This window comes from Lepus europaeus, chromosome 3 (genome assembly GCF_033115175.1).
Source record: "Lepus europaeus isolate LE1 chromosome 3, mLepTim1.pri, whole genome shotgun sequence".
NCBI classification, from domain to species: Eukaryota; Metazoa; Chordata; class Mammalia; order Lagomorpha; family Leporidae; genus Lepus; species Lepus europaeus.
Window position 1 is genome coordinate 44,023,849 of NC_084829.1, and position 68,411 is coordinate 44,092,259.

At 56.1% G+C, this 68,411-nt stretch overlaps 2 protein-coding genes across 4 annotated transcripts; one reads left to right on the forward strand and one right to left on the reverse strand.

Moving 5' to 3' along the window:
• Nucleotides 1-10,844: 10,844 nt before the first annotated feature.
• On the reverse strand, nucleotides 10,845-27,199 carry MRPL14 (mitochondrial ribosomal protein L14). Of its 2 annotated transcripts, none has more exons than XM_062187504.1 (3): nucleotides 27,094-27,199; nucleotides 13,589-13,676; nucleotides 10,845-11,367 (listed from the first exon to the last, which is right to left on the reverse strand). In XM_062187504.1, exons 2-3 carry the CDS (start codon nucleotides 13,654-13,656, stop codon nucleotides 11,001-11,003), a joined length of 435 nt encoding a protein of 144 aa, XP_062043488.1. In that variant the 5' UTR covers nucleotides 13,657-13,676; nucleotides 27,094-27,199; the 3' UTR covers nucleotides 10,845-11,000. The 2 variants fall into 2 exon arrangements, with proteins under 2 accessions (XP_062043488.1, XP_062043489.1); XM_062187505.1 differs by lacking the exon at nucleotides 27,094-27,199 and adding an exon at nucleotides 27,000-27,087.
• Nucleotides 27,200-27,364: 165 nt separating this feature from the next.
• TMEM63B (transmembrane protein 63B) lies at nucleotides 27,365-52,758 on the forward strand. 2 transcript variants are annotated; one of them, XM_062186191.1, is made up of 24 exons: nucleotides 27,365-27,424; nucleotides 33,183-33,365; nucleotides 33,597-33,676; nucleotides 33,866-33,904; nucleotides 34,836-34,926; nucleotides 36,119-36,156; nucleotides 36,904-37,046; nucleotides 37,145-37,196; nucleotides 37,582-37,690; nucleotides 38,240-38,310; nucleotides 45,118-45,198; nucleotides 45,626-45,749; nucleotides 46,226-46,359; nucleotides 46,471-46,608; nucleotides 46,722-46,875; nucleotides 47,804-47,910; nucleotides 48,146-48,232; nucleotides 48,409-48,474; nucleotides 49,597-49,759; nucleotides 50,252-50,357; nucleotides 51,237-51,404; nucleotides 51,598-51,713; nucleotides 51,822-51,902; nucleotides 52,083-52,758. In XM_062186191.1, exons 2-24 carry the CDS (start codon nucleotides 33,207-33,209, stop codon nucleotides 52,269-52,271), a joined length of 2,496 nt encoding a protein of 831 aa, XP_062042175.1. In that variant the 5' UTR covers nucleotides 27,365-27,424; nucleotides 33,183-33,206; the 3' UTR covers nucleotides 52,272-52,758. The 2 variants fall into 2 exon arrangements, with proteins under 2 accessions (XP_062042175.1, XP_062042174.1); XM_062186190.1 differs by lacking the exon at nucleotides 27,365-27,424 and adding an exon at nucleotides 31,581-31,669.
• Nucleotides 52,759-68,411: the final 15,653 nt, after the last annotated feature.

Genomic DNA, 68,411 nt, shown 5'->3' on the forward strand with positions numbered 1-68,411 from the left:
TGCAGGTGCAAGGATGGCTGGGGCCCAAGGCGCAGGTGAGCGGCCTCTGAAAGGGACAAAGCCCCCGACCGCGGGAAGGGGCCGGAGAGCAGAGCTGTGGAGGCCGCCCTCGGAGGGGTTTTCTGGGCCATGAGGACATGGGGTTGGTGATGGGGAAGGACCCTCGCTCTTGCTAAGATCCCTCCTTCCGCAGACACTGAGAAGCCCTGGGCCATGGGTGGAAGGGTGCCGTGGCGAGCAAGACCCCTGGGCCGTGTGTAAGTGGAGGTTGGAGGAGGCGGCCAAGAGGTTGAGTGACAGGGAGCAGCGCTGTTACATAAGGCAGGGAGCTGGCCTGGGCAGGGAGCAGTGCCCTTGGCCTGGGCGGCACGGAGCTGACCTAAGAGACAGCTGGGAGCAATTGCCAAGTGTCCGCAGTGGTCATCCAACGCGTGCTTCTGGAAAACAGCTTTAACAGCGGAGGGAGGGCCCCTACCAAGAAAAGCTTCCACCACGCGTCAGCGCGGCAGTGAGTGCGGGAGCTCTGACAGCCGATCCTGCCGCTTCCCGGCCTGGGTCACCTACACTCAAGAGTCAGGCACAGGGAGGACTGAGTGGCGCCACTGTGAGGACCACGGTGGAGGCAACAGGGAGGTGCCCAGCACGACAGAGGGGCAAAGCAAGCCCGTGGTGCATTGGTCTCGCTTCTTGGCTACTCCTACCACGTGTTCCAGACCCACGCGGCTCCCACCTCCTGGAGCCGCCCTCCCGTGAGTGGCCAGGTTGTCACAGTAAGTTGGCAATGCTCCAAGCCCAGGTGGGGTCCTGAGGTGGAGGAGGACGAGCGAAGGAAGGAAGAAGGCCATTTCTACCATAGAACAGGCAGCACCTTGGAAGACCAACCCTGGGAAGGGAACAGCAGCAAGACAAACCCGAGAGTGAGTCCTACATGGAGCTCCTGGCTCCCAGCTTCAGTCTGGCCCAGCCCCCGCCATTGCAGCCATTCGGGAAGTGAACCAGCAGGTGGAAGGTCTTTTTTTCTTTGTCCTTTTCCTCTGTCACTCTGCTTTTCAAATAAATAAAATACATCTTTAAAAAAAAAAAAAGGATCGTGGTGCTGGCATTGTGGCACAATAGGTTAAGCCACCACTGCCACAACACATCCCATATGAACACTTATTCAAGTCTCGGCTGCTCCACCTCTGATCCAGCTCCCTGCTAATGGCCTGGGGAAGCAGTGGAAGATGGTGCAAGTGCTTGGGCCCCTGCACCCACATGGGAGACCCAGAAGAAGCTCCTGGCTCCTGGCTCCTGGCTTCAGCCTGGCCTATCCCCAGCCATTGTGGCCTTTTGTGGAGTGAACCAGCAGATGAAGATCTCTGTCTCTCCCTCTCTAACTCTGCCTTTCAAATACTATTTTTTTAAAAAAATTGTCTGAGGCTGGTGCCGCGGCTCAATAGGCTAATCCTCCGCCTGCGGCGCCGGCACCCCGGGTTCTAGTCCCAGTTGGGGTGCCAGATTCTGTCCCCATTGCCCCTCTTCCAGGACAGCTCTCTGCTGTGGCCCGGGAGTGCAGTGGAGGATGGCCCAAGTGCTTGGGCCCTGCACCGGCATGGGAGACCAGGAGGAAGCACCTGGCTCCTGGCTTCGGATCAGTGCTGCGTGCCGGCCGTAGCGGCCATTTGGGGGTGAACCAACGGCAAAGGAAGACCTTTCTCTCTGTCTCTCTCTCACTGTCTAACTCTGCCTGTCAAAAAATTAAAAAATTAAAATTAAAAAATAAAATAAATCATCTGGCAGGATCGCTACTAGATCAATCATGAAAGGATGCGAGCAGGTGCAGAAAGAAGGCGCTGAGAAAGCCGCTAGGGCCCAACACCCAGGAGAGGAGCCACGCCCAGGACAGAGCCGGGCCCTCAGCCCCCAGCTTGCGTGCAGTCCTGTGGGCCCTGCCCCCATCCCAGTCCACTCACCACCCTGACTCCATTGGACCATCTGAACCCCTCAGAGTGTGCAGCCATCCTAAATTCCCCATCGCCTGTCCCGGCTTCAGGCTCACATTACGGCAATGGACAAGGAACCGTGGTCCAGTGCGAAATCTTGTAGATTGCAATGTGGACGCGGTTCCTATCATCCCACACGGCTATTTACGAACCACTGCCCAGATGCCCTCTGTCCCCTCCAGCCACGCCACACCTGCCTAGTCTGCCATCAGGGTTCCTCACCCACAGCACTGCCAAGCTCAGGGATGGTCCGTCTCTGTCGTGCAGGCTGTCCTGCCCATCATAGCCTGACAGGCAGCAGCTCCGGCGGGACAACCTTCACTGTCCCCAGACACGTCACCACTTGGGAACCACTGCCCTGTCTCTTGCCCACCTTTTTCTCCTCCTGGACATGAGGAGCAGAAGACTCCACTGCAGGCCATCAGTAAATCTGCTTATTCAATGCCCTTGTTAGGTGGGGAGGATGAGGCGCTGGTTCGAGTCCTGGCTGCTCTACTTCCAATACAGCTGATGGCCTGGGAAAGCAGTAGAAGATGACCCAAGTGCCTGGGCCTCTGCACCCATGGGGGAGACCTGAATAGAGTTCCTGGCTTCAGCCTGGCCCAGCACTGGCCATTGTAGCCATTTTGGGAGTGAACCAGTAGATGGAAGCTCTCTCTCTAATTCTTTCAAAGAGAAAAAAAAAAAAAAAAAAAAAAGTAGTAATTAAAAAAAAAAAAAAAAAAGCCGCAGCCAACAACCAAGGCGCTAAGGCACACGGCAGCCAACTTGCAGCGACACTGCCCCTGGCCCACTCCCGCCTCTCGGTCCCTGCCCGAGCTCCTTGCGCTGCCTCCTTTCTGTCCCTTGCCCAGCTCTGAGGATGGCTGCTTGCTTTCAGAGACACCAGTTAAGTTCTAGGTGAGCCCAGGGTGGAGCCGTTTCAATCCCCCTTACCCCTTCCTTACGTCCATCCATCCACCCGACAGACACACGTCCCGCGTGATGTGCCCAGGCCGCACGTTTGTGTGGCTGTCTTGCCCTGCTGCCTGAGCATCTGAGCTCTGGGTGACCGGAGGTAAGCTCAGCACAGGGCTCTCTGGTCAAGGGCTCCTCTTTCCTGCCCAGGCGGTCCGGGAACAACAGCAAAGTTCAGGCCAAAAAGCCATACCACATCATGGGCTTTGGATGTGAACATGAACTCCAGTTAACTGGGTTATCAGCCTAGACAATGGATGACCAGGAGACACGACCAGGAGACAGTGTGGATGAAGCCTGGGGGGAAGGTGTGTGTGGAGGGAGGCAACCCCACCCAGCACAGGTCCCTGCACACACCCAGGACACAGACTCCTAAATTTTAACCTTGGTGACCGCAGTACTTCCTGTGCATCTGCTGGGCACCGGAGGGGAACAAGCCAGAGATGGCTTCTGAGGCCAGAGCCTCCTGAACCCACACAGGAAGGGGCCCCTCCGGGCCTGCAGTCACAGAAGTTCCAGGCTTTGGAGAAACGATAGCAGCGTGGGGGCAGACAGGTGAAGGCACTGTGTCAGGCGGCCATGGCCCCAGAGGTGGCACCCTGCAGTGGCAGCGTTCCAAAGCCACGGGATCCGAGAGCAGGCAAACCCACTATGTGGCAGATGTTCAATATGGCTGCCTACCTACCCTGGAGGCTAGGCCCCAGGGGAATGGGGAGACGTGACAGGCAGCCCGAGAGCGGGCACACAGCCAGCGGTGAATGGAAGCAGGCAGCCCTGGCCCCTGCACCTTGAACTGTGCAGTCCCCACCAGCGGGGCAGGGAGCCCAGGCTGAGCGCCCAGTCCTGGGGAGTGGCGGGCCAGGACACTCTTCAGACACTGATTCTTTTTTTTTTTTTTTTTGGACAGGCAGAGTTAGAGAGAGAGAGAGAGAGAGAAAGGTCTTCCTTTGCCGTTGGTTCACCCCCCAAATGGCCGCTACAGCCAACGCGCTGTGCCGATCCGAAGCCAGGAGCCAGGTGCTTCCTCCTGGTCTCCTATGCCGGTGCAGGGCCCAAGCACTTGGGCTATCCTCCACTGCACTCCCGGGCCACAGCAGAGAGCTGGACTGGAAGAGGAGCAACTGGGACAGAATCCGGCGCCCCAAATGGGACTAGAACCTGGGGTGCCAGTGCCTCAGGCAGAGGATTAGCCAAGTGAGCCGCGGCGCCGGCCACTGATTTGGTTTTAACATCAGGATTTAAAAAAGAAAGAAAAAGCAACAATTCTTTATTTCTTTTAACCCTAGCATTACTTTGAAAATTATTTTCGAAGTTGGAATAATAGTGAAATCGTCACGTCCCCCTCCTTCAGTCATAAATTGGTGTTTGGGGGCACATGCTGACACTGTGCTCCTAAAAACTTCAGCATTAACCTTTGCGTGTGTCTGTCCATTTATTTGAAAGGCCAAGAGGTGGGGGATGGAGATCAGGGGAGGGCAGAGACAGAGACAGACAGATCACCCATCCACTGCTTGCCTCCCCAAACACCTGCAATGGCCAGGGCTGCGCCAGGCTAAATGAAGCCTAGAGCTGGGAATTCAATCCAGGTCTCCCATGTGGGTGGCAGGGACTCAACTACCCGAGCCACCCCTGCTGGGTGTGGGGGTGGCTAGAATTAGCAGGAAACTAGGACCGGGGTAGAGCCAGCACTGGAACCCAAGCCCTCTCCAGACCGGATGCAGGCACTGCAAGTGGTGTCCTACCCACTACACCAAACACTGTCCCCAGCATCAGACTTATTAAAAACACAAACACGTGATCTTCTAAAGGGACTGGGTAGGACTAAAATGAACTTTACATGAAACAAAAGTGATCACACATGAGCACGGACTAGCAGTTCCCTACGCAAACCAAGAACGAAGGCAAGACTAGAGGGCAGGAGACCTGCGGCCAAAGCTGCTGCATGAGTAGAGACCACAAGCACTCTCAGTTGTGGGGACCCAGCCCAGAGAGAGGAGACCCACAGAGACCCCAGAAACCTCACTTTAAGCAAAGGTTGGTTCTTCTTCGTCAGCCAACTTCCGATCAGAGCTAGCAGCAAGTTGATAAGCCCATGCAGTCAGTGAAGTATGCAGGGCCATGTAAGGACACGTGAAAACTTGGCTCCTTGGCCCATGGGTGCCTCCTCCTTGTGGGCATCAGCCATGCCACCCAAGAGGGCACAGGGCAACCTGTGAGATGGGCAGTACAGCCTCCTCCCAGCCCAGCCAGCTGGGAACAGATGTGGCATCCTGTGAAAAGGCCAGCAGTTGGGAGAGAAGGTTCTGCCTTCAGTCCTGGGCCGGACAGCCCTCTGGGAGTCAGTGCAAACCAACAGGGAGGCCAGGGTGGAGAGCAGAGCGGGCAGCTGTGGCCACACCCAGGTCCCGTGTCCCAGTTCACCTAGAACTGCCTCCACTTGGCATGAATATTTGACTTCACAACAGCTGCTTTTTAATATCCAAGGGCATCCTGATTATTCAAGAGCTCTTGTGAGATTCTCAAAATGAAATGTTTAATTTTCATTTTGAAATGCCTGGGAGGGCTCGGCATTGCGCCACAGTGGATTAAGCCGGCATCACAGGCAGCCACGTGAGCACCGGTTGCTCCACTTTCAATCCAGCTCCTTGCTAATGTGCCTGGGAGAGCAGAAGACAACCCAAGTGCTTGGGCCCCTGCACTCACGTGGGAGACCCAGATGGAGTGTCAGGCTCCTGGCTTAGGCCTGGCCCAGTCCCTGGCATTGCAGCCATTCAAGGAGTGAACCAGTGGATAGAAGATTCTCTAACTCTGCCTTTCAAATAAAAATAAATAAAATCTTTTAAAACTGTCTGGGAAAGGCATTTAGACTGGCTTCTAAGGAGCTCACATACCACACCTGAGTACTTGGGTTTGATGCCCGGCTCCAGCTTCCTGCTTAGGCAGACACCGGGAGGCAGCATGTAATTGTGTCCTGTCACCGGCCTGGGAGACCTGGCTCCTGGCTTTGTCCCCCAGCCCTATCCCAGCCGTTTTGGACATTTGAGGAGTGTATGTCTGTCTCTTTTTCCCTCTCAAGTTAAAAAAAAAAATTATAAATGCCCACGGTACATCTTATGAGGCAACAAAAGGAAAGGACTGAGCGGGGTGGTAGACAAGGCACCGCAGGGTGAGGTGGGAGAATGGGGCTGCCACGTGGCCCCCCTCACGGGCTGAGGGACCTAGCCACAGGCAAACGACCCCACCGTGCTCTCTGCCCTCCTCCCAGCAGGGCTGGGCTTGGGGATTCCAAGTAGGGGCTGCTGGAGGTGGCAGGATGGCCTCTGTCTGCAGCAAAGGGCGTGCCCTTCACAGAGGCTGGGTAAGGGCGCATCCGCGTCCTGCTGAGGCCCTCAGCATCCCACCAGTCAGGGCTCCTGCGGCAGCCTCTCACAGAAGCTCACAGTACCTGCAGAGGCTATGGCTGGCCTGAAACCACACGGCTGGTTAGCAGCAGGTCCGGCCTGCACCCAGGTCTCCCAGCCACATCCCATCCGTATCCCTGGCAGTGGCCTAACAGAGGCAGAGCAGGGCACTTCAGCAGAGTCCACGGACCCAGAGATGGGGCCCCTTGACCTGCCAGAGGCAGCTTCTTAAGGGCGTGGAAGGGAAAAAAAAAAAAAAAAAGCCAAGTGTATCCTCCTTGGGAAACTGAATCCGGAGTCTAAATATTTCATGGGGAAAGCAAGCAGCGCTGGCTGAGAATGGGGTGGGGAGGGTAGCCAGCAAATTGGCTCCCAGGCTGCAGAGTGATAGGGTAGTGGCGAGAGCGGCCAGGCCCAGGCTATTTTGGGCTGTGTGCTGCATGGGCCTGCGTCACAGGCCCCGCCACCCGGCTGTGTGGAAACCACAGCCTTCCAGCGGTCAGCACGGAGCACCTTGGGAGAAGTGGGAAGAGCAGAAGGGACAGGGAGGACAGTCTGCATAGCTCTGGGGAACCCCCACAGCCGGGAGGTGGCAGAGCGGCCAGCTGCCCAGAGCAGGCGTGAGGAAGACAGCACTTCCTGCCCGACCACAGGCAGAAGAAGCAGTGAGCTGACCCCAGAGAGCAGGTGGGCCCACGAGGCAGAGGGCAGTCGGGGTCAAGCTGCCCCAAAGCACAGCGCAGGTCCAGCCCTGAGATGCCACCTTCCCTTTCCCTCAGGCAAGGGGGCTCTCCCTGCCATTCCCCTGGGAAGCAGCACGCAGAGCAGTCAAGTTCAGAGCTGCTGGGGGAGAAACCATCACTGGTCTTAGTGAGGTTCTCCCTCCTCAGCCACGTCCACCTGCTACAGCCAAGCATGTCAGCCACAGATGCCTCCAGGCCTGCCAGTGGGCCCGATGGGGCGGGACACTAGCTCCCCACACACCCACAGCACCTTGAGCCCCGCTTAGTCAGAGGAGCCCTGGCCAGGCTCCACTGCCTAATGCGACACCCAGAGCCCCCCACCTCCTCGCAGTGCAGGCTGAGTCGGTGATAGCTTCAAACAGCATCCATGGCACGGAGAAAAACCAGAACACGGGCCGCTGAGGCCCCAGCCAGCAGGGATCACGTCCAGATGGAGAGGCCTCAGGAACCCCAAGGGTCAGCCCTGGGAGGCGTGGGAAGACCCCGACATGGGGGTCGCAGGATCTGGCTGAGGCTGGCTCGGACTCTGCTGAGCCAAGGGACCCTGAGAAACACCAACCTGTGAGACCCGGGGACCAATGCCTGCAGAACCCAGGGACTACGAGGAAGACCAAGAGCCTACCAGGGGTTCTCTAAAACTCTTGGAAAACTGCATGGACCTCAACATTTTTTGCACCCAAATAAATTTCTTACAACTTTCCCACATACCTCCTGAGGTCTCCTTGTTATGTGCACGTTTTAAAGACACTGCTACTCCAAGCTAAACATTACTTATCCACAGCTACTATGGAGCATCTCTGTGATGACCCTGGGTACCTCTGCACAGCCTGCCCTTCCTGCCCACCTCAGCCTTCCCCACAGCACCCTGGCCAGTGTTCCACAGGACTGACCGCCCAGGCACAGAAGCCAGGAACCTCAGACCTATCTTCAGCCTTTCCCACACGAGCCCACTGCCACATGCAGCCAGAGGTCCCTCCTGAAGGCATCACTTGCCCCAGGCCACCTGAGTCAGTGGCAGCATCTTGCAGAGTTCGCTGCAAGACCAAACTCGTCCTCTCGGGCCTCCCCACTCAACTAACTGCTCCACAGCTCAAACCTCGTGTCTCCCTCTCCACCCCTACCCTGCTTCTAAGGGTCCTCAACAGCATCCAATGCCCTGGGGATAAGGAAAGCCTCCAGGGGACGGGCTCTGGGCGCAGCAGGTTAAAGCCCTGGCCTGCAGCACCAGCATCCCATATGGGCACCAGTTCAAGTCCTGGTTGCTCTACTTCCAATTCAGCTCCCTGCTAATGTGCTGGCAAAAGCAGCAGAGGATGGCCCAAGTCCTTGGAATCCTGCACCCATGTGGGAGACTCCAAAGAAGCTCCTGGCTTCAGAGAAGCTCAGCTCTGGCTGTTGAGACCATTTGGGGAGTAAACCAGTGAATGGAAGACCACTCTGTCTTTCTCTGTTACTCTTTCAAATAAATAAAATGAATCTTATAAAACCCTCCTCCCCAGGGCTTCGAGGCCTCCTCTCGGGCCTCATCCTGCATGCTCCAGCCACACAGGCTTTCTCTTCCAGGTGTGCATCCCATTCCCTCCAGCCACAGGACCTGCACACAGCTCTTCCCTCCGCCTGCACACGCTCCCCTCTTGTCACCCAGCAAATGCCTGTGCACTTACCTACAGTACAGTGTTGAGTAAAGGGCACAACGCCACCGAGCTCATGGGTGTTCACAGACCTGAGCACACCCCAGGACCCAGAAGGCTCGCTCTTGCCTCCCGGTCACACCACCTCCAGGTAGCCACTCTTCTGACTTCCATCACAACGCCCATTCCCACTGCCGTTGCTTTGATTCCCACTGACAAAGTCAAGTCTCGGCTGCTTTGCTTCCATTCCAGCTTCCTGTGAGGCAGCAGGGAGGCGCTGGGTGTCGCATCCGGCAGTGGAGCCAGGCCAGGGCTCCTCTGACTAAGCTGGGCTCAAGCACTTGGGACCCTGCCTCCTACGGGGGAGACCTGGGCAAGGTTCCTGGCTCCTTGCTCTCACTTGGGCCAGCCAAGGCTGTTGTGGGCACTTGGGGAGTGAACCAGCAGAAGGGAAACCTGTTTACCTGCCACTCTGTGTCTGCCTTTCAAATAAAAAGTTGTTGAAAGTCCACCTCCTTTATCAGAGGCCCTTAACTGAGACAGTGATGCTCATCAGCATGCTCTGGACCGCGCGCCATGAGGGCACAGGCTGCACCTGCTCTGAACCGTCTTCATGTCCCAGTGCTGTATGCACAGCGGCGACAGGAGGGAGATGAGACCCCCTGGGCACTTCTACCGCCCGTTCTGTTCTATGCACTCTCAGGTACTGACTCATCTCACCCTCACACCATCCCTATGGAGCGGCTGCCATTATCATGTCCCCATTTCATAGATGAGGAAGCCGAGGCACAGGGAAGTCACCTGACTCACCCAGGCATGAGTGGCAGTGCGAGGGCCCACACCCGGGCTGTCTGGCTACACGGCCTGCGTTCTTCACCATCCCCTGCTCTGCCTCTCGGAGGCCAGTGAGATTGGTGACCAAGCACCCAGGTATTTTAGATGAATGAATTTATAAACGAGCTGAGGAGATGCCACTAAAAAAAAAACAAGGGTCCCCGAGGAGACCAACAAATGCATGAAAGGCAAACTGTCACTGGCCCGCGAGTATGTCCTCTGCAAAATGTCAGGGCATGTCCACTTCTGCAGCTGTCCAGGAGGGAGCTCCTGCTCCTGGGCACGAAGGCGCGCTCTGGCATCTACCCGGCGGTCGGCAAAGCTTTGCCTCTGGGCTCCACTACAGACAAATGGGAATGTCCCACTGCTCTTCCTCCGTGCTGATCCAGTAATCTTTGTAACCGTGTCGCCAGCCCTCACACACAGGGAAGAATATACTGGGGAGAGGGTGGGGGGACACTACCTTTCAGAGGGGCCAGCTTTTGGCAGTGGTTACGTTGCCAGTGGGTGTGCCTGCATCCCATATCAGCATGCCTGGGTTCAAGCCCTGGCTCCACTCCCAATTCCAGCTTCCTGTGACACACGCCGTGGGAGGCAGCCCGTGGTAGCCCAAGTATTTGGGTCCTTGCCACACACTTGGGAGCCCAGACAGAGTTCCCAGCTTCTGGCTTTAGCCTAATCCAGCCCCAGCTGTTGTAGTCATTTGGGAAATGAACCAGCAGAGGGGAGACCTCTCTCTGCTTTTCAAATAAATAAAATTAAAAGCCTTTTAAAATCCTCTTGGTTAGAAAGTATCAGGCTCCACAGTACTTCTAAATCGGCATTTGTGGGGCAGACGTTTGGTACAGCAGTTAGGTCGCTGACACACACCTGCATGCCACATGGCACATGGCTGAGTCTGGGCTCCTCTGCTGCCGATCCGCTTCCTGCTGATGTGTGCCCCGGGAGGCAGCAAGTGACGACTCGAGTACTGCCCACCTGGGAGGAATTCCAGGCTCCTGGTTTTGTCCTGGACCAGCCCAGCCTTTACTGTTGAAGGCATCTGTAGTGAACGAGTGGATGGAAGAGCTCTGTGTTTCAAACAAAATGAAAATTTTAAAACTGAATCGACATTTTGTCTGCAGCCCAGTTTTTTCAGCACCTGGTCATCTTGGATAAACTCACATTATAGGGTTCAAACAAGATAGCAAGGACCCAGACCCTGGCCCGAGGACAGCCACTGCATGTGGCCAGACTCGGCTGGGCTACCCTCGCCTGCTTCAGTGTCATTTACATCACAACTGCACCCTAGAAAGCTAAGAAGACAGACACAAAATGTTTATTCGCTAGAAGGACAGCTACCCTGCCTGAGAGGAACGGCCGTGTGGCCCCAGGCGCCCTCTAGCCCAGCCAAGGCTCCCAGAACTGCCCCGCTCCCTCGTGAGCCCCTGCCGCCAGAGGCCTGGGCTCTGCTTACACAAAGTTCTGGGCGATGGCCAGCACCTTGGAGTACTCGCCCTCCCTCTGGCGTAGGCTGGTGGGAATGGGTGTTTTAATTCGGGTCCCCACGGGGTTCCCATTGTCCTCAATGAGTACCACATTGTTGGAGTCGAACCTGGGGCTCATCTGGGGGCCAGGCATGCGATGCCCCACGATGAGCGCCTTCTTCTTCTGCCCCTTGATGGCCAGGAGGATCTGGTCGCCCACCCTGCCCACCCCGCTCTTGTTGTAGACGTGGATACAGCGAGGAGGGCGATGGTAGGGGGTGTTCCCCAGGGCACTGTTGTCCACCACACGGACGCGTGTCATCTTCTGAATGGCGCTGAGGCTCCCGGCGGTGCTGGAGGGAGACAGAAAAGGCTGTGAGGGCATCTCCCCAGGGCAGGCTGCAGGCCCTCCCGGAGGCCATGGCTGGGCCCAGCGCCCATGCCAGCACCTCTCGATGAGCAAAGCACGAGCAGGCACTGATGGGAGGCAGGGCCTGCACGGACGCCACACCCGTATCCAGTGGTCCACTCACAACCAGAGCTCCTGCAGGTGGGCCAAGCCCTCCATTGGGATGGCTTTTAACAAGAACCCAATCTTTCTGTTAGAACAAACTCTATGTAAAGCCTTTACTGAAAGCCTTTGCTTCCCACAAGGACGTGGAGGACATAAACGAATCCCTACGGGCCTGACCTAACCCCAGCCTGTCCTGCAAAACCCACTTCCCCACACGTCCTCGTGCCCAATCTCCTCGTCTACAAGCATGTTGCTGGGGGGTGGGGGTCGAGAGATACGAGTTTCCTAGGATGTCCCTGACACAGCGTGGCAGAAACCGGTCGAAGCAAAGCCTCGATCTTCTGTTTCCATAGTTTCCCTACAAAGCAGGAACGTTTTAGAAGAGTACCCACAAAGAGCCGACAAGGTCCGAGTAAGCAATCCGGTAGCCAGTGCTCACATGGAGGTGCTGGTGTTCTGCTGGGGATCCTAGGGACTCTGCTCCCACTTCCCATGTCTGCTCCAGGCCATTTTACCCATTCCCATTGCTGCCAACTGGTAAACCTCAGCTCGAGCCCCACCTCCCTCCTCTACTCTGGTCCTGGTTTTCCACTCTCCTGAACTCCTTATAACACACACCGCACTGCGGACTCAGGAGGTCCCACCTGACCTTGCCGCCTTGCCTGGCAGGTCTCCCCCGCTACTGGATCTCAGCAGAAACAGCTTCTCTGGAACCTCCGGCTCCAGGCCCTAACCTCCCTCCCCACCAACACCCTGGCCACAGGGTCCCACCCACGGTGCTACCTATGCTCCCGTCCTTTCCCTCGGCCCTCACTGACAACCTCCTCCATTCAGGCTCCCTCCCCTACACCTATACCAAGGTTTTAGGGTCCTAACTGGGTCCCACTGTACCTCCCTCTGCCGACAAAGTATTCTCTTTAAAACCACACCACTCCAGGGCCGGCGCTGTGACAGCGGTTAACACCCGGGCCTGAAGCGCCAGCAGCCCATATGGGTGCCAGTTCTAGTCTCAGCTGCTTCACTTCTTAAAAAAAAAAAAAAAAAAAACTACACCACTCCTCCGCTTAGACTTGCTCCATGGTTCCCTACCATCTACACTATCAACCAGCTGGTCCCAATTCACCGACCTCCTGAGGTTCCACACCCTAGCACTCACACAGGCACCTTGTGCCCCAGGGGCTGGTGGGAACTACCAGAGTTCTTTGAGCACACCCAGCTATCACCCGCCCCCCCGGGGGCTGGGCAGGAATGGTTCCCTCCTCCGCCTGGGAAGGCAGCCTCTCCATCCCATGCTTCCTCTCGCAACTGCAGCTCTGTCCAAGTCTCACAAGCACCACGTAAGCCTGTTGTTATACTCCTCACATTTCTCTAGAATTATTTGTTTTCAAGTTTGCACCTGTGACCAAATGTAAGATCCTTTCAGAGCTAGGAGCAATGCTCCTACTATGCTATCGCATAGTAAATTAAGCCCCTGCCTGCAGCAAGGGCATCCCATATGGGCATCAGTTCGAGTCCCAGCTACTTCACTTCCGATTCAGCTCCTTGCTAATGGCCTGGGAAAGCAGCAGAGGATGGTTTCAGTGCCTGGGCCGCTGCAACCATGCGGAAGACCCAGAAAAAGGTCCTGGCTCCTGGCTTCAGATCAGCCCAGCTCTGGATGTTGTGGCCACCTGGGGAGCGAACCAGCAGGTGGAAGACCTCTCCCTCTGTCTCTCCCTCTCTCTGTAACTCTGCCTCTCAAATAAATCAATCTTTAAAAAAAAAAAAAAAAAAGGGCTAGAGTTCTCATGTGCTAGGGCAATGACAGGGTTGAGATCAGTCTTGCCAGGAATGCAAAGCAGCAGCTGCCCGCCTCTGCCATTTCCCCAGCCCACCCCGAGAACAACATCACCCCCCTACCCACTCCCTGCTGCCCTGCAGCTGACCAAACTCCAGCTCAGCCTTCCTCTGTCAGCGGCCCTACCCCATGGCCACTCCCAATTCTCATCACCCTTACACCCGGCCCCGCACAGGAGACTGACTCAAAGGCACAGTTCCGGGAACTCGGTGGGAAAAGTTACCTGAAACAGCGCTGGCTCCGGGCTCTGCTTACACAGGCGAAGGACCCGAGCCTAGGGAAGAAAGCCATGGATCCCAAAGTGACAAATCCTGCAGGAAGAGGGAGGGACAGGTGATTTCTGAGCCAGGGCCCTTACTCAGAGCCAGTTTTCTCTGAGGATTCGCGTGGGAGGATGGCACTTCTAGCACAAGATCATTAGTCACTAACAGAACTCTGAGCGGTTAAGAGACACACAGAGCAATAGGCGGAATCCAGCTCCAATCCTGCTGACTCATGTTCTAACGCTGGGGTCAGAGAGCCGGAGTGGTCCACAACAGCACGGACACTGTCTCCCACGGGCAGGAAGAGAGCACGAACCCTCTGTATGCACACAGCCAGCCAGTGCCTCGTTCCCAAGTCCTCCGCAGAGGCAAAGCTGCACTGGACTGCCCGCTGGCACCCACAGGGCAGTGGGTCATCCAAGCAGCCGCCCAGGCCGCCTGTCACATCGTCTTTCTCCTACTTGTGAAGGTCAGCGCACCTGCACAGCTCAAGGCCGGCAAAGCAGACAGAGCCAGAGGCTGCCCTTGCCCGGTGACCAAAGTCTGTTTAGGCCAGTCTCCCAAACACTGCACCACGGAAAAACCACCTCCACCACACCCCAGCTGCAGGCAGGCTTTGGGGAGCAAGGTGGAGATGGCAGAGCAAACAGCCCAACACTCGTGGCTCCAGCTGGCAAAAGCTCAACCCCATCCTCCTAAGCACTGACAAATACGGAAGGCGCCAGTGTCCCGCAACCCGAGCCCCCACGGCGGGGCATGGCTAAGAGATGCCCATAGCCAGCTGGTGGTGCCAACTGCCAAGCACCTTGTCCTGCCACCCAAATGCCTGAGTGCTCAGGGCCTCAGTCGAGAGCTCTGCCAAGAGGGGTCTCTACACTGTAGTATTGACACATAGCTTTGCTTTGCACAAGTTCAAAGCACCGTGGGTAAGATTTTATTTAACAAGGATGAGGAGAAAGGCCACTATTTACTTCTACAGGAATAGCTAGGCACTCCACTCCAGGAATGCTTATTAAAACTACAATTTAGCTTCAAATCCCAAACTTACTCCCAACTGTTTTCCATACGACAACCCCTGAAACACTGGCCAAAACATAGTTATGATCAGAAAATTAAACGTGAAACAAGGCAGCCACTTCGGACGCACTCAGAAGCACAGGCTTTACTTTCCCTAAGTAACCCTGGACGGGGAACACGCGGCCCAGCTGCAGTTCCCCACCCACAGCTCTGGGGTCCAGACAGGGCCTCCTGGCCAGGTGGACAGCACGATGCACGGAGACCAGCTCTGAGGAGCGCTCAGCACAGCGCCTGGTTCTCAGTACCTATCAGCTGTCTTCCTCCTCCTCCTCCTGTCACATCTCATTTCACACGTTAGGAAACTGAGACACAGACTGCACGACTCGCACAGAGCCCCACAGCCAGTCCAGGGCACAATCAGAACCAGAGGCGGACCTGGCCTCAGTCCAAGAAGTTCTCACCTCTCTGCCCTGTCAGGCTCAGGGCACACAAGGGCACCCCAGCCAGAGTGTGAGTGTGTGTGTGTGTCTGCAAGCTCTGAGGGTCATCTGGTATCCTAGGTTTGTTTTTGTTTTAAGAATTATTTATTTATGGCCAGCACTGTGGCTCAACAGGCTAATCCTCCACCTAGCGGCACTGGCACACCGGGTTCTAGTCCCGGTTGGGGCTCCGGATTCTATCCCGGTTGCCCCTCTTTCAGGCCAGCTCTCTGCTATGGCCTGGGAAGGCAGTGGAGGATGGCCAAAGTGCTTGGGCCCTGCACCCCATGGGAGACCAGGAGAAGCACCTGGCTCCTGGCTTTGGATCAGCGCGGTGCGCCAGCCGTGGCGGCCATTGGGGGGTGAACCAACGGCAAAGGAAGACCTTTCTCTCTGTCTCTCTCTCTCACTGTCCACTCTGCCTGTCAAAAAAATAAAAAATAATTATTTATTTATTTAGAAAGCAGAGCCACAGAGAGGCAGAGGCAGAAAGAGAGGTATTCCACCTCCTGGTTCACTCCCCAAATGGCTGCAATGGCCAGAGCTGGGCAGATCCAAAGCCAGGAGCCAGGAGCTTATTTGGGGTCTCCCATGCAGGTGCAGGGACCCAAGCACCTGGGCCATCTTCTACTGCTTTCCCAGGTCATAGCAAAGAGCTGGATAGGAAGCGAAGCAGCTGGGACTTGCGCCCATATGGGATGCTGGCACTGCAAGCACACCCACTACACCATGGCTCTGGCCCCTCCTAGTTTTTCTTGACGATCATGTGTCAAACAGCAGACTGAGTGCTTTCCCTGACCACTGCATCTAAAACTCACAAACTCTTTGAAATGCATACTAGTATAAGCCTAAGTGCTACACACAAGGAAATGAGGCAGAGAGGTAAATACCTTGGCCAAGTTCACGCAGCTAGGAGTGACAAGACTGAACTCTGAACCTCAGCAGCGGCTTCCAGAACCCATGCTCTTACACAACAGCGTAAACACGGCAACCTTTCACTATCAATATTTTCCAATCACTCTTGTTCCATCAAGAATACTGCTATCACACGCACACTTTCCTCACAGCCCCGGACACAGGCCTTGCCGAACCAACTGAAACGCACGAACACCAGCTGAAGATTCTTCACTTCTGCCGAATTTCAGTTTGGAAGACAATTGTAGTAGGTGGCAGGACGGGCTCTGCACTCTGAGCAAAACCTAAAAACTGGCAACGAAACAAAACAGAACAAAACAGCACTATAGCTCTGAAAAGCAGTCCTTCTGGTCCAAGCCGGAGCTTCCTCAAATCCCAGCCAAGCTTTCCCTCATGGTGGCAGGCCCTTGGCCTCACTCCCTGGGAGAGCAGAGGTTCCTAGGCTACTCCACGGAGGCCCCAAGATGAAGCTGGCACCGCCTACATGCCCTCTCCGAAAAGCTGCAACACCGGCCCTTCCACACCGCACTGCTTCCTCAAGAGCTCTGCCATCAGTCCAGGAACTACAGAAGCAGCGAGGGGCTTCCCAGAACTGTCCTGGCTCTGCTATCTTTACAAACCCCACCATTCAAAGCACCTCCCTAAATTACGTAGGGCTGTCAGCGCACCAACTCTAACCCCGGCCCCCGATCTACACCCTGCTGCTCATAAGCCACCCCCACAAGCTACGCCCACCACTGCCCAGTGCCCTGTGACACTGCTCCAAGGGCAACTTCCCAGGAAGCCTCGTGTCAAACCGCAGCACCATCCGCTGGCCCTCATGCACAACCAGTGGACACGGCCGTGTACCCAACGCCAACAGGGAGCTGCATTTGCTACCCAAATGCCGACGCTGAGTAAGTTTGGATGCTTTCTTTGAGTGAAGGTTGATGTCCCTTAACACCCTATTTCTTGCTCCTTACTATCTCAAACTCAGACACCACGGAGCTCCCGGCAGCACAGCATCCAAGCTCGCTGCAGGGATCCAGGCCCCATGGACTCAGACGGCAGAGGAACCTGGGCTGCACTCACACACAGCAACCTATTCGTGTGGCCACGGAACACTTCCTCGCTCGTGACTTTCCAGTAGCTCTTCAGTGGAGCTGCCACTGAACCCCAGGCCCAAACGGAAAAGCCTCAGAATCAAGTGGACAACAGTGAGCCTTCCCATGAACTTGAAAGCACAGAATGAAAGACTCACTTTTTGAATACAGTTGTCCCTCAGTTTCTGCCCAGGGCCCAGAAGACCTCTCAGATACCAAAATCTCAGATGCTCAAGTCCCTTACATAAAACAGCATAATATCCACATATAACCTGTATCTTCCCATAAACTTAAAGCACCTCTGGATTGTTTTTATACCCAGTGCAGTGTAATGCGATTGTAAATGGTCATTACACTACACTGCTTAGGGAATAATGACAGTACAGATCTTTTTCTTTTTTGAATATTTTCAAACTTTTCATGGGTTCTCAATCTGTGGGTTCAATCAACTGTGGATTGTGAATATTTGAGAGCATTGGTCGGCATTGTAGCACAGCAAGTTAAGCTACTATCTGCAAGGCCAGCATCCCATTAAGAGCACCTATTGGAATACCAGCTGCTCTGTTTTGGATCCAGCTCCCTGCCAATGCACCTCAGAAGGTAGCAGAAGGCGGCCCAAGTGCTTGTGTCCCTGCAATCCACATGAGACCCGGATGTAGTTGCAGGCTCCTGGCTTCAGCCTGGCCCAGCCCCAGACATTGTGGTCATGGAATATCGCACTCTCCCTCTCCCCGTAACTCTGCCTTTCAAATAAACAAATGTTTACAAAGAAAATATGGGGGGGGGGGGATTGTTCCCTCCACTTCTAGCCCAGCAGGTCCTGGTAAACAAGAGTGCAATAAAGATTTGCAGAATAAAAAATAAACAAGGTAGCCAGGAGAAAGACAAATCCCCCACTCCTTCCCGTAGCTCCACACAGTGAGGCCCAGACTCTGCGGGATTCTTAGCCATACCACAGGAAGCAGGACATGGCCTCACAGCCCAGGCCTTGCTTTCAGCCCCTGGAATCTTCTCCAGGGCCTGGTGCCTGCACTGCCCACCATGGAAATACCTCATCCCAACACCAAGTAACTGCTGTGGGTCAGGAATGGAGTCAATGATTTCTTTCAAAGCAACTGCAAGGGACCCTGGAGTTCCTTCCTAGCACAAACCCACCCTGCGGACATAGGCCCTGGCTCACTTCAGACCTACTGCACATGCAATGCTATGTCTTGGATGAACTGCCGTGCTGTTTCTTTCTCTACAACCCTGGCACTCAGACAAGGCTAGGAAGGGTTTCACACCTTCCTGGTCAGCACCGAGCACCCGCCTCCCATTTCAGGGATTGAATCACAACGAGAGAGAGGTGGGGAGAGGTCTGAGTCAGGGGAAGGACAGACAATGACTTACTACAATCCAAGAGCCTGCTCTGCCATCCTCGTTTGACTTCAGCCTCTCCCCCCGCTGCAGAGGCAAGGACTGTGGGTTTTGAGGACACCCAGCAAGCTGCTCACTTGGCATCACCATGCAGGTCCCACTGGCATGTGGGCTCTGTGAGGGCAGGGATGGGAACCTGCCCGGTTCCGGGCCAGACACTCAAGGCCCAAGCCAGTGCCTGGTACACAACGAGAGTGAAGGACTATCTTATGGCCAACTGGACAGACTTGATCTGTGACTCGACCCCAGCTCCAGAAAAGCTCCATGCTGGGGCTGGGAGGTTCTCTTGTGCCCTTCACCCAGGCTCCCAGGGACTTAGGGGAGACTTCCAGGCACTGGGGCTTGTTTTCGGTTTCCATACATGGTCTGAGTTGGAAAAGCAGACAGAAAAAAGCCCACACCTCTGATACTTTGGGGTAAAACACAGGGGCCAGTGACTGAGTGCTGAAGATCCCAAATGTGATACTGAGTAACACGGATCTACAGAGACTCACACATTGTCTCTACCTGGGCAGCTTCCATCTCTAGCGGCTTGGCACAGCCCCTACATTTAAAGGCCTTTCCAGAGGAAGGGGCTCAAGAGAAAGAAAACAAACATGTTCAATTCAATAACAAATGGGGGGAAAAAATCCAGAGAAATCAAATACAAAACTAGCCACACAAGGACAAACTCTGCTAGCATGGGGATATAAATGTTCTCCTTAAAGTAGGGAAAAGCCAAGGCCTGGCAGCCTGGAGGAGTCAAAAGAGGGAACCCCCAGGACCCTCCTGGGGTCACACAGACCCCACCCCCATTCCCCCAGCAGGTTTCTCCCCATCTTTCTGAACCGGTGAGCACTTCTATTTGTTGGTTAAGGATTCAGTGCTGTTTTTGCTGTCCAACCTTCAGAAAGTCCGTGGCTGGGGTATATGGGTGTGTTTTTAATCTCACAGGAGTGTAACATGTGACAGTTCTCAAAGTACTTCCACATCCATCACTTTCTTTGATAACTGCACTTCTGGGCCTCCAATGAAAACATACATAAGCAAGAGTCAGAGTCTGCAAGGGACTGATCTGCCCAGGATACAGAACTGCTCTGCTGGCTTCACACATTACCATTTTGCAGTTGGAGAAATAGTCAGAAACGCTACAAGATGTATTGATTTGCACAAGGTCAGAAGGAAAAGCAAACCAGACCCAGGCCCACAGCTGTGTCTTTGCTGCTTTAACCACCAGCAAACTTCACAGAAGCACACAATGCACATGGGCCAAGGGCTCCTTCTTCGTCAAGGCTACACATCATCTTTAAATAAATTCAGGAAACAGGGGCCGGCATTGTGGCACAGTGGGTTAAGCTGTCGCCTTCAACGCTGGCATTCCCTGTGCTCGAGTACTGGCACTTCCAATCCGGCTCCCTGCACCTAGGAAAGCAGCGAAAAATGGCCCAAGTACTTGGGCCCCTGCCACCTACCTGGAAAAATTCTAGGCTCCTGGCTTCAGCCTGGCACAGCCCCAGCTGTTGTGGTCATTTGGGGAGTGAACCAGCAGATGGGAGACCTTTTTTTTTTTTCTTTCTTTCAAATAAATAAATAAATAAATAAATCTTAAATTTAAAAAAATTCAGGAAACAAAAAGCTGTCCTTTTGGTAAATATCTGTGCCGCATCCTAGGACCAAAGCAGATCTGATCCACCCGGCCTGTTGTGATTTTGCACAGCACTGCTATCGTAAGCCAAGCATCCCTCGACAGCACGCTGGCATGTTTCTACCACAGCTATCACTGAGAAAATCTCTCTTCCCAAGTTTGAAAAACATGTCCAGGGTTCTTGTCCTGTGTTTGTTTACTTATTTAACTTATGCCTTGCTTTGTTACAGGGGATTTAAAGCAGTGGTTCTGGGGCCGGCGCTGTGGCACAGTGGGTTAACGCCCTGGCCTGAAGTGCCGGCATCCCATTTGGGCTCCGGTTCAAGGCCCAGCTGCTCCACCTCCAATCCAGCTCTCTGCTATGGCCTGAGAAAGCAGTGGAAGATGGCCCAAGTCCTTGGGCCCCTGCACCCACGTGGGAGACCCAGAGGAAGCTCCTGGCTCCTGATCAGCGCAGCTCCGGCCGTTATGGCCAAATGGGGAGTGAACCATCAGATGGAAAACCCGTCTCTTTCTGCCTAACTCTGACTTTCAAATAAATAAATAAAATCTTTAAAGCAGTGATTCTTAGACATATCAGTTATTTGGGGCCAGTGCTGTGGTGCAGTGGGTTAAAGCCCTGGTCTGCAGTGCCAGCATCCCATTTGAGTGCCGGTCCCCATCCTGGCTGCTCCACTTCCGATCCAGCTCTCTGCTGTGGCCTAGGAAAGCAGAAGATGGCCCAAGTCCTTGGGCCCCTGCACTCGCGTGGGAGACCCAGAAGAAGCTCCTGGCTTCGGATTGGTGCATCTCCAGCCATTGCAGCCATCTGGGAAGTGAACCAGTGGATGAAAGACCTCTGTCTCTGCCTCTCAAATAAATAAAGTAAATCTTAAAAAAAAAAAAATCAATTATTCAAGCTGGTTTTTTTTTTAATTTGACAGGCAGAGTTAGACAGTGAAAGAGAGAGACAGAGAAAGGTCTTCCTTCCATTGGTTCACCCCCCAAATGGCCACCACAGCCGGTGCTGCACCGATCCGAAGCCAGGAGCCAGGTGCTTCCTCCTGGTGTCCCATGCAGGTGCAGGGCCCAAGGACTTGGGCCATCCTCCACTGCACTCCCGGGCCACAGCAGAAAGCTGGACTGGAAGAGGAGCAACCGGGACAGAATCCGGCACCCATATGGGATGTCGGCGCCACAGGCGGAGGATTAACCAAGTGAGCCATGGCACCAGCCCCCAAGCTGGTTTTCCAGTATGGTTTCATTTCTTTTAGCTTTCCTCCTCCTAAGCTCCTACTCCACAGTTATGCAAACACCTATAATCCAGATATAAGTAACATTCTTAGCATGGTCGAATCAGGAAAAATTGCACAAGGCAAAGTTAAGTTCTGGAGCCAGTGCTGTGGCACAGTGGGTTAAGCCGCTATCTGCAATGCTGGCATCCCATATGCCGAACACTGGTTCGAGTCCCAGCTGCTCCTCTTTCAATCCAGCTCTTTGCTAATGCTCCAGGGAAAGCAGAAGGTAGCCCAAGTCATCGGGCCCTACACCCACTTAGGAGACCCAGAAGAAGCTGCTGGCTTTGGCCTGGCCCAGCCCTGGCCATTGCAGTCATTTGGGAAGTGAAACAGTGAATGGAAGATCTGTCTCTCTCTCTCTCTCTCTCTGTAACTCTTTCAAATAAAGAAAAAAAATCTTAAAAAAAAAAAAAGTTAAGTTCTACTTACACACCTATCCTTTCCTGTTAGTACTTACACAGGACCCAAGGCAAGGAGCCAGATGTATGGAGATTGGGACGGGTGGGGGTAGGGAACAGGAGACAGTGAGGGAGAAGGAAAGGGAAAGGCAAGGCCTGCGGGCAGGAAAGGAAACCCTGCAGAAGGAAGCCTATCTCCACTACCCTAGGGCTGTGACCCTGCAGTCCCTCCTCCAGGTCAGGCAGGGGTATTCAGCAAGTGCCTTACCTTCACTCACAAAGGGATCATCTCAACCTCAGGGACCGCTCTCGGGCCTGTCCAGCAGGACCAGGTCTGCAGGGTAAGTGTCCCTTCCCCAGATGCTGGCTAGGAAAGGCAGCCTCACACCTGGATTCTCAGGGAGGCACAAGCAGCGTCTGCATGTTTTTCAGTTTAAACGACGTGGGGAGCTGGTGCTGTGGTGTAGTGGTTAAAGCCGCCACCTGCAGTGGTTCCAGTCCCGGCTGCTCCACTTCCAATCTGGCTCCCTGCTGAACGCGCCCGGGAAAGCAGAGGAAGATGGCCCAAGTACTTGGGCCCCTGGCTCCTGACTTTGGATGGGCCCAGCTCTGACCTTTGCAGCCAATTGGGGAGTGCACTAGAAGATGGAAGATAGCTGTGCCTGTCTCTCTGTTAACTCTACCTTTCAAATAAAAACAAAAAACTGGGCATGGAAGAAGACAGCCTGCTCCCTCCTCTGAGGGAGGCCATTCCCATTCTGAGTCGTTTCACTAGTGAATAATAAGCTACCTGCCACGTTCACTGACCCGTAACAAAGTTTCTGAGATCTGAATACAGTCACCACAGCTGTCCCTGCTATGCCACATGTAAAATCACACTGGTTCCCACCAGGGCGAGCCACAAACCAGACAAACTCTAACATGGAAAGCCGTGGGGCACGCGACTCGGCAGTTAAGACGCCGCTTGGGACACCCACGTCCCCTATCAGAGTGCCTGGGTCTGAATTCCCCCTCCACTCCTGATGCCAGCTAATGCATGCCCTAGGAATCAGTAGGTGACCACTCAAGTCGTTAGGTCGCTGTCATCCACACAGGAGACCCAGATTTAATTATTACCCAACTCCTGCCTTCAGCCTGGCCCAGCCTGGCCCAGCCTGGCTATTGTGGGCATTCAGGGAATCAACCAACAGATGGAAGTGTGCTCTCTGCCTCTCAATACATTTTTTTTCAAATGGACTTCAAGGAAGGATTTTAATGTTGATATTCAGGCGCAACAGTAAAAACATTTTGGCCACTGTTCCTTCACAGACCCCACAACACACTAACTCAGTTCTCAGCTGGGACTTCTGAAATGCTTCCCCTCCTGTCTGGAAATCATTACTAGATGGTTCACAGCCTCCTTGAGGACAGATGACAGTTAACAGCTGGTGGTCCTAATGAGCTACAAGCAGGGAGGGGCCTGGCATGGTGGCTCAGGAGGGTAAGGCACAGCAGGTTAAGCTGCTGCTTGCAAGGCCAGCTCCCATATTTAATGCCAATGTCCCAGCTAGTCTGCTTCTGATGAAGCTTCCTGCTAACACACCCTGGAAGGCAGCAGAAGATGGCCCAAGAACTTGTGCCCCTACCACCTACATGAGAGACTAGGATGGAGTTCCTGGCTCCTAGTTTGGGCCTGGCCCAGACCTGGCTATTGCAGCCATTTTAGGAGTGATCCAGCAGAGAGAAGATCCCTGTCACTCTGTGTTTCAATAAATAATCTTTAAAAAACAAAACAGGGGCCGGCGCTCTGGCGTAGTAGGCTAAGCCTCCACTTGCCGCACCAGCATCCCATACAAGCACTGATTCGAGTCCCGGCTGCGCCACTACTGATCAGCTCTCGGCTACGGGCTGGGAAAGCAGAAGATGGCCCCCAAGTCCTTGGGTCCCTGGATCTATGTGGGAGACCCAGAAGATGATCCTGGCTTCAGCTCAGCTCAGCTCCAGCCACTGCAGCCACTTGGGGAGTGAAACAGTGGATGGAAGACTTCTCTGTCTCTACATCTCTCTTTCAAATAAACAAAATCTTAAAAAAAAAAAAAAAAAAAGCCACTTGGGATGCCTGTATTCCAAATCAAGGTGCCTGGGGTTGAGTTCCAGCTCTGCTCCCGATTCCAGCTTCCTGGTGCACAGTCTGGGACCCAGTAGGTATCAGCTGGGTCCCTGCCACCCACGTGGGCGTCCTGCAATGCATTCCCAGCTCCTGGTTTCAGCCCAGCCCAGCCCAATTCCAGCTGTTGCTGGCATTTCCGGAATGAATCAGTGGATGGTAGATCACTCATTTGTGTATCTGTCTCTGCCTTTCAAATACAAAAAATAAAACATTTTTAAAGTATTAATATATAAGAAATGACTTCTAGTCATCTTCAGAGGTCCAAAAACCAGGTAACCATGGCCTGTGGTCCACTTTCCAGATATCCACTACAAGAGTTATTTGGTCTCAAAGTCAATTTTATCGTTAGACACAAGCAATGGATCACACTGGTTTCACACCCATCAAATCAAAGAGCTCCATGGGAGGGACCAGGGTAGCAGCACACGGGTTAAACTGCCACTTGGGACAACGGCATCCCACACTGGAGTCCATTTGGGGGATGAACCAGCAGATGGAAGAGCTTTCTCTCTGTTTCTTCCTTTCCATTGCTCTGCCTTTCAAATAAATAAATAAATTTTTAAATGGAGTTTAAAAAAAAAAAAGTTCCACAGGAAAAATACACCCAAGAAGCTCTAAGGAAAAAATGGAGTATTCTTTTTAAGACAAAAAAAAATTCCTAAAAAACTGCAGCAGGGGCAGACACTGTGGCGTGGCGGGTTAACAGGCCTCTTACGACGCCTGCATCCCATATAGGAGTGCCTGGTTCAAGTCCTGGCTACTGCAGGCTTCCAATTCAGCTTCCTGATAATGAGCCTGGGAGGCAGCGAATAACAGCCCAAAGAACTTGGGTTCCTGACACGCTTGTGGGAAACTCAGATGGAGTTCCTGAGTCCTGGCTTGGGCCTGGCCATGCCCCAGCTGTTGCGGCCATTTGGAAACTGTGCCAGTGGATGAAGATCTCTGTCACTCTGCCTTTCAAATAAATAAATCCTTTAAAAAAAAAAACACACACACACACACAAAAACCAGGGCCAGCACTGTGGCATAGCAGGTAAAGCCACCGCCTGCAGTGCCAGCATCCCATATGGGCACAGATTCAAGTCCCCGCTGCTCCACTTCCAATCCAGCTCTCTGCTATGGCCTGAGAAGGCAGTAGAAGATGGCCCAAGTCCTTGGGCCCCTGCACCCACGTCGGAGACCCGGAAGAAGCTCCTGGCTTCCGGCTTTGGATTGTCACAGCTCCGGCCATCGCGGCCAATTGGGGAGTGAACCAGTGGATGGAAGACCTCTCTCTCTGCCTCTGCCTCTCCTTCTATCTGTGTAACTCCGACTTTCAAATAAATAAATAAATATTAAAAAAAAAAAAACCCACTAGATTCCTTTTCAGCTAAACTGCTTGCTTCAACCCAAACCAACTACCAGAGTCCAAACCTACAAAGACTCCTCCCACCAGGCAGACAGCTTCATCCTCATCTTCCTGTGACAGCTGAAAAACTAAACTGCCCTTTCTATAAAAAGCCAACTCACTTCCTACCCTCAGCAAAACCCTTGTCTGTCAGCTGCAGGCATTTCCAGCGAATGAAGAGTGAACTTGCTTCTAGGCAGTAACTGTTCCTGGACAGACCCGGGCTGTTCTGCACCGTATACTCCTGGTATACAATACACTAGCAGCATGCTCACGGACCACTTCAACTGAAAACTCAGGTTGAGGACAGCAAGAGGCAAGCAGGAGCATACCAGACACCAGTGCTTTTCCAAGTTCGCTAACTTGATACAGAAACACCTCCTTATACCCTCACACCTGAAGCAGGTGTCAAGAAACACTACTCAGCGGCTGGGGTTGTGGTGCAGCAGGTTAAGCCACGGTTTGCAACAGGCATCCCATCTAGGAGTGCCAGTTCAAGTCCTGGCTGCACTTGTGATGTGTTCCGTGCTAGTGTGCCTGGGAGCAGCAGAAGATGGCCCAAGTACTTGGGCCCCTGCCACCCATGTGGGAGCCCTGGATAGAGTTCCAGGCTCCTGGCTTCAGCTTGGCCCAACCCTGGCCATTGAAGCCATTTAGGGAGTGAACTAGCAGATAGAAAATCTTTCTCACACCCCTTTCTGTCTCTCCCCTCTCTGTGTCACTCTTTCAAATAAAATCTTAAGAAAAAAAAAAAAAAAACTCGGGGGCCAGCGCTGCATCCCATACGGGCGCCGGTTCTAGTCCCGGCTGCTCCTCTTCTGAACCAGCTCTCTGCTATGGCCTGGGAAAGCAGTAGAAGATGGCCCAAGGCCTTGGGCCCCTGCACCCACGTGGGAGACCTGGACAAAGCTCATGGCTCCTGGTTTCTGATCGGCCCAGCTCCGGCCATTATGGGCATTTGGGTAGTGAACCAGCAGTTGGAAGACTTCTCTCTGCCTTTCAAAAAAAATAAAAGAAATAAATTAAACCTGCGACAATTCAAACCTTACTGGTACATTCGACAAGCTGCCAATGAACCCTTGAAAAGCTAGCAGGCAACAGAGCCACTGACCGGCTGCAAGAACTGGGCACCCCGGGGAGGGAGTCCTATGGCTCTGAGGACCAGGTTTAAGTCGCAAGTGGCCGGCGTTTCCCAAGCAACCCTCGGTGACTGTGTCCATGCCTTTAAACCTCTTCACACACTCAGCCCACTCAATCTCACAGGGCGGCAAGGCTCACTCACAGCCCACTACGGAAAGCAACACGGCTTTAATGCCCCCTTCCAGGAACCCGGAATCAGACAAGCCGCCGCGAGGATCTGAGGTGCCGAGAGCGCCCGCCCCCGCTCCGGTCTGAATCACTGCTCGCGGCGATCTCCCGTGAACGGAGACACCAGGGAAGCCCCGACCCCGGGACCGCGCGCCCGCCCGACAGACGCCGCCACAGCGGCCCAGCAGACCCCGCTCCAGGCCCGGCAGAGCGCGCAGCGAGGGACGCCCCGGGGCAGGCAGGTGAGCGCGCGCCCCGCGGGCGTCCGGCGGCTCGGAGGCCACCGACCCTCTGCCCTCCCACTTCCGCCTGTCCTCACCCGCCCGGGGAGGGTGCTCCCGCTTCTGCAGGGCAGAATGGGGCCCGAGAGAAAGAGAGCAGGGAACCCGGCGTCGCCCGCGCCCCCTCCGTACCGCTCTCGCCGCTTGGGAATCTCCCGCCTCGGGTGCCGCGGGCGCAGCGCCGCCTCCCCCCACAACGCGGCCTCCCGGGCGCCTGCGCGCCAGGGCCCGGCCGGGCGTCCTGCGCCCCGAGTGCGCGCGCGCCGTGCGTGTGCGGCGTGGGGGTGGAGCCTGCGCGGCTCCGCCCCTCTCCTCCCTCCTCCGCTCCCCCTCCCCCATCCGCTGCCGCGGCCGCCGCAGGAGCCCGGAGCTCGAGCCGCCCAGCGACTCCCCCCTCCCCCTCCCCCAGCCCCGCCCCGCCCCAGCCCGGGGCTCGGAGCCGGAGCCGAGTCTGCGCCTGGGGGTGAGTACGCGACCCCCTCCCCAGCCTCCTCCCTTGTCTTTGAGGATTCCACCACCACCCGGAGGAAAAACCCGGACTCAGCTGCGCGTCCCCTCCCTTCTCCCTCCTGAGGGACCCAAAGGTGCCCGGGCCCGCGGGACCCCGCTGCCCCCAACCCCACACCATCCGTAGCCAAATGCAAGTCCTCCGACCCCTGTCGCGGGTCCATATGTGCCCCGCCCTCGGTCTCCAGCCCCTCGGGAGATCCCAGGGGGTGGGACCCCCGCCAGGGCCCCCTAGTGCCACTCTTCTTCCACCTTCCCGGCCCAGGTGCGCGTCCGCCCTGCGCCCCTCCGGGGCTCCCGCTGCACCGCACCTGCCCGCCGCCCCCGCCTCCGAGTTTTGGATCCTGGGGTCGCCAAGTCCGGCGCCCTCGAGCCCTTCTCTTTTTTTCTCCTGTGCGGGGGCCGGGTACTCCGAAGCTGCCCAGGAGCAGGGGTTCGCGCTCGGGCAAGGGCAGGGTTCGCGGGTGCGGGCTCGCGGCCGGCAGCTGCCCCTGGCGCGGCTGGGGACCGGTCGGCGGGCGGGAGAGGCGGCTGGCCCGGGGAGCGCGTCCTCAGCCTGCTCCCCGCACAGTGCAGTTCATTCATGAGCCGCCCGGGCCTGCGGCGGAGGGTGCGGCGGGGAACGGCGAGTGGGGCAAGGGCCCTGCTGGGGGGAGGGGGCGCGCTTTGTCCCTTCTGGCTGTCTTGACCACCTAGAGCGACAGTCCCAACACTTGTCGTCCTGTTGCCCAGCAAAGGGAAGGACGCTTGGGAAGTGGGCAGGAGAGGTCAGAGGGGCTGGCTGCCCTTGGGGCTCTGTGCTGCCACCTCCCTGGGTCCCCTGGGCAGAGGTCTGGACGCTGGGGGCCAGCCTGAGTACTCCACTGCCCTGAGAGGCTGGGGCCTCCCTACCCGGTACCACTACAGCCACCCCGGGAAGAATGAGACTGTGTCCCTGGCCTGCCTCACCAAGCACAGGTGAGGAGGGGAGTGGAAGTGTCGGCCAGGCTCTAGGTGGGAGTGTGCTGGCAGTGCGATGGCCCTCCAGGGCACCAGAAGGCCCAGGCCCTGGCGTGCCCCAAGACGCACATGCTGGGGCCTGCTGTTGGCTGGCCCGGTGTAGTCTTGGCCTGTGGATGGGTGGGTAGGTGGGTCGGTGGGGATGTTGCAAGGCAGAAGGTGGCCCCGGGAAACTAAGAGCCCCTTCTGGGTATCATACAAGTTCTGTCCAAGTATAACAGGATCGGAGAGGTCTGAGTTCAAATCCTGGCTCCACCACTATTTAACTGGGTGACCTTGACAGGTTCCTTAACCTCTCTGGACCTCAGTTTCCATTAAGAAGTGCGGCCATGACAGGCTTGGTCATGGGATCAGGCAGGGTAGCACAGGTGGATGCTGGCACCTTGCCTGGGAGCTGGCCGATAGTGGTTTCTCGCCCCTGAACTTCTGACCCATCCTGGGGTAGAAGCACCCACCTGCGCCCACAGCCCCGCCTCAAACAGATGCATGGGGTGTATTGCCAGAGCTTGGGAACATTCGCTGCCACTTTAGCAGTGTCCCTCCACCAGGGTAAGCCCTTGAGCTGACTGAGGGACTCTATGCTATTTCTGTTACATTAAATACTAAGTTTTATTGTTATTTTTACCAGTTTTCCTCCACTAAACCAAACCCTTGTATTCTACATCTTATTGATAATTATAGGTGCTAGGACGAGGGGGTTAGTATATGCCTTAAGCTGTAGTGAGAGACTTACACAAGTCATCTTGTGTAATTCTGAAAATGACCAGGCGACTGGTTTATTGTCCCCTTTTTCCAGCCAGTGGAGCTGAGACCCAGGGTGAGTGAGTAATTGCCTAGGTGGGCAGTTAGATCTTTCCCAACCTAGAAACTGTGCATTCACACACACACACACACACACACACCCAGATGGTGTGCCTGTCCCCTGCACTGGCCTCAGAAACTGAAGTCACAAACCCACGGCCTGAGTGCAGGGTCTGGAGCAAGAGGAGAGACAGAGGGGATAGAGACAGGGCATGGCATTTCTCCAGAGTGGTAGCTGGTGCCCCCCCCACCCCGCCCCAGCCCCTGGCTCCCTGGTGGAAATGGCTCTAACATTTGCAGAGGCAGCAAAGTGCAGTGGTTAAGGGCATAGACTTCAGCCAAGCTGCCTGGGTCCATATCTGGGGCTACCACAGACTGGCTGTGTGACCTTGGTCAAGTTCAGTGCCTTCTCTGTGTCTCAGTGTCCTCCCGGAGTCATGATGGGAAGCAAATGAGTTACGATTTATTCAGTGCTTAGAACAGTGCCTGGCACAAAGTACAAGGGCACTTCAAAAAGTTCGTGGAAAATGGAATTCAAAGTTCAGAAGTTTACTTTGGTGCAAAAAATGTTTGAAATCCATCTATAGTTTTTTCTTTTTAAAATGTATTTGAAGTCAGAGTTACAGAGAGAGGAGAAGAGACAAAGGGAGAGAGGGGGAGAGCTTCCCTCCACTGGTTCACTCCCCAAATGGCCACAACGACCAGGGCTGAGGGTAAAGCTAGGAGCCCGGAGCTTCTTCCAGTTCTCCCACGTGGGTGGCAGAGACCCAAATACTTGGGCCTTCTGATGATCTCCCAGGCCATTAGCAGGGAGTTGGATTGGAAGCGGAGCAGCTGGATCTCCAACCAGCACCCATCTGGGATGCCAGCATCGAAGGCAGAGGCTTAACCCACCCGCCCCCATGCATAGATTTTTCATGATATACATGTTCCGGGGGCTTTTTGGGCCCCCTGCCCCAGAGAGTTTGATAAGCATTTGATAAGTGCCTTCTTTCACTACTACTTCTATCCTTAACTTGTGGATACATTTTTACCTATCTGTGTAAGACAAGGATATTAATATCTCTTTGTTACATATTGGAAGACTGAGGTCTCCAATTACATAGTAACAAAGCCGGCCTCCATCTTTACCTCCTCCCATCAGTCCACATGGCCTTCCCAGAATCCCAAGCCCAAAATTAAACTTTCCCCAGTAACTCCATAAAAAAAAATTTTTTTTATAACTCCTCAACCCCTGCCATGCACACACTCCATAATGGTAAAATAGTAACCTTAGCTCAAAATAAAATCCTATCACTGTCTCCACACACTCCCAGCTAAAGCCTGTTTCAGACTAGAGAAACCCCGGGATCCGGCTGGCTCACCTACCTCTCCAACCCCCCCACCCCCCTCCCCCGATCTGCCCCTGCCTCTCCACCCCCCCCCCATTATTCCGCCTCAGGCTCTTTCCTCCTCTCTGCCGCTCAGCCCAGTGCTGGCTCTGGGAGCAGCTGCCCTTGATGAACAACCCCGCCCCCACAATTAAGAGCTTGGCCTAACCCTGTGGACTGGCAGAGCCACCAGCCCTGCCCCGCCCCTAGCCTGCCCTGTGACCTCTTGGGAGTCCCTCCTTCCTCCTCTGTGAAATGGGGGTAATGATGTGAGTGTGCCCTGCCCTCCTCCTGTTCAGGTGAGAGGATCAAGACCCTCCCCTTCCCACTGGGGTCCCTTCTTGTAGAAGCTCCCAGAATTCTCTACCTCACTTTGGAGAAGAGCTAACCACTGGGGGAGGAGGAGGAGGATGGTGCTCATTATATTCTGACCTGGTGCGGCCTTGGGGTTCAGGGACACAGGCAAGGGGTGGGAGTGGGCTGGTGAGATTTCTGGAGTATGTTGGAGTTGGGAGATGCGAAAGAGGTGCTAATTAGAGTCTCCCACCCCAATCCCCTGCCAGTCCAAGGTGCCCACACTTAACCTTTAGCCTTCCTGGAGCCTCTGGATTCTGCGCACTCTGTTTGCATACCAGGCTCTCAGACACACCCATGTGCACGCTGCCAGTTAGAGCTCCCTTCACTTCCACCGACTGCCAGGCAGTCACCTGCCTCCCACCGCACACACTACACACATCCACACACGTTCCCACAGTGCCCTGAAGATACATAATGAGCATCAATGAAGCTGCCGTGGTCCGCAGAGCCCTGTTCTAAGCACGTGGGAAAAGCATCCTGGGGCCGTGAAAAGGGTTCAGGCTTTAGAAAGTTGACTTGGGTTTGAATCCTGAGTCCATCATTTTGCTAGCAGTGTGACCTTGGGAATGCTTCTTAACCTCTCAGAGCCCCTGCGTCCTGAGGAAATGATACACAGGAGTGCTGAGGATTAAATACAGTCATCCATATATTATTCTTGAAAGACTAGGCACTAGGTAAGTGGCACCTGCTTCAATGACTAAATTGGTATTTCTGGCTTGGGCTAGAAGAGAGGGCAGCATAACACGCACAGGACCGTTACTCAGCCTCCCTCACATGAACTTTGCGGAGACTCCTGGGGACCAGATGAACCCCATAAACAACTCCAGCTTCCCCCCCCCTTCCATCTGATGGCATGTGCCCCTTGCCCTGCGGTCCGGGTTAGGAAGAGCCATGGGGGACCCCTCTGGTCACCCCCGGGGCTGAGGGACACTTGCTCCCAAAGTTGCAGTCAGTGATTGTAGGTTTGTTGTTCTCTCTCTTTGTCTGATTCCCTTTCTTCCCTGGGGAGTCCCCCCTCCCCCGGCAGAGCTCTGGTGTAGTCAGCAGATGGGTCCCCAGGGGCCCCCTGGGAGGATGGGGTGGGGCAGCGCCGCCTCTGCAGCAGCAGCCACACCACACTTCATCACCCGGCGGCCGCCCGCCTGGGCAGCCTCCCCCGGGGCCCAGCTCAGCTCTGTCCCCAAGCACTTCCAGAACCCAAGCATGCATCGCAGCTGGCTGCCACTGTCTTCCAGCCTTCACCCAGAGCATCCAGGGCTGAACAGCCGTGCAGAGACTAGGGCAGCCGGACAGGAGCCTAGCTGCAGAGGCTTAGGCAGGCTAAGAGGCCCCCACCCACTCACCCCTCCTTTGCCAATGGAAAAGCTTGCTGGAGGGCACAGCATTCCCAGCGTGCCCTGCTCTGGAGGCAGGAGCAGTGGCATTATGGGAGTTGTAGTCCTCACGCGACTCGGGTGATCCTGTGCAGATAGTTGGAGAGGTGAGGAAGCTGGAGGGGAGAACAGGTGTAGGATGAGCAGGAATAGGTGATGCCAGGCAGGTAAGAAACCCAGACGTCATACTTCTTGACTTCCCCCTCGGACCCCAACTCCAAGGACAGGGGCAGCTCAGAAGTTGAACATCTTGTTTCGAAGCCAGTTAGGCTAGTGCTTTCCAGTTGCAAATTCTAAACACATGAAGTCATGCCATCCTCTAATGGGGTAGGGGGTAGAAGGAAAAGATCCCAACAAGGCAGTTGATTCTGGCCCATCTTCCCCTGGCCTGGAAGCCTGGGACCCTCAGAACTGAGACCCCTTCCTATCTTCACTCAGGCCGAGTTCTGCACCCTGAATGAGAGCTGGGGAGAGAGAGAGGGAGGCATTTATGGTGTGTGCACGGGGGCGGAGGTAGATGTTCCAGAATCACAGATACCTTCTGGCTCAGTGGAACCAGTCTCCCCAGTCTGGCCTGGCATCTGGGCTGAGTTCCCCGGACCCGGGGTGGGGTCGCAGATCTAGAGCAGTGGAGCTAAGTCCATGTGACTCATCCCTCCCACCCAGGCCCTTATCTCCAGTAGCCAGAGCTTCCCCCTACCCGGCAGCCCCGTGATCTGCGCTCACCGCCCCCTCCCCATGCCCACCCTCCTGAGGCTGTGAGGGGGACGGGTGGTGGGGGCAGGCACAGCTGACTGCTTCGCCCTCTGCCCAGGAGGACCATGCGGCAGTAGCAGCCATGCTGCCCTTCCTGCTGGCCACACTGGGCACCACGGCCCTCAACAGCAGCAACCCCAAGGACTACTGCTACAGCGCCCGCATCCGCAGCACGGTCCTGCAGGGCCTGCCCTTTGGGGGTGTCCCCACCGTGCTGGCCCTGGACTTCATGTGCTTCCTTGTGAGTGCCCTCATGCCACTCCCTGCCTCCGGCACTGGGGCCCAGTACCTACCTGGCAGATAGCTCCGGCTGTAACCCTGTCTCCCCTATGCAGCCCAAGCCTCACCTCTCACCTTCCACCAAGCCAGGGCCCTCCTCTCCTGAGACACAAGTCTAGCCCCTCTGCCCCCCCGCCCCTGTCCCCCATCTGTGGCAGCCTCGCCACCTGCCAACCAAGCCCTCTTCCCCCAGGCACTGTTGTTCTTGTTCTCCATCCTCCGGAAGGTGGCCTGGGACTATGGGCGGCTGGCCTTGGTGACAGACGCAGACAGGTAAAGCCTCTCTCCACCTCTCCTCGAAGACACCTTGTTCCACACTCCCCCAGGAACAAGAATGCGCCCGCCCTCTCTCGTCCCAGAGTGGGCATGGGCTGCGCGAGGACCCTTCATCGGGCCTCTGTTCCCTGCCCGTCCCCAGGAGCGTCCTCCGCCCCTGCTAACCCTGCCGTTCTCTGTCCCCAGGCACCGGCGGCAGGAGGGAGACCGAGTGGAACAGGAATAGTATGTGGGGCACCGGCCCCCTCGCCCCCACTAAACCAGCTTTTCCTTTTCTTCTCTCTCACGCGGCTCTTCTCTTCCTGCCAAGTCGCTGGTTTCTCTTTGCAGTTTTCTCTGCAGGCTCATGTTTCAGATTAACGCGGGCGGTGTGCTTTGCAGAGCAGGGGGCTCCCCAGCTTGTCTCTGCCTCCCCCCCCCCCGCCACCTCTCCCTCTGGCTCCCTGCCTGGGAGAGGTCCCTCCCTGTGTGCCCCCGCCTTGTGGTCCTCCAGGGAACCCACGCCACAGTCCTCAGCACAGTCACGCAGAGACAAGATGGGGCGTCACCTGCGGCTTCCTGTCTCCTAACAGCTAGTTCTTCACGTTCCAGGGGTCCCCGCTCACTCTTTCTGGAAGCCTGAGGTGGAGGCTGCCCGAGGAGCCCCCCAAGTCTGGCCCTGTGTGTTATCTCGTGGTCTCTGTCTTTAGGACCGGAGTTGCAGCAGCTGCTGGGTTTGGGGAACAGGGAGGATAGGGCCCCACCCAAGAGACATCTCCCAGCCCCCTCCCCTTCCCATCCCTTTCTGGGTCCCCCTAGGTCCCTACTTTCCTTCACCTTCCCATTGCTCTTTGCATCCTTTTGGCTGGGTCCACCCCACCCCACCCCCTGCTGGTCATCCTTGGAACTGCAGGGCCCTCTTACATTCTGCCTTCAACCTCCTGGGTGAAGGATGAAGACGCTCCTCTCAGGGCCCCCCCACCCAGCATCGTGCTGCCCCTCCCCCCGTGGGGAAGAGGTGTATTTGAGGGAGGCAGGGTGGGGGGCAGTCACTCCTCTTGCTTCAGCCTCTGCGCTTTCTGTGCCTTCTGTAACCCTGGAGCCCTACTATGTCACCCTGGTCCCAGGGGCTCAGACTCACCCAGCTCCCTGGTCTCTCGTCTCCCCCACCCCCCAGTGTGGCCTCAGCTATGCATGGGGACAGTCATGACCGGTACGAGCGTCTCACCTCTGTCTCCAGCTCTGTGGACTTTGACCAAAGGGACAACGTGAGTGCCCTTCTGCAGATGTCTTGACCCCTCCCCAGTGCCCTCTTGGCTTCCTGTGCTGTGCGGTCAGAGGCACAGATGGGGCCTCCTCCTCAGCTAGGGAAGGGGCTTACCTAGGATCCATAGGACCTCCTGCCCTCCCTGTCACCCCCCATGCTGGCACAGCCCTAGCACCGGTAGATTCCAAGCTGTGACACCGCGGTGGACTTCCCTACCCGCCTCTGCTGATGAACCCTCAGGCCGCCATCTTTCTTTAGAAATCATAGTGAGCCTTCCAGGCCTGCCCAGTAGCACCCACAGATGCCATTGTCACGTCCAGAGGTTGCAGGCAGGCCGCCCTGGCCCCATGGGGTGCCATGACCTGCTTGGGAGACGGAGCTGAGCAGCTGCAGCCCCTCTCCGTGAGCATTCACTCAGACCCCAGCTCCCTTTCATGTCAGGTCTGTCGCACAGGTGCTGCGACCTGCCCCTGTCGCGCTGAGGGTGAGGGGCGTGACCTGCAGACAGTGGGTGGGGCTGGTCGGTGCAGCTCAGGCCAGGGGCCCTGCAGCAGCCTCCGCAGAGGCGGCCGTCGGCTTGCTGAGTTGGACTCCCCGGTAAGTGGTGACGCAAAGGCCCCCCCCACCGTGCTAGCGAAGGTGTGATAGGTCCCCTGCTCAGGGGCCGTGGCAGCAGGTGGCATGGTGCCCTGTCTTGGCAGAAGGGCATCCTGGGCCTTCTCCTGGTAAGAGATAGGGATGGCTGTCCCCCAAGGGACCACTGCTTGAAAGCAGCCTGGGGGTCTGGAGAGGACAGAGATGTCTCAGCGGCCGCGTGACTATGGCTTTCATGCCTTGAGGGTGGACTGCAAGACACAGCTGGGACTTAGGCAGCAGGGCCCACCCCTGTGCTTGTTGGCAGCCACGTGGCAAATCTGTGTCTCCTCTGGGGATCTGGGGACCTTGCTACCTGTCCTAGAACTCCCCAGCCCCGCCCTTTGCAGGGGTCTGTGGCTGGGGACGTGAGGATCCCAGTTTGTGCAGGAACAGCAGCAGGTCCCAGGGTGTAGGGTTTGTCTTCAGGGTGGGAGGGGTGTGTGTGCCCAGGTGAGCCACAGCCTAGGTGTAATCAGAAGGGGTGGCTGGGATGTGAGGGGCAAGGGAGCTTGGGCTGGTGGGATGGGACTGGAGCTGACGGCCCCCTGTCCCCCCAGGGTTTCTGCTCCTGGCTGACAGCCATCTTCCGGATAAAGTAAGTGAAGGGTCTTCGAGCTGTAGAGCCAGAGAACGCCAGAACCTGCCACCTCCCTCCAAAGCGCAGGGGCCAGCGGCGCTGAGGGCCTCAGAGCGCCTAGCCTCAGCGCCTCAGAGCGCCTAGCCGGGCCAGCGCCCTGCTCCCTGCTCCAAAGCCGCTGCTGGCCCCTCACCCACCGCCCGCTTTATCCCACATCTCCTCCGCCTGGGGGGGTCCCCCCCCCTCTGCCCACAGCTCCCCATGCCCCTGCCCCTCCCCCTGCCTCAGCCTCCATGCAGCCAGCGGGTGGGGGCAGCAGCCAGCCAGCAGCAGGCAGGAGCCAGCAGATCGAGCCAGAGTCCGGCAGGCAGGCAGTGAGCGCTGAGAAAGGCAGGAAGCTCACCAGGTCAGCACTGCCACCACCTGCTCCCCCAGGCCCCGCCCAGGTGTGGCGGGCTCCCCACCCCAGCTCAGCCAGCACCCATAAGGCGCTGCTGCCCCCTCCGTTCTCCCCTCTCGTTCCCGATGTCCCTCTTCCCCCTCCTCTCCCTGCAGTCTTCCTCCTCCTCCCACCCCTCTCGTTCCCTCTGTGCTCCCCAACCCTTCCCTTTCCATGCCTGCCCGCCACTTCCACTCCCTCTCCCCCTCCCAGAGCTCCCGTAACTGCTGCCAGCTCAGCAGGGGCTAGGGTGGCCGTGGGTGGGGCGGGCAGCCCCTGCTCGCCCCGGTCCTGACCCAGTTCCCCGTGCACCGCGCGGCCTGCAGGGATGACGAGATCCGGGACAAGTGTGGGGGCGACGCTGTGCACTACCTGTCCTTCCAGCGGCATATCATCGGGCTGCTGGTCGTCGTGGGCGTCCTCTCCGTGGGCATCGTGCTGCCTGTCAACTTCTCAGGGGACCTGCTGGGTCAGCGAGGGCCCAGGGTGGCTGGGACGGGGGGAGGTGGGCATGTGCCCTGCCACCCCCCCCCCCACCATCATCCTGTCCCTCTCTTCCCTCCCCAGAGAACAATGCCTACAGCTTTGGGAGAACCACCATTGCCAACTTGAAATCAGGGTGAGGTTGGGAAGCTGGGCCGTGGGGCCCAGGTGGGGTCCCGATGGTGGCGGGGGAGGGACAGACAGCTGGGGCTGCAGAGAGAAGAGGTGGATCCCCTGATGTGGCCAGGTAGAGAAGAGGAGGGTGCCGCCTCGGGCCAGGGGAACGTGCTGTAGCCTGTGGGTGGACCAAGAAGAGGAGCCCTCGGGGGGGACACTGCCTTTGGCAAGGAACAATCTTGGGGCTTTGGGGGCGGGAGGGCCGGGCCCGCCCTGTGAGGGGTGAGTGCCCGAAAAGCGGCAGGCCAGTGGCAGTGAGGGCCCCCGTGTGCTCCAAGGGTTTAGCGCCGGGCGGCTGCGGTGTTGAGTGTGTTCCAGCCCCAGCGGCGCCCCTGTGCCCCCAGGAACAACCTGCTGTGGCTGCACACCTCCTTTGCCTTCCTGTACCTGCTACTCACCGTCTACAGCATGCGCCGACACACCTCCAAGATGCGCTACAAGGAGGACGATCTGGTGAGTGAGGCAGGGCCCAGGGGAGTCAGGCCAGCGGGCTGTGAACCCTGGCTCCGCCGCTCAGAAGCTCCTGTCCTGCCAGGTACATAACCCGCCCCACCCCACCCCTGCCACTCAAGCCTCAGGTTCCTCACCTGTGAGGTGGGAGGATGCCAGCAGCCCCCCGCCCGCCCCCAGGTGGCTGGGAAGGTGTGTGAGAAGAGAGTGGAGGCACCTGTGCTGTGCTTGGCGCTCGGGCGGTGGCCATGGCTGATAGTGTGGCAGCGGCACCTCCCCCCTTCTGTGCTGGCTCACTCACCAAGTCCACGCCAGCCACTGCACTGGGGGGTCAGGCTCTAAGGATTGAGAGGAGGCCCGTGGCACCCCTCTGTAACCCAGGGGGCCGTCTCGTTGGGCTCACTGCCTAGTTTCCTCCCCACTTCCCCTGGGACCTGGCACCCCCCCACACACACACACACACACAAGGCCCTCTCCCAGCCCCTCCCCGCAGCCTCTGACAACTCTGGGCTTGAACTCCAGGAAGGCAAACCCCACCCCGTGCCCGCCCAGGTCAAGCGGACCCTCTTTATCAATGGCATCTCCAAATACGCCGAGTCGGAGAAGATCAAGAAGCACTTTGAGTGAGTAAACTCAGGCCCTGCAAACCCGCCTTTGTCTTTGAACCCCAAGGACAGTGTCACCCTCCTCTGTCTCCTGGGGTCTGCAGCAGGGACGGAGAATAGATGAAGGAAGAAATCCCTAATTTCCCACTGCGCATGCGCTTGGGCTGGGTGCCAGTCCCTTTAAGAACAGGAGGACCGTGACAGAAACGTACTCCCTCCTCCCGGCCCGGCCTGGGTCACACGTTGTTGGCTCAGGTCTGTGGGGGATGCGAGGCTTCCCCAGAGTTCCCGTGCCTTCTGGAGAGGGTGTGCAGACTGCTTGGCGCCCCGGACTGTGAGTTGGGCAGAAACCGGAGAAAAGGCAGGGGAGAGGCGACTCCCCTGGTCAGTGCCCATGGGTGGGGCAGTAGAGGAGAAGTTTTCCTTGGGGACATGCAGGGACAGTCTGTGTACAGAATCGGGCTGTGCCACATGTTCATGTCTTAGCTTGGCAAGGCTTCTCGGGTGTGGTTAGTCGTGAGTCACGCGGGGCGTTCTGGGACTAAGATGTGAGTGCGTGCGGGGAGCCTCGGGGTTCATGGTGTGCAGATCTGTTTGAAGGGTCTGGCCGGTGTCATGATCAGGGGCGCTGGTGATCTGGATCAGGGCTCAGGCTGATCAGAAGCAAGCTTTAGGCTGAGTTCCCTGCCTGCTGTCTGTTGGCCCGTGGCAGAGCTCAGCCACTGTCCTGCAGCAGGCCCTCTGAGATGGAATCAGAGACAGAGCTTGAGCAGGGCGGGGGTCAGGGGCTGGTCAGGGTCACACTCCAGAGCCCTGTGCATCAAGAGGAAGGACACCCAGTCTCACAGCATGCGTGCGTTGATCATCTTCTCCGTGCCAGGCGTCAGTGAACGGAAAACAACTCTGCTGGCATGCGGTAGACATGACAGCTGTCAAAGTTAGCTCGTCCAGGGCGGCCATTTGGCCAGCGGTCAGGCCGCTGATTGGCGTGCCCACTTCCCCTATCAGAGTGCCTGCCCTGCTCCCGACCCACTTCCACTGCAGGTAGCACTGATGGCTCAAGTAGCTGGGTCCCGACCACCCATCTGGGAGGCCTGGGTTGAGTTCATGGCTCTTGGCTTTGACCCTGGGTCAGCCCTGACTGTGGTGGGCATTTGGGACATACACAAGTTAGAAAAGAAATGCACATCTTTCTCTGTTTCTTTCTCTCTCTTTCCCCTACCCCATCACTCTACCTTTCAAAAAAAAAAAATAATAATGATAATGGGGTCTCCATGTGTTGTGCTGGGTTAAGCCACTACCTACAACGTCAGCATCCCATATGGGCACTGGTTCAAGTCCCAGCTACTCTCCTTCCAATCCAATTCCGCTAATATGCCTGGGAAAGCAGCGGGTCTGTTTGAAGAGCTGGCCAGCAGTCATGATCAGGGCCCTGACCGTGTACTTGGGTCTCTGCAACCCACCCGGGAGACCTGGATGGAATTCAGGTCTGGCTCAGCTTCAGCCTGGCCCAGCTCTAGTTGTAGCCACTGGGGGAATGAACCAGCAGATAGAAGATCTCTCTCTCTGTAACCCTGCCTTTCAAATAATCAATCTTTAAAAAAGTTAGTGATAAGCATTTGGCATTAAGTTAAGCTACTACATGGGATGCCCACATCTCATGTCAGAGTGCCTGGGTTCTTTTCCCATCCAACTCCCTACTAGTGCCCACCCTCGGGGCAGCAGGTGATGGCTCAAGTTCTTGGGTCCCGCCTGGGAGACACAGTGGAGTTCCTGACTCCTGGCTTTGACCTGATGCAGCCAGCCCTAGTTACTGTGGGCATTTGGGGAGTGAACCAGCAGATGGGGAACCTTTCTCTGTATCTCTCTGCCTTTTTTTTTTAAAAAAAAAAAAAAAGGATTTATTTATTTATTTTGAAAGTGTTACAGAGAGAGAAAGAGAGAGTACTTCCATCCATTGGTCCACACCCTAGATGGCTGCAACAGCCAGGACTGGGCCAGGCCAAAGCCAGGAGCCAAGAGATTCACTCAGGTTTCCCATGTGGGTGTAGGTGCCCAAGCAGTTGGGCCATCCTCCACTCCCTTCCCAGGCACATTAGCAGAGAGCTGGATTGGAAGTGGAGCAGCCGGGACTTGAACTGGCATCCATATGGGATCCCAGTGTTGCAGGCAGCAGCTTTATCCGCTATGCCAGAGCACCAGCCCTCTCTTTTGTTTAATACATTAAAACAAATAATTAGGGGCTGGCTTTGTAGCACAGCAGATTAAGCTACTGCTTGCAAACTAGCATCCCATATTAGAGTGTGGTTTCAGTACCAGCTGCTCTGCTTCCAATCCAGCTCCCTGCTAATGCGTTTGGGAAGGCAGCAAGTGCTTGGACCCCTGCCACCCTGATAGGAGATCAGGATGGGGTTCCTGGCTCCTGGCTCCTGACTCCTGGCTTGAGCCTTGTCCAGACCTGGCTGTTATAGCCATTTGGGAGTCAACTAGTGGACAGAAGATCGATCTCTCTCTCTCTCTCTCTCTCTCTCTCTCTTTCTCTTCACTCTCCTCTCCCACTTTCTCTGTCTCTCTGCCTTTCAAATAAATAAATAAATATTTTAAAAGAATAAATAAATAATTTAAAGGTGAACTTTCTTGAGACCCCATTTAAAATAAAGAAAAAATTTTAAACAGTTCTTTTTTAATTTGAAAGTCAGAGTCAGAGAGAGGGAGAGACAGAGAGAGAAATCTTCCATCCACTTTTCACTCCCTAAATGGCCATAGCAGCCAGGGCTGGGCCAGGCAGGAGCCAGGAGCTTCCAAGTACAGAGGGTAAAGCGCTTGGACCATCTTCTGGTACTTTCCCAGGCACATTAGCAAGGAGCTGGATCAGAAGTGGGGCAGCCAGGACTCAAACCAGCCTCCATATGGGATGCCAGCACTGCACACAGTGGCTAAACCCTCTGTGTCATACTGCTGGCCCCAAGATAGGTTTTTTTTTTTTTTTTTTAATGGATTTATTTATTTATTTGAAAGGCAGAATTACAGAGAGAATCTTCCATCTGCTTGTTCACTCCCCAAATGGCCACAACAGCCAGGGCTAGGCCAGGCTGAAGCCAGGAACCAGGCGCTTCATCCAGGTCTCCCACATGGGTGCAGGGGCCCAAAGACTTGGGCCATTTTTTGCTGCTTTCCTAGGCCATTAGCAGGGAGCTGGATTGGAAGTGGAGCAGTTGGAACTCAGACCAGCACCTATATGGGGGTGCTAGCATCACAGGTGGTGGCCTAACCTAACTATGCCACAATGCCAGCCCCAATAAATCCATTTTAGAAATCAAATAAAACTTAGATTACCCATTGTGGCTCAGCAGGTTAAGCTGCCACCTGCAACATGGGCATCCCATATCAGAGCACTGATTTGAGCCCTCCACTTCTGATCATGCTCCCTGCTAATGAACCTTGGAAGGCAGCAGAAGATGGCTCAAGTGCTTGGTGCCCTGTCACTCATGTAGGAAACCAGCCTGGCCCAGCCTCAGCTATTGTGACCATTTAGATAAAGAACCAGAGGATGGAAGATCTCTCTCTCTCTCTCTCTCTCTCTCTCTCTCTGTTTGTGTGTGTGTGTGTGTGTATGTCTCTCCCTGCCACTCTGCCTTTATAATAAATAAATCCCTTTTAGCAATTAGATTATCCTGGGTCAGCATGAGAGACCTCTCTGGGATCTTATTTGGGCTTCAAGCTATAATCAGCATGGGACACTCTGGGTCAGCCTTAGCAGCGTGTGCTCGAATTAGGTGGCAGCTCAATATTACTGTGAGAGGTCGGCATTTGGGGGAGCAGTTAAGGCACCATTTGGGATGTCCATGTCCCATATCAGGGCATCCAGGTTCAAGTCCTGGCGCTGCTTCTCATTTGAGCTTCGGCAGTGGTCCTGGTTATTGTGTGTATTTTGGAAGGGTGCCAACCAATGGGAGATCTCCCTCTCTCCCTCTCTCCCTCTCTCCCTCTCCCCCTCTCTCCCTCTCCCCCTCTCTTCCCCTCTTCCCCTCTCCCTCTCTTCCCTTTTCCCCCTCTCCCTCTTTCCCTCTCCCTCTCCCCCCTCCCTCCCTCTCTCTCTTCCTCTCTCTCTCTCCCTCCTCCCCCGTGTGTGTGTGTGTCTGTCTGTCTCTATCTGCTTTCCAAATAAATAAAAATAAATACACATTACAGAATAATTGAAATCAGTTACCAGCTTGTACCAAAAATCTGTTCTTTTAATTCAGATAATCTCATGAGCACCTATCGTGGGCTACACTGGGTGGACGCTGGGGCAAGCCCTGCCCTCATTTGCTTACGAGAGGCCGACAGTGAACAAAGGAACTGCTGATAGACACTGAGTCACGTGGAGGTGCTGGGGAGGAAACCAGAGCAGGGCAGGGGCGCAGTGAGGGGTTCAGGCAGGGCTGCTCTTTCCCGTGGCGGGGGGGCGGGGCGACTCTGACCCGTGGCACTGCCCAGTGCAGTGAGGAGCCGACTCTGCTGGTCAGCCTTCCTTCGTTCAGCACCCACCTCTTGGGTGCCCACTGTGTGCCTCGTGCCCGGGAGACAGGAGGCCTGCACCTGAGCCCTGACCTTGGGGAGCTCATAGTTTCAGCTGTCGGTGTCAGGGGTTGGTCTGCCGTTTTGTTTAGGAAAGGGTCCAGCAGTGAGCCTCTAAGCAGGGGTAAGGGGGACTGTGGTCCCAGCTGGGGTTGGGGGGCAGTGGGGTGAGCATGATGGAAGACTCATTTCATTGGTCCATTCATTGAGCATGTTGTTTTATTATTATTATTATTTTTTTTGACAGGCAGAGTGGATAGTGAGAGAGAGAGAGACAGAGAGAAAGATCTTCCTTTTTGCCGTTGGTTCACCCCGCAGTGGCCGCTGCGGCCGGCGCATTGTGCTGATCCAAAGCCAGGAGCCAGGTGCTTCTCCTGGTCTCTCACGCGGGTGCAGGGCCCAAGGACTTGGGCCATCCTCCACTGCCTTCCCGGGCCACAGCAGAGAGCTGGCCTGGAAGAGGGGCAACCGGGATAGAATCCGGTACCCCAACCGGGACTAGAACCCGGTGTGCCGGCGCCACAAGGCAGAGGATTAGCCTGTTAAGCCATGGTGCCGGCCTTATTTTTCTTAATATTTATTTACTTATTCGAAAGGCAGAGTTAGAGAGAGAGAGAGGTCTTTCATGTGGTGGTTCACTTCCCAAATGGCCACAATGGCCAGGGCTGGGCCAGGCCGAAGCAGAAACCTAGAACTCCATCTGGGTCTCCCACATGGGCGGCAGGGACTCAAGTATTTATTCCATCTTTGCTGCTTTCCCAGATGTGTTAGCAGGGAGCTGGATGGGAAGTGGAGCAGCCAGGACCGGCACCTGCGCTCATATGGGATGCCGGTGTCGCAGGCAGCAGCTTGACCTGCTGCATCCAGCACCTGTTTTCTTGAGCACCTAACGTGTGCAAGCCGCTGGGACAGGCCTGGATGTGCAGTGATGAACAGAAAACAGCCTCGTCCTCCGGGAGTGCTGGGCCTGCCGTCAGTGTTAGGCAGGGCCCGTGGTCTGTCTGGACGAGGGAACAGCCTGTGGGGAGGCTCGGGGGCTGAATGGGTCAGGTGTTGCAGATTAGAGACGAGTCTGGTGACCATGAGGGCTCACCCTTCCAAAAAGGAAGCCTAAAGAGGTTTGAGCAGCAGCAGTGTCAGGGAAAGGTATGTAGCCCGCAGGAAGGACACTGGCAAGGCCCCCATCCCAGATGTAACTTTCTAAGTTCTCGTGGGTTTCTGAGTGCATCTCCTAATTCAGAACCATCTGTTGTGCGTCGTTCGTGCTTGGGAATCCTTCGTTAAAATGTCCAATACAAGGCCGGCGCCGTGGCTTAGCAGGCTAATCCTCCACCTTGCGGCGCCTGCACACCGGGTTCTAGTCCCGGTTGGGGTGCCGGATTCTGTCCCGGTTGCCCCTCTTCCAGGCCAGCTCTCTGCTGTGGCCCGGGAAGGCAATGGAGGATGGCCCAAGTCCTTGGGCCCTGCACCCGCATGGGAGACCAGGAGAAGCACCTGGCTCCTGGCTTCGGATCAGCGAGATGCGCTGGCCGCAGCGGCCATTGGAGGGTGAACCAACGGCTAAAGGAAGACCTTTCTCTCTGTCTCTCTCTCTCACTATCTACTCTGCCTGTAAAAAAAAAAAAAAAAAAAAATGTCCAATACAATGTGCAGCCAAGGGGGCTCAGTCTAGATTAAGAGTTAGGATCAAGAGTGTGTGATTGGATGGAAAAAGTCCCTGCCTGGGGCCAGGTCAGTCTCAAGTCAAGGCATGGGTCACTGTCAGCTCGGGGTTAAGGCGTCAGCCTTGGGCCTGGATTATGGATCTAAGCGTGAGTCTCAGGTCAGGATTCAGGATCAGTGTGTGGTGTGCCTGGGGCCCGGGATAGGGAGAGCTCGTTCTACAGGCAGGGCTGTGGCTTGGTTGGCGTTACTCAGTGGTCGAGGCTAAGTGCTGGGAACAGGGTTAAGGGAACAGCAGCCAGTGACTAGAAGCAGCTCTTCTCCACCTGAAGTCCGCAGCCCTGGCCAGGAATCCGCCCACAGCCATGGCTGGCTGGCCCCAGGCGGTGTCCTCTCCCACATCCAAGCCCATCAAGTCCTGCTGCCCTTACAGTCCCCCGGCCCCCGTGCACCCGCTGCCTGCTCAGATGAGCAGGAGGCGGGATTGCAGAGTGTCCGCCTTGGGCCGCTCTCATTTTTGTAGACTGAGAAAGAGGGAGCTGGGTTCGGGACAGGGCAGGTGGTAGGGTCCCCGTGGAACGTGACTGCTGGGTTGTGTTTCAGGGAGGCCTACCCCAACTGCACAGTGCTGGAAGCCCGTCCCTGTTACAACGTGGCTCGCCTTATGTTCCTCGACGCAGAGAGGTAATGGGGCTGGGGGCAGCCGTGGCTGGCCCTGAGGGTCCTGTGCCCACTGGGGAATGTGGCGCTCTTTCCAGGGGGTTCCCAGAGCATCTGATTTCAGTTCTACCCTAGAGTGCATGTTAATTCAGCTCTGGTCAAAACAAAACCTGGAGGTTGAGTCTGTGGCCACAGTCCCACTGGCTCTGAGCGCGTACCCTTTCCTGCTGCAGTATGAGAAACTGAGGGCAGACTATAGGAAGAACCCCAGGGCCCTTGAGGAATGGGTGAGGAGGCCCTGGGGTGGGCGCGTGTCTGAAACATGTATCCTAAGCGAATCCCAGAACAAGACAGTCCCTTTCTTGGGGAGTGGGCCAGGTGACCGCCAGGCTGGGCTCCCTGTCTGTCCTCATGGCTGGGCGGTGGGTGACGGGGCACCTGGGTCCCACAGGAAGAAGGCAGAGCGGGGGAAGCTCTACTTCACCAACCTGCAGAGCAAGGAGAACGTGCCCACCATGATCAACCCCAAGCCCTGCGGCCACCTTTGCTGCTGCGTGGTGCGAGGCTGTGAGCAGGTAGGACACGGCTCAGCTGTGGGGCTCCGGTAACCCTGACAGGTGTGGGGAGGAGTCAGACAGGTCCTGGGCAGGCAGGGCCCCTCCCCTCTGGTAGAGCCCATCCCACAGTGCTAGGAGCAACACACACACACACACAGTGGCGTGATGCAGAGTAAGAGCCAAAGGCAGGCTGAACTTCCTGGGAGACAAGGCTGGGACCCTGGTCCCAGAAGCTCTGCTTCCCACGCTGGCTTTGTCCCTGTCCCTACAGTGACCAGGTTGTCAAACCCCGAGTTGGAAGAGGTCAGCTCTGAGCACAGCAGGTTTCTTCCCTGCTCCGTAGCTCAGTTTCCTTGTCCATGAGATGGGGGGGATTGTACCTGCCTTGGGAGGTTGTGCGCGTTAAGTGGGTTGGACTATGGGGGCAGGCAGGCACGGGTGGGCGTTGGCTGGGTGCCGCGGCGCCTGAGCCCGAGCCCTCCCTGCCGCGGCAGGTGGAAGCCATTGAGTACTACACGAAGCTGGAGCAGAGGCTGAAGGAGGACTACAAGCGGGAGAAGGAGAAGGTGAACGAGAAGCCTCTGGGCATGGCCTTTGTCACCTTCCACAATGAGACCATCACCGCCATGTGAGCCCCCTCCCCAGCCCTCGTCCCAGTCCCCGAGCAGCCCACCCGGGCTCCCGCGGTCTGCAGTGGGGACCCCTGGCCATGCCACGGTAACCAGTGCCCGTCCCCCAGCATCCTCAAGGACTTCAACGTGTGCAAGTGCCAGGGCTGCGCGTGCCGTGGGGAGCCGCGCGCCTCCTCCTGCAGCGAGTCCCTGCACATCTCCAACTGGACCGTGTCCTACGCCCCTGACCCCCAGAACATCTACTGGTGAGCATTCGGGGGTGCCGGGCCTGGGGAGGACAGGGAGGTCCCAGGTGTCTCTGGGGACCAGCTGGGCCCTTGAACCCCACCCCGAGTGACCGCCTCCCCTGCCTTCCCAGGGAGCACCTCTCTATCCGTGGCTTCATCTGGTGGCTGCGCTGCCTGGTCATCAACGTCGTCCTCTTCATCCTCCTCTTCTTCCTCACCACCCCAGCCATCATCATCACCACCATGGACAAGTTCAACGTCACCAAGCCTGTGGAGTACCTCAACGTGAGGCCCATGCCCCACCCCGGCCCCCGTACCGCACCATGACACACACGCACCTGCCTTTTCCTCATCCCTCCGTCTTGCCAGCTAGAAAACGGAAGAGGTGGATCAGGTCCTTGGCTGTTAGACTTACGTTCTGATCCTTATGTCAACACAGAAGCCTAGGCGCAGAGCAGGGCTGTTCCGCAGACAGAAGGGCGGGCCCGTGCACCTCCCGGGCACCCTGACGGCCGATCACTAAGTGGCAGCAGCGTGACAGATAAGGCCCAGACTGCCCGCCCGGGTCCAAGCCCCTACCCCACTGCTTGCCAGCTGGATAGGCTCTTAAGTCATGTCTTTGCTCATGTGTAAAATGGGGTGATGTTGAGAGGATTAACGTGTGGGAAGTATACAGTCAGTGCTTGGCACGTAGTAGGTGTTCAGTGCGTGCTGTCCGTATCATCCTCTTGGAGCTGTACCCGTGGCCCAGGCACCCGGCCTTGCCCCTGGCCCTCCAGCTAGTCTGAACTTTTTTTTTTCTTTAAAGATTTATTTATTTAAAAGACAGTGATAGGCAGAGAGAGAGAGAGAATGATATTTTACATTCTCTGGTTCATTCCTCAAATGGCCACAATAGCCAGGGCTGGGCCAGGCTGAAGCCAGGAGCTAAGAACTCTGTCCAGGTCTCCCATGTGGGTGCAGGCTTGGACCATCTTCTGCTGCCTGCCCAGGCGCATTAGCAGGGAGCTGGATCAGAAGCAGAGCAGCTGGGACTCGTTGGTGCTCAGATATGGGATTAAGCACTGGTTGAATCTACTGTACTGCAAGGCTGGCCCCTGCTCTGGACTTCTGACGTGGGGTCTAGCACTCAATACAGGAGGACAGACAGGCGAAGCGAGCTGAGCCCACGAGCCTGCCTCTACCTGACACTTGCCTCTGGGTGCCCCTGCAGAACCCGATCATCACCCAGTTCTTCCCCACCCTGCTGCTGTGGTGCTTCTCGGCCCTGCTGCCCACCATCGTCTACTACTCTGCCTTCTTTGAAGCCCACTGGACACGGTGAGCTTCCTCCATTCCCACCGCACCCCACTGGACACTCTCCCGGGCGTTGACCATCCTCCCGCTCCCTGCCCTGGCCAGCCCCAGAGCAGGCAGGGAAGGGACGAGGCCCAGCATCGTCACCTTGGGAAGCCCACCCTCTCCAGGGGACCCTCCTGGGACCCTCCTGCCCTGGTTGGACAGCAGGCGTGGGGGCTGGGCTCCCCTCACCTCTGCCTCTGTGTCCTGTGCCCAGCTCTGGGGAGAACAGGACCACTATGCACAAGTGCTACACCTTCCTCATCTTCATGGTGCTGCTCCTGCCCTCTCTGGGACTGAGCAGGTGAGTTTCAGAGCTGGGGGCACGGGGGCCGCCGCACGGGGAGTGGGGAGCACCTCAGCTTCCCTGCCTCCTGGGCATCCCGGGCCCCCTGAGTTACCCGCCCCATGCCGGGGGAGCTGCCCCTGGAGCTCCGTGCCGCTCCGGCCCCTTCCCCATCTCGCCTCTCCTTCCTCCAGCCTGGACCTCTTCTTCCGCTGGCTCTTTGACAAGAAGTTCTTGGCTGAGGCAGCTATTCGGTTTGAGTGAGTGACCTGGGGAACGAGACACTGCCAGCCCCCACGGGTGGGCAGGAGAAAGCTGCCAGCTCCCTGAGTGGGGTTGGGCCGGGGCAGGGGTGTGCGGACATCACGGGGCTGATGGTGTCAGCGCAGGGAAGGCAGCTGTGGGTGTCTCGGGTGTGACATGGGCGGGGTCCCTGGGGTCTGAGATGGGCTCCTGTCTGCATGCTGAGCTCCCACCGAGGTGTACAGGGGTCCGGGCTGCACTCGGGTTTGTGTGGGCGCCTCCCAGGCTGGTATCCTGGGACCAGCCATGGGAGTCTGTGATCTCAGGAAGTTGGGGCAGGATCTGCACTGGGCTCTTGGTCCTGCTTTGGGAGTGGCTTGGGGGCTCCTAGGGGGTAGCCCTGAAGGTCTCTGAATATTTTGGGCTATCTGGCGAGCTCTTGGCCTCACAACTCTGGCAGCGTCTTGGTGGGGGGGCACTGGGGAATTGATGGGCACAAGTTCTAGGGGGCACCTCTGAAGTGTCGGGCTGGTGCTCAGGTGTGCCGTACATACAGGTCCTTGTGGGCCGTCTTCCCCGGGGACCCCTGGGAGGTTGTGCTGGGGCACCTTCCTTGGCTGCATAAGGTTCTTGCTCTAGGTCCTCTGCCGTCACCTTGGGCTTGCACGCAGGGTGTCTGGGCGTTGGCAGAGGCTTCTGGGCTCCCTGGGGCTTGAAGCTGGGTTGTGCGGCACCTGAGGCACACACTCCAGGGGTGATTCTGGGTCCAGGTCCAAGGTGGGGAACCAGCTGGGTGTTGCTGGGGCTGACCCCTTTGTGGGTCCCGGAGGCCTCAGTGCAGTCCTGCGAGCATTCTGGGGACTCTCTCTGTGGGTCTTCACGGGGCCTAGGTGCTGGCTCCTCTGGGCACACTCAGCTATGTCTGTTCCTACTCTGCGTGTCTGGGGCTGACTTTGGAGGTGGTGTCTGCTGACGCTGGGGAGGGGCCTGGGACACAGGCGCTTGGGAGCTAGGCCGGGCAGTCAGCGTGGAGGAAGCAGGTTGGGGCAAAGGCGCGGTGTGCTGCTCGCCGGCTGGCAGTGGGCAGGCAGCCTCCAGGTCCCCCAGAGCTGCTGTGCTGGAGCGCCCGGTGCCCGCAGGTGTGTGTTCCTGCCCGACAACGGCGCCTTCTTCGTGAACTACGTCATTGCCTCAGCCTTTATCGGCAACGCCATGGACCTGCTGCGCATCCCAGGCCTGCTCATGTACATGATCCGGCTCTGCCTGGCGCGCTCAGCCGCCGAGAGGCGCAACGTCAAGCGGGTATGGCCGCCTGGGGCCGCAGCGGCCCGCACCGCGCCCCCTGGTGGCCCGACCAGAAGCAGCAGCAGTTAGACTGGGATGGGAGGGTGGGGGTGCACTGAGGCTGCTGGGATTCTGGCCCTGGGCCATTCCCTTCTCATCCGGGGCCTCCTCTTCCCATACAGACAGCCATATGTCAACACAGATAATCCTGAAGGCCCCTGCAGTTCTGACAGCCTAGTCTTACATCATGTTTGTTGGAGGCAGCTCTGTCCTTAACCCTCCACAGGAGCAAGGCCACCCAGCTCTTGGCCCACACCTGCCAATCCCTGAACACACCCCATCCCTGCCCCCTCCTGGACACCTTCTCGGCCACAGCCCCTCTCTCCCTCGCCCCTAGCTCTCTGCTCCCCATGATTTCTTCCCAGCCCCCCAGCTCCTGGTCCCCTCCCCTTTCCCACCTGCCCTGTCCGTCTCCAGTCTGAGCCACCCTCCTGCCCATCTCCCCCCCAGCATCAGGCCTACGAGTTCCAGTTTGGCGCAGCCTACGCTTGGATGATGTGCGTCTTCACGGTGGTCATGACCTACAGTATCACCTGCCCCATCATCGTGCCCTTCGGTAGGCACCGCCGCGCCGGGACCTGGGCCCTGCTCGGGGGGACCCAGGACCTCACCCGCTCCACTCTAGCAAGGCAGGCCACCCCGAGTGGACAGGGCCCTGGCTGGGAGACCGGCCCCTCTGGTCTCCTGCCTGGTCCCTGGCTCACTCTGGGGCCCCGGCCTGGGGGAGGAGGGGGAGAGCCACGCCAGCTCAGGCTGGACCCGCCCGATGTGCTGAGTCCCCGGGCACGGTCACCCCGCCACAGCCATCCTCGCCCACACCAATGCCTTCACGCCTCCAGATGTCTTGAGCACACATCCCACAGCCACGGACGCGTCCAGACACTCCACAGGCATCCCGGGGCACATTGGTACACAACCTTAGCAATGCAGGAAAGGGCATGTCTTGCCATAGCTGAGCCTGAATGACTTGGGCAAATCTCTCTTCCTTTCTGAAGAAGTTCAGCAGAGTTTCCCTTTAACCATCAGCAACCCCTCCAGCCTTTCCCTCTCCCCCAGTAACATCCTCACCCCTTAACCAGCCTCCCTGGTTAGCCAAAGGCCCAGGCTCCCAGACTAACCTCCTTAACCCCTTGTGAAGCCCCCAACCCCTCGGCCTGCACGGGAATGGAATTGGCTATTTCATACTCGGCGTGTTTAGGGAGAACAGGCATAGGGCTCGCGCGGATGCTTGTTGGTCCACATGAGTGTTTGCCACAGCGCCAGCCCTAAGGGCTGCAGCCTAAGGGAGTGCAGCGGTGGAGGCAGGAGCTCTGTGCTCTTGCTGAGGCACAGGGCGGGGGCTGGGGGCCGCCGCTCCCACCGTCTCTGAAGGTCCAGCCAGCCCGAGGCAGGCACACAGTGGTTCCGAGGTCAGGGCCCGTGTGGCTTCCCCCAGGGCTCATGTACATGCTGCTGAAGCACCTGGTAGACAGGTACAACCTCTACTACGCCTACCTGCCGGCCAAGCTGGACAAGAAGATCCACTCGGGGGCCGTGAACCAGGTGGTGGCCGCGCCCATCCTCTGCCTCTTCTGGCTGCTCTTCTTCTCCACCATGCGCACCGGTGAGGAGCTGGGGGGGTGGGGGTGCAAGGCAGAGCCACAGCAGGGGGCCAGAGGGCGCAGGCAGGTGGCCTGGGAGAGGTCAGGGTGAGGCCGGAGCAGGTGGCAGTGTGGGGACTGCATTCCGGAGGCAGTGGAAGCCTCGGACCAGGCCCAGCGGGGTCACAGCCTCACTTTTCGCACCCCCTCCCCCAGGGTTCCTAGCCCCCACGTCCATGTTCACCTTCGTCGTCCTGGTCATCACCATCGTCATCTGTCTCTGCCACGTCTGCTTCGGCCACTTCAAATACCTCAGTGCCCACAACTACAAGGTGTGCGGGTGCGGGCTGGCTGTGGGTTCCGGAGCCTCCAGGCGGGTGCCGGGGGCTGCGGGCAGGGACACGCCCCCCACTCTCTGCCTCTTTCTGGACCCTCCCAAGATTGAGCACACGGAGACAGATACCGTGGGCCCCAGAAGCAACGGACGGCCCCCCACTGCTGCCGCTGTCCCCAAATCTGCGGTGAGTGCCCCACCCCGAAGTCAAGGCTGGATGTCCGAGGGCCAGACCCCAGGGTGGGGGCAGGCAGGGAGAGGCCTGGTTGAGAGCAGATCACTGCCAGTCCCCCGGGGGCCCTTGCCTGCTCTGCCGTGGTCCCCAGTCACCCCCACTCACCACCTCCTCCTTCCTCGCTGCCTTCAGAAATACATCGCTCAGGTGCTGCAGGACTCAGAGGTGGACGGAGATGGGGACGGGGCTCCTGGGAGCTCGGGGGACGAGCCCCCGTCGTCCTCGTCCCAGGACGAGGAGCTGATGCCGCCCGAGGGCCTGACGGACACAGACTTCCAGTCCTGTGAGGACAGCCTCCTGGACAACGAGATTCACCAGTAAGGGCAGGGGGGCCCTGGAGGCCGCGCCCTGCCCCGCCCCCGCCCCCCACGGACACTAAAACGCTAATAATTTATTAGATCTAAAGCCCTCCCCGGCCCCTGCTTTCATGACGGTATTTAAACCCGGGGACTTCGCCACTCTCCCCCACCACCGAGGGAGGGCGGGAGGGAGCCCCCCAACCTCAGCGAGGAGCAGCCCCGAGCCGGCCCCGGGGCAAGGAGGGGTGCGCAGGGAGTTCCCCCAGACCAGTACCCCCCACCCTGCTAGGAGCGAGGCCAGGAAAGGGTTAATGAGAGCCAAGAGGGGTACCTGGTACCGCAGCTGGAGACCTGGGGGGGGGCCCGGTGGATCAGGGGCTGCCACCCCCCCCCAGTTCTTCCCTCAAATCCCCCTGGGATCTGGCTCTCCGGAGAAGCAGAGCCTCCAGCCCCTGGGGATGCATGAGGGGCAAGGGGGTGCTGAGCGGGAGGAGGGGTCGCCCAAGCTAGGGGGGACTGGGGTGGGGGGTGGGCATGGCTGACACTGGAAAATGGGTTTTTGCACTGTTTTTTTTTTTTTTTTTTTTTTTTTCCTTTAAAATAAAAACAGAAAGAAAAGAGGCAGGCGTCTGATTTGCACCGCTGCTCAGGACACATAGCCAGACTCCCCACCCGGGTCTGGAGGGCCCGGCCACAGTCCCCGCGTGGGGCTGGGCGAGGACTTCTTCGTCGGAGTCTGTATCAGGCAGAGACTTTAGGGGGCCTCAGGTAGGAGGGGCTTCATGCCCAAGTGGCTACTACACCAGCTCTGCCCCACTGACCCTGCCCCCAGTCCCTGAGAGCCACACAGGCAGGTCTGTGGCTCGGGAGAGCAGGGCCTGCCGTGGGTGCCTCCCTGGAGGGCCTCTCCCCAAGACCCACCTTCTCTGAGACATCTTCTGTAGCTGCTCCGGCCACCACCACAGAGCCACGTGGTCCACCCCACACACACTGTGTTCTGCAGGGCCCGTCTTCCAGACCTGCTCCTGTTGCTAACTGCTGTGTGATCATGAGAGAGCCCTCTCTGCACCTGTTCCCTCATAAGTAAAATCAGGGAGGGTGGCCAGGTGACCCCCAGGGCCCCTGGGAGCAGCCTCCTGTGCAGCCCCTACCCTGCTCACCACTAGGACCCAGAAAATGGGAAAGTGAGACGAGGAGCTTCCAGAGGGCGGACCTCAGAGGAGGAAGAGGGGGAGGAAGGAGACAGGTCCCAGAAGGCCTGCAGAAGTCAGCAAGGGACAGCCCACAGCAGAGGCTACAGACAGGAGCCTGACAAAGATTCTCTGGGTGCCAGCAACAACCGGGAGCAAACTGTGTCCGGGGCCTGCCCCCAGGCTGCAGGAGACGCCCTCTGCATGGCAGACCTGGCTGCTGGCAGCTGGCTCTGGGTGCCAGGGTGATGGAGATGTGTTGGGTCTTAGTCCACCCGTACAAGGATGGACTGGGTCCGAGGAAAGGTAAGTGCGGCCGCTCGCCCGTTCCCCAGCCTCCCTGTCCCGGAGACAATCAGACGCAGCGGGGAGCCAAGTCTAGCAAGGACTCATTTACTTCCTGAGAAACAGAACCTTTTATAGCACAAAACTGCAGAGTCATTGGGGCAGGGCTAAGGACCAGCCAATCACTTTACACAGTCACCTTACGGGGGGATTTCTATAGGACTAGCCCTATGTCTATACACTTGTTACTAGTTTTGTTACCTCCCCTGATGTTGCGCAGCCAGTTAGTTTTAGTGGTAAACAACTTTGGATTCCGCCCATCTTACTTCCTCTGGGCGCCATCTTACTTGGCTCCGCGTGGCTTCATTCCGCGCAGCTCGGGCAGGGGCACCCTGGAGCAGCTGCGCATGCGGAGCCCCCGGGCCTGGCCTGGCCTGGCCTGGCCGCGCTCATGCCCCACAGATTCCCCCTTTTTGTTTTAGCACGCGATCCCTGTCTTAGGTTGCCCCCAGCCGTCCTTGCCCTTACCCGTCATTGGTAACCCAGGCAGCTTGGCCATGAGCCCTGTCTTAGGTTGGTACAGGACGCTGGGTGCTTTACCCGTCTTGGGGTGTCGCGTGACTTGTAATTATGGGGGCGTGGTGAGCTTTCTCCACCGCCTGTCTTAGGTTGTTCCGGTCCATCCAGAATCTTACCCGTCATTGGCAATGTGGAGAGCACCGGGGGCGCTTCCCCAGTTCAGGGGATCGTAGCCCTCTGTGGCTAGCAGCCTCTGGTAATGAACCTCAACCTGTCTTACCCTTGTTGCCTCTATGCGCTGTTGTATAAACTGTATAAGCCTATTTATTATGCATGGGCCAATAGCAAGGATTAAAAGCAGGGCAAGAAGCAGTCCAAGAAGAGAGAAGAGGTAGGGAAAGAATCCATTAAGGCTCGTCCAAAAGAGGCTTTGTTGGCGTTCTCTTCGTCTTTTTTAGGTCCCCCTGAAGTGTTTTGATGATCTCGTTTGGGTCATCGAATCCCCCGTCACTGGGCTGGGCACTTCTTGTCAGGATCACAGTGCATCATCACCTGCCTCTGGATCTCCATCCATTTCTGGAAGAGGAAAGACAAGGGGATCTCCCTCAGGGGCAAACTGCTCCCTGGGTGGGTTGTTACTTGCATCAGGCATAGGCCTGATATTTCTGGCTGGTATTTAAATTGGAGTCAACTCCCCTATGGGGAACACGCAGCCAAATCCTCTTCCCAACTGAATCAGTGGGTCAGGCCCTCTCCAGAGTCGAGTGAGAGGGTCTCTCCATCTAACGAGCATCTGTGGTTTAGGGCTTAAATGTCCCCAATGTTTTTGGAACCTTGACTCCCTTGACCCTTTCAAAAAATTTAAAATATTGATGGTAAACAAGGCCTTATGTAACTGTAGATGGGGGGTAGCCACTCCCCCTTTTTGTTTTAATAACTTTTTTGAGGCATTGATGGTTTTTTTCCACCATAGCCTGTTTCTGTGGGTTGTGAGGAATTTTAGTAGAGTGTTGAATTATTTTACATCTTGGCAGCACTTTTAAACATCCCAATTGGTTATTATCTCTGTAAGATGAGAGATATATCTTTTGATATCTCCAGGGGCCCTTTTGGAGATACCAAAAGTTTAGAGAATTTAGAACTTTGATTTTTAGAAACTTTGTTAAAGGTGTTAAGAGAACTTAGAGTATTTGGTTAGAATAGAATTTTTTAACATTCTGAAATGATAACCCTTCATTAGACAGGATGATCTTAACACTTTTAGAGCAGATCTAATCATAAAGGTATTTAGCAATGCTTTTCATCAATTTGAACTTAACAGAGACAGTAGAGTACACAATAGATTACCTTGACAGAACATGAATTTTATGTTTTTTGTTATTGAATAAACACCTTGAACATAATAGTATACAAAATGATTACATGACTTAGAACTACTTAACAGAGCTAAAAAGAGCTTACATGACCTAACTTTAGAAATGGCAGAGTAACCCATTAAGCAGACACTGTTAAAATAGACGTTACAGTTTTTGCAAAAACACAGATTCCAAGATTTACGACTTAGACCATTTTCAGATATTTACTAACATTAGTGCACATTTTTTTACTTTAACTTTAAGTCAATGTAATTTTGGCATTAGCACATAACTTAAAGAAAACTCTGTAAACAATTTTAAAGTTGTAAACCTTTTAAAACCTTTCATGACTTGCTCACACCTGAAACTTTATACCTGTAGTTACTTTTACATAGTCTTGAATTGTCATGTATGAACAGTCTATGAGAATGCATGCTAACAAACTCAAAAAGTCTCTCTTATCGAATTTAAGATGTGAAAAGTACACAATACATAAGACACTGAGTTATTAATGAATACCACACCATTAACTCCTCCTGGACAGCAAACATGGACACTAGTACATGTTTACAACTTTGAAAAGACCTTCATCGTTAAGAGAAACAAGTTTAAAGCATAAAACTGAGCAAGTGAGCTACCAAGCAAACCGAAGGGCTTTTGCGTTAACTTAATTCTCTGAACCAATCTGTATTGGCTTACTTTAGTTAGCAACATAAAGGCTTGTATACACAGAATTTACTCATTTTCCTAAGGCCACTCTAGCTGGAAAGCAAGAACATGAATACAGCACAGGTCTGACATTATTTACAACATTTTAATACACTTTGTATAATTTGAATTGACCCAAACAGTTGTTACTTTAACAAATTTAGAGCCCCATCCTTTGAGAGTTCCAGGGATCCTACTGGAAGTCCCAAAGTTGGTATACTCCATTTGAGAATTTAAACTGTTAGAGTCAACCGCTTAGCCAAAAACTAGTACGTATAACCTGAGTATTTTAATCAAAGCTGTGGGGTAGATCTGATCAGAGTTAGGTAATCACTCAAACATTAAAGACGGACAAATCCAATAGAACACGAAACCTTCAAGACACAAACTCTCAGATAAGTTAACTACAGCAGCACAGAAAAGAGCTGGTCATCAGCATAGGAGCCCATTGCTTAGGACAGGGAAACACATCTGAAACAAAGCGGCAGGGAATGAGAGGCTTCCGTAGTGCTGGAGAAAAAGTCTTATTAACTGCAAATAAAGACTCATTAGGTTGGAAAGGGTTAATGGATGAAAGTTTTTGTTCCTTTAGGTAAGGCCAGTGGTAGCCAAAGGCATTTTTCCTCCTAGTGAGGACAGCATTGAATCGTAAATGGAGAGGAAAAAAGCAGCCCAAGGACTAGTCTCCCTAGAGTATCTAGCTGTGGCCTGCACGGGTGCAACAGGCTACACTGACTGGAAGAGAGTGCAAAGAAAGCCACGGTCCCCCATTTACAGGGAAGACTGTGCACGCCGGGGCCTAGCAGGACTGGCCATGGGGTTGGGTAGGCACGCTGTTTACAAGATGGCGGCGGGCGATTCAAGGGAGGGGAATAACCATAAAGGGGTGGCCACATGGGCGGAATTGGAGGCGCAGTGCGTTGAGGCAGTGTTGGGCTTTTAGGGGTTGCCGCCACACCTGAAAGTTCCACCTTAGTTTTAACTGCCTCTGGGGATTTATGAGCCTCCCTCAGGCCAGCGCAGGCCTTCAGATGATTAGCATTTATTTCTTCCCAAACAAGCATTTTAACAAACTGATCCCGAAGGTCCCCAGCTGGCAACTTACGACGGAGACTGTGTTCGACCCTAGCTACAAAATCTGGCAATGACTCTCTTGGCTTTTGTCGCACCCCTGCGATGGGAGATTCAGTGGGCCCCTCATCCAGCTTGTACCAGGCATTAAGTCCTGCCTGCCTCACTTGTTCACGGTACGGAGCAGGCAGCGCAGCTTGCTGGACCCCCGTAGAGAATCCTTCCCCCGTCCCAGCCAGCATAGCATATGTAATAGGGATAGCTGGCTGGGCTGTTTCATTAGCTTCAGCTCTCACCCGGCAATCCTCCTTAAAGAAGGCGCACCACTTTATGAACTGTGAACTTGTGAGGACTGCTTTGGCCACGTCCAACCAGTCCTTGGGGACGCTTGGGTGATAGGCTATATCTTGCAGCAGGGTTTGGGCCCAGGGGGTATTTGGCCCGTCTTCCACCACTGCCTTGCGAAGCTCCTTTAAGTCCTTCGCTTTCCAGGGATACCACTCCAGAGCTCTGTTGCCGCCTGGAGCTAAATTAACAGGGTAGGCCTGAGGCAGCAGGTTCCCTGGCCCAGAGTTCACTTCCCTATGCTGCTTTATGTCCACCGGATAAGCTTCCGCAAAGGTCGCCTCATTTCTCCTCTCCCCTCCTGGGCAACCATAAGTGCCCCGATCACAAAGCTCCCTCCGTGGCTCTACATAGGGGGAGGCCGCCTCTGCCCCGGGGAGGTATGGGGGTGGTCCCGGCCCTTCAAGGGTGGATGGGCTAGGCGGGACGATTTTTACTTTTGTTTTTACCTCAACAGTTCGTGCCTCCACAGGCTCTCTGCATTCCTGATCAAACTTAGCCCATTCTCTCTCCGCGCCATCTTCCTCTGAGGCTTTAGGCTCTCCCAAGTCTTGCACTTCCTCTTTCTCCCTCTCGCCCTCCGAAGCTAGGGTTATAGCATCTGGGTGGAAGGATGCTTTAAGGGCAGTATCAAAGTGTCTCTCCCTCTTAAGGGTGAGTTTTTCCACCCATGACCAAGTGTTCCAAGAAAAGAGATTGGCCGTCTGAATCCAAAGGGCCAAGGTTATGACAGCTACCCAGACACTTTTTAACATATAGCGTAAGGCCTTTAAGGCCAGGTCCTTTTGGGACGAAATTGCATAAACCATACTAAGGTTTTCACTTACCCTGAGAGACCGCTTAGCCTCGGCCGAAAAGTAACTGTTCATGCCCCACGTTGGGCGCCAGATGTTGGGTCTTAGTCCACCCGTACAAGGATGGACTGGGTCCGAGGAAAGGTAAGTGCGGCCGCTCGCCCGTTCCCCAGCCTCCCTGTCCCGGAGACAATCAGACGCAGCGGGGAGCCAAGTCTAGCAAGGACTCATTTACTTCCTGAGAAACAGAACCTTTTATAGCACAAAACTGCAGAGTCATTGGGGCAGGGCTAAGGACCAGCCAATCACTTTACACAGTCACCTTACGGGGGGATTTCTATAGGACTAGCCCTATGTCTATACACTTGTTACTAGTTTTGTTACCTCCCCTGATGTTGCGCAGCCAGTTAGTTTTAGTGGTAAACAACTTTGGATTCCGCCCATCTTACTTCCTCTGGGCGCCATCTTACTTGGCTCCGCGTGGCTTCATTCCGCGCAGCTCGGGCAGGGGCACCCTGGAGCAGCTGCGCATGCGGAGCCCCCGGGCCTGGCCTGGCCTGGCCTGGCCGCGCTCATGCCCCACAGAGATGGAGGGCATTGTTTTAATGCTGGCCTCTGCTGTCATATGGCCTTCATTTGCAGCCTGGGGGGATGTGAACACCCAAATGGAATCCCCATAGTGGTGGGGCAAGGGGAGCTGCTGGGGTGGGGAGTGGGGTGCCCACCGGTGAGCAGCCAGTAGTGCGCCTGGCATGGTTATGGGAAGGCCCCTGGGTGCTCTCAAAACCTGTTTTCTATGTGTGAGGGCCCACATGCCACAGCCACTTGCCTGGCAAGCCCCACGGTCTGCACAGTGGCCTGGATGCACCTGGACCCCCCTGGGTCCCTCACGTGTCCTGCAGGGAGCCTGTCTCCCAACCCCACCTGAAGAGTCTCCTGACAGAGTCTGAAGTTCAACACCAAGTTCAACGGGCAGGCCTTGGGCCTCAGAGGGTTAGACTGCCAGCTGGGATGCCCACATCTTAGGCTGAGTCCCAGCTCCGCTTCCAATCCAGCTCCCTGCTAATGCACTCCCTGGGAGGCAGCGGATCATGGCCCAGGTACTTGTGGGAGACCAGGATGGAGTTCCTGGCTTCAGCCTGCCCCAACCCTGGCTATTGTGGGCATTTAAGGAGTGAACCCGCACATGGTAGATTCTTTCTCTGTGTCTCTCTGTTACTCAGCTTTTCAAATAAATAAACTTTTAAAAAATATTTTAAATCAAACCTGGTTGTTTAAAAAAAAAAACAAAAAAAACACCAAGTTGAAGTGTTGACAAATGTGAAATGACAGACAATGCCAGAGAGCACCCAGAACAGAGCCTGGGCGGAGAGCCTTTGCCAGGATGGGAGGCTATGACGGGGGAGCACGGTCGTGCCCACGCCTGCCCTGGCGCCTCATCCCAGGTCAGGTCAGGTCAGGAAGAGAGCTACAGCCCGGTCGCTGCATAAATATTGACTGAGCAGGCACTGCGCGGGCGGAGTCACAGAAGCAATAGGGGAGGCCCCAGGAGCCCCTAAGTCCTTGTCACTTCCACCCCTTACAGCTGGGGGCAGCAGAAGTAAAGGAGACAAAGGCTGAAGCTCAACACCAAGTTCAAGTTCTGGCACAGCCGTTCCGCAGTCGCGTGACCCAGGGCAAGTTACAGGAGACCTTCGGACCTCACTTTGCTTACCTATTAACGGAATAATGATACCATGACCTTAGCTGTTGAGGGACTAAGTAAGTAGGAAGTGCTTAGCTCAGTGTTGGCACATAGTAAGAACTGGATAAATGAATTCATACTCTTGTCGATGAGAAAATTGAGGTCCAGGAATGGAAGGAGCGGCGCCAGCCTGCCCGAGGCTGGCTCACGTAGGAGTGTGCTGCCCTATACCTGCTGGGTCTGTGATGAATGCAAGGTGGGGCCGGGAAGCCCTGGGATGACCGCAACAGTGCCTGTCCCCAACAGCTGCACAGTCTGGCCAAGCCCAGGACGGATTCCTTTCCTGAGGACGGACAGACAGACGGGCCAGCCAAGGGAGCCTTGGGGGGTGATCCGCATCCCCCAAAAGACATAGAGAAGCCCCAGCCCCCAGTGCCCGCAAATGTTTGGAAGTGGAGCTGTTGCTGCAGGTGTAATTCCCCAAGATGAGGTCCTGAAGTGGGTGGACCTCACCCTCACAGACCAAGGTCCTTCCGAGGAGAGGGGAGCCCTGGGAGGACAGAGGCAGGGGTGGTGCCGTGTCAGTGGGAAAGGGGGGTTTCAGGATGAAAAGATCAGGTGCAGTGACAGGGACCACCCCGTCCCGGAAGGCATGGGCTGAAGGCAGGGGCTGGACGACAGGTGAGGTCAGCCAGGCTGGTGGAGACCTCCTGGGGTGGGCCTCAGCTGGGGGGTCAGGACTGGCAGGTTGGTTGGAAAGGGCTGGGTTGCTGGCAGCACCCATGGGAAACAGATGGGAAGGAGGGGAGGAGGGGACAGGCAGTGGTCAAACGGCCCACTGGCCATGGAATTCCCCTGCAACTGCGGGGTTCTGGGTGGGGGAGGGCTCTTCTGCCCCTCCCCCCAGATCCTTCAACTGCCAAGCACTGCACTGGCCACCACCATGCTGTCCTCCCCAGGTAGGCACAGATGGGGTTTGTCCCATGCCTGCAGGGAAGGCACTGTGTGTCCCCCATCAGACTGTGTGCCCCTGGAGGACGGGGCCTGGGACTCCTCCAACAGGCTGGATGCTGATGGCCAGCAGAGGCCTCCTCCTCGGGCTGCTTGGGAAGATCAGGTGGCCGCTGGTCAGACCCCCTGGGCAGGACCCAGGGCAGGACGTCAGAGAGGGGCTGGGTGTGGAGGGGAGAAGGGCCGACCGGCTACTGCACACTCACGGCCACGTGAGGAACAGGGCCAAGCTCAGGGGACAGAGAAGACCTCCTCCAAGGCCCTCGGTGCAGAAAGATGGGAAAAGGCCCCACCTGGTGGACTCAGGTCCAGGAGAGAGGGCTGGTGGCCCGGGCTGGCAGAGTGGGGCTATCCCCACTGGGGGAAGGAAGGGGTCGGGGGTCAGAGGGCCCCAACCTTGGCCGGCAGAAGGGCTCAGCCATATACCTCACCATCAGCCGGGGACAGCTGGGGCCTCCTGTGGGGGTCACCAGGGGTCAGTGGCCTCTAGTCCCCCCCCCCAGCCCTGGGCCCTCACCTGCCCCTGACCCCTGGAAGCTGAGGCCTCATAGCGGACCCCTCGCCCACTCCTCATTCTTCACTCGTTCCCTGAGATGTGGCAGTGCACATCAAGCTGTCCACACAGACACAGGTCCCCTAGGAGCCATGTGTTTGGAAAAGCACTGAAAGAGTAGATTTTAAGTGCTCTTACCACAAAAAAAAAAAAAGTAAGTATGTGAAGGTAACGCATGTGTGAATCAGGTCCAGGAGCCATCCCAGTGCATACGTGATCCAAGACATCATGTAGCACACGACAGATACAGTTTCTGTCATCTGAAAAGCACACCAGCACAGATTTAACCGGGGCCAGCAAGGCCCTGCAGGTCCCTAACCTGGGAGAGGAGCTGGAGGTGATGGCTCCCAGTCTGACGGAGGAGACAGGATGTGCCAGCAGAAGGAAAGGCTTCCCATTTACTCACGTCTCATTTTAACATATCGCTCCAGCCTCTGCCTGTGCTGCCTGCAACCAGCCCTGTCTGTCTGTCTGTGTGCTGTCCCTCTGTGTCATCTGGCCCCAGCCCCTGGCCGGCATCACAGGGCTGGGGTGTGCTGCCCTCTGCAGGGCTCTGTGGGTACTGCAGCGGTGTATAGGGGCGTAGGGCTTCTCCGTGATGAGCAAGAAGCTCAGGCAGACCCAGGCTTTGTGTTTTATGGTGTGTGTGTTGGGGGGGGGGGTTTAAAGATTTATTTATTTATTTGAAACGCAGAGTTACAGAGAGAGAGAGAGACAGAGACAGAGACACACACATCTATTCACTGGCTCCCTCCCCTCACTGGCCACAATGGCCAGGATGGGCCAGGGTTCAGGAACTCTATCCTGGTCTCCCACGTGGGCTTCAGCTCCTGTCTGACCTCTCCCTGCTGGATGCTGGTAGCACCCACTGCCAGCTGTGATGACCAAAGAGGCCCGCAGACCCAGCCCTGGGGGACACGACAACCCCTAGTGGAGAACTCCGGACAGGACCTGCCTGCATAGACCCTGGGGTCCCCCTGGGGCAGGTGGGGACAGTCCGTGGTTCCTGACCTGCTCTGAGGAGGGCCCAGTCCTCATCCCTCCCAGAAGCTCCTCCCCTTCCGCTCTGAACCCTCTTCTGTGAAGGGGACCCCACTGTTCGCCCCCCACAGTATCTTTGAACAAAGAACTAGACCTCCTACCACTCCCACCACACACACACACACACACACCTTTCATCATTTGCCCGAGTTTGACAGAGGAAGCTTCCTCTACCATTTCTTTCTTTCTTTCTTTCTTTTTTAAAGATTCATTTATTTATTTGAAAGGCAAAGTTACAGAGAGGCAGAGAGAGAGGTCTTCCACCTGCTGGTTCACTCCCCAAATGGCTGCAATAGCCGAAACTGAGCCTATCCAAAGCCAGGAGCTTCTTCCAAGTCCCCCAGTGGGTGCAGGAGCCCAACCACTTGAGCCATCTTCCAGTGCTTTCCCAAGCCATAGCAGAGAGCTGGATCAGAAGTGGAGCAGCCAGGTCTCGAACTCGGCACCAATATGGAATTCTGGCACTGCAGGCAGCGGCTTTACCTGCCAGGGGCCTTCTACCATTTCTAAGAGAGCCCCTGGAGGCTTGAGTGGGAAGAGGGAGGGCGGCAGGTGGGAATTCCTGGATTCTGGCCCCACACTCCTCTTCCCTATTCCCCAAAGCTGATACTTCCTGAGCCAGGACCTCGGGCGGGGCAGGGGGTGGTGGGAGGCAGCAAGGTGAGCCTAGGACAGGGGGCAGCCATGCCCCAGCCTCCTTGATCCTCCCACCCAAGCCGGCTGCCTCTCCCTGCCTCTGTGGCCACGGTGCTGACGCCAGGGAGGTCCTTGCAAACTCCAGGCGGGAATGCCCGGCCCAGAGTGAAGGCTCCATAAAGGGTGGCAGAGGTGAGCTGGGGTTTGCCCTCTGGAGTGCAAACAAGATCATCTCTGGGTGATCCCCAAGGGGCCGAGGAAAGTCACCAGGAAGTCTTGTGACAGACACGTGGCACACAGCAGGGGGCTGTGTACGCCTCGTAGGAGCTCAGTGAAGGCAGCTGGCATTTTCTGAGTTCTAACTAAACGCCAGCCTTTGCCCCAGATGTTGTCTTATTGAATCCTGCAACACCCTTCCGCCCACCCCCCACCCCCGATGCAGCACCAGCTGCCTCCCCACCCCTTCCCCTTCCCTTCATCCCCATCCCACCCCTCCCAGCTGTCCCAGAAGGGGACTTCACAAAGACCACGTGGATAGTGTTTGAGGGTCTGCTGACCACACCCACCCTCCAGCAAAGCCTCTGCCCCTCCACTCCGCCAGGCCCCCTCCACCGCAGCCCCTACCCAGCAGGGCAGTGAATGTGGCAGGGGAGGACGAGGATCCGCCTGCCTAGGTGCGAGCCCTCACTTTGCTGCCCACCCTGGGTGTGGCCTTGGGGCAGTTCAACCGCCCTGTGCCTCAGTTCCTCCAGCTGGAGCAGGGGAATGGTAGCAATAAACATAACCAGTAGGGGGCGCTGGTGAGGTGCATGGAAAGTGCTTGTGGTGACTTCTATAACTGCTGCGCGAGTGCTGGGAACTCCCATAACGGAAGGAAGAGTCCCAGCAGCTCCTCCAAGCCACTGGCTCATGGAAGAAGCAAGATCCCAAGTCCTCCCTCAACCTGATCCTTAAGGCCGATAGAACATTCTGAGTGGGACCCGGGAGCATCCAGGCCCCCGTGACCTCCAAAGGAACCCCTGAGAAGCCGTTGTGGTGCCAGGCCAGCCTTTGCTCATCCCCCACACCAACCCTCTGCGTCCCTGGGCTGGGCCAAACTCTGCTTGTGTCTAGGAGGTGCTGTGGGGGCATCTGTGGACCCGCCCAGTTACCAGGCACCTGCTCTGGGGGTGTGCCCTGGTTGAGGGAGTCAGAGAGTGCAGAGGCGAGCCCCTGCCATCTGCCCCTCCAAGGAGCCTCACTGGCTCCCTGCTGTGAGGGAAGCACAACCCCCCCCCCCCTTCCAGAGTTGCCAGGAAACAACTCTTAAAACCTTGCACTGGGCGGGATCAGCCTGGTGGGTTAAGACCCTGCTTGGGACGCCCACACCCTGTGTCCCAGCGCCTGGGTGTGAGTCCCAGCCCACTCCCTGCTAATGCACACCCTGTGGGGCGGCAGGTGATGGCTCAGGTAGTTGGGTCCCTAGCAGTGTTGGATGGAGCTCCTGGCTCCCAGCTTTGGCCTGACCCAGAGCTGGCCATTGCAGGCATCTGGGGAGTGAACTAGAGAATATGTTACCGGAGAAATTGCAGGGTTCTTGTCTTCCCGCAAGAAAGAATTCAGGTTTATTAGGGAAGGGACATCCGTAAGGATGGATGGGCACCTCTCCAGACAGAGCCTGAGAGACTGGGAGGAGGGGGGAGTGAGGTTACATGTTGAGTGGAGAGATTACACCTGACCAGGCCAGGCGGGCGGCTCAGCAGAGGCAGAGGGCTGAGCGCACAGTCCTGTTGAGGCTGGGGGTTTTTTAAGGAGATGGGTCTTTGTCTTCACACACTTCCTCCTGAAACAAAGGACTTTATGGCTGAAACAAAGGACTTTATGGATGTAAATGTTATCAGACAGGAGCAAGGGAGCATGGTGTTTGAGATGCAGATACTGAGCTTCACCTGGGAGATTGTGGAAGATTGTCAGGCAGAAGGGGTGGGGACCTCCACCTGGCAGGTTATCAGGTAGAAGGGGGCAGGGCAGGGCAGGATGTGAATACCGGGCTGCCCCCTGAAACACCATCGGGATGACCTTGAGATGCAGCATATGCTGGACATAGATGTTGTTATGTCGCACACACATAAGCTCATAACTGACTTCCTACCTAACAAATGGAAGCATTTGCTCTCTCTCTCTCTCGCTCTCGCTCTCTCTCTCTCTTTTCTCTCTTCTCTCCTCTCTCTCTGCCTCTCAAACACATATAAATAAGTAAAGAACATTATTACTTGACCATCTACTAGGTGCTGAATACAACAGCAAGTGAAATAGACAGAAATTCCTATCCTCGGAGCTGGTGCTATGCCGTGATGGGTTAAGCTGCTTGCCTGCATTGCCCCTCTGGGCTCTGGTTTGAGTCCTGGCTGCACCATTTCCAATCCAGCTCCCTGCTGATGTGCCTGGAAAGCCAGCAGAAGATGACTCAAATCTTTGGGCCCCTGCACCTACATGGGAGACCCAGATGAGGCCCCTGGCTCCTGGCTTCAGCCTGGCCCAGCCCTGGCTGTTGCAGCCATTTGGGGAGTGAACCAGTGGATAGAAAATATTTCTCACTTGAGTGTGGCGGGAGAAGGTTGGCTGAGAAGAGGCCACAGAGCAAGGTCTGGGGGCCCAGTGGGACTTTTCCCAATGGACCCAGTGGGCCTAGGACCAGTATGACCCCAGACAGAGGCACAACAGTACAATGTCGCTGAGGAAGGAAGGTAGCCTGTGTCCAGGAAGGCACCAGCCACATTGGGGTGGGTCATGTGACCAAGAAGACAGCCAGGTAAAGCATGCAAGGGGCAGGTGTGTTTTGACCTCAGGGTAGGGAGGGAGGAAGCTGGTGAAAAGAAGGGGAAACTATTTTTCTGGCCTAGACTTTTAAATGGCTTTTAATATTTAAATGTACCTCTTCTTAATTTAAAAAGATTTTAATTTCTTTGAAAGGCAGAGATGTGGCACAGTGGGTTAATCCTCTGCCTGCATCCCATCTGGACACTGGTTCTAGTCCCAGCTGCTCCTCTTCCCATCCAACTCTCTGCTATGGCCTGGGAAAGCAGTAGAAATTAGTCCAAGTCCTTGGGCCCCTGCACCCACGTGGGAGACCCAGAAAAGGCTCCTGGCTCCTGGCTTCGGATGGGCCCAGTTCCAGCCATTGTGGCCATTTGGGGAGTGAACCAGTGGATGGAAGACTTCACCCCTCACTCCTCTACCTCTGCCTTTTGAATAAAACAAATCTTTTTTTTTTTAAGATTTATTTTATTTATTTGAAAATCAAGGTTACAGAGAGAGAGAGGTCTTCCCTCCACTGGTTAACCCCCCAAATGGCCACAATGGCCGGAACTGCACGGATCCGAAGCCAGGAGCCAGGAGCCTCCTCCGGGTCTTCCCACGTGGGTGCAGGGGCCTAAGGACTCGGGCCATCCTTCACTACTTCCCCAGGCCACAGCAAAGAGCTGGATAGGAAGTGGAGCAGCCAGGTCTCGAACTGGCGCCCATATAGGATGCTGGCACTGCAGGAGGCACTTTACCCGCTATGCCACAGCGCCAGCCCCAAATAAATAAATCTTTAAAAAAAAAAAAAAAACTGACACCAGGAGCCAGGAAACCAACCTGGGTCTCCCCATGTACGTAGCAGGGATCCAATGACTTGAGCCATCACTGGCTACCTTCTAGAAAGTGCATTAGCAGGGAACTGGAATCAGAAGCAGAGCTGGGACTCAAAACCAGGCCCTCCGATAGAGGATGCAGGCATCCCAAGTGGTGGTTAAACCACTATGCCAAATGCCCACCCCGAAAGTTAACGTCTCGAAGAGGCTTTGTGCCAGAAACTACAGTGAGCATCTTAGAGCATCACTCTACTGCACGGCTGGAGAAGCTGAGGCAGGGGAGACTGAGCCATGTGTGTGTGTTGGGGGTTTCCTGGCTGTTAGCAAGCCAGGTGCTCCCAGCAGTGTGGTGTGGCTCTACCAGGGGCAACAGCAGGGCAGGCAGCGTGGAGGAGGAAGAGAAGAGGCAAGATGCGGAAGGGTGCAACTACAATGAAAAGGATAGAATGAGCGTAGAGGGTGGGGTCCAGAAGATCCCCAGGGCTCTGGCCTGGGGAGAGGAGAGGAAGGAAGGGGCTCCATCTTGGCACAGGTGGAACCTGAAATGCTGGGGAGGGGGCTGCTGGAAGGGCGGCTCCTCCTGGGCGGTGTGTTTGCATGAGGCTGATACACACATTTGGCATGGATGTAGATTTTCTCCTCTCCACTTTTCCATGGTGGCTGTCTCACCCACCAGCAGTGTACAAGGGTTCTGGGTTCCCCACATCCTCACCAGCACTTAATATTTGCCTTTTTTTTAAGATTTATTTATTTTTTGAGAGGTAGAGTCACAGAAATTGATCTTCCCTCTACTGGTTCACTCCCCAATTGGTTGCAACGGCTGGAGCTGCCAGGAGCCACGCGTTTCCTCTGGGTCTCCCACGCGGGTGCAGGGGCTCAAGCACTTGGGCCATCTTCTACTGCTTTCCCAGGCCACAGCAGAGAGCTGGGTCAGAAGTGGAGCAGCTGGGATTCTAATTGGAGCCCATATGGGATGCCAGCACCACACGCGGAGGCTTAACCTACCACGCCACAGCGCTGACCCCTGTCTTTTGTTTTCAATGTTTTTAAAAATGTATTTATTGGGGCCAGTGCTATGACTCTGCCTTTCAAATAAAAATAAATAAATAAATCGTCTTTAAAAAAAAAAGAGAGAGAAAAAGATGTATTTATTTGAAAGGCAGAGTTAAAGAGCGAGAGAGGGAAGGAGAGAGGGAGAGAGAGAGGGAGAGAGAATTTTCCATCCACTTCTACCCAAACACTTGCAACAACTAGGGGTGGGCCAGGCGGGAGCCAGGAGCCAGGAGCTCCATTCTGGTCTGCCACGTGGGTTACCGGGGCCCCAGCATTTGAGCCATCTTCAGCTGCTTTTCCAGG

What these genes read in the sequence shown, in the direction of transcription:
- MRPL14 (XM_062187504.1), bottom strand. Translation starts at nt 13,656, where the DNA reads ATGGCTTTCTTCCCTAGGCTCGGGTCCTTCGCCTGTGTAAGCAGAGCC. An exon ending in CGGAGCCAGCGCTGTTTCAG is followed by an intron (nt 11,368 to 13,588) that starts GTAACTTTTCCC and finishes GTCTCCCTCCAG; the next exon opens with CACCGCCGGGAGCCTCAGCG.
- TMEM63B (XM_062186191.1), top strand. Translation starts at nt 33,207, where the DNA reads ATGCTGCCCTTCCTGCTGGCCACACTGGGCACCACGGCCCTCAACAGC. An exon ending in TTGGTGACAGACGCAGACAG is followed by an intron (nt 33,677 to 33,865) that starts GTAAAGCCTCTC and finishes CTCTGTCCCCAG; the next exon opens with GCACCGGCGGCAGGAGGGAG. An exon ending in AGAGGCGCAACGTCAAGCGG is followed by an intron (nt 49,760 to 50,251) that starts GTATGGCCGCCT and finishes TCTCCCCCCCAG; the next exon opens with CATCAGGCCTACGAGTTCCA.